The sequence below is a fragment of the Saccostrea cucullata genome, unplaced genomic scaffold, assembly GCF_032062105.1.
Source record: "Saccostrea cucullata isolate Sc308-1 unplaced genomic scaffold, CSIRO_AGI_Scuc_v1 ctg1823, whole genome shotgun sequence".
Lineage (NCBI taxonomy): Eukaryota > Metazoa > Mollusca > Bivalvia > Ostreida > Ostreidae > Saccostrea > Saccostrea cuccullata.
Window position 1 is genome coordinate 155,273 of NW_026926425.1, and position 72,089 is coordinate 227,361.

Consider the following 72,089-nt stretch of genomic DNA (forward strand, 5'->3'; position numbering starts at 1 on the left):
GTGTGTTTCTGTTATTGTCTTAGTCCAATGTCACGAAATAATGGGGTTTATCCAATATGGATAAACCTGGTTATTTCGTGCAGCTTAATGATTTACATGCAAAGATAGATAACTCTTAGTTTCTTAACATTGAACGTCATAAATCATCGGGCTCGGTGCTTAAAAAATTCTTGATAATTCTTGTATGCGCATGTCTTCTAGAATATTCCTTTTGAATCTGTAAATTGAATGAAGCAGACGCAAAGATTTTTTAAAACCCACCCTGCCTCCCCTTAATTTTATATTTTATCCCCCTTTAGCACCTCTGCCATTTTTTCTAATGCATTTTCATTATAACGGTTTTTTCCAGTTGTTTTTTCGTTTTCTTTTAATTTCTCGTTTCAGCGTCATGGCATGGATCGAATCCTGAATCGGATCCACCAGTTTGTTGATGTGCTTTGCGGACCTTCAATGTTGATGTGCTTTGCGGACCTTCAATGTTCCAGTTGCGTGTGGCTATTGACTTTGTTGGGCATAATTTTGCAAAGAATGCTGTCTCCGGGGGGTACTGTTTTTTCCTGACTCCTTGGATCAAGGTGGTATTTCTCTTGCTCATCATCTATATTCATTTACCTATGCTGCCATATAATCATAATGATCGGCGCATACATTGTGTTATATCTAATTTATTATTAAATGGCCATGACAAGCACGCCAAAACAAATAAAGTCTTCTTTTTATTGACTGAATTTTCAGACTTCTTAAACCTTTTACTGGGGTTAATCTGATCAAGTGTGTTTCCGTTATTGTCTTAGTCCAATGTCACGAAATAACCATTTAAATTTTAAAAATGATTTAGAGTTTTAGAATGTTAATATAATAGTCCAAATTTCTAAATTTCAAAAACTCAAACTGATTTCGTATATTGGAATTTAATATTTTAGTTCAAAAACCTAAATTTTCAAATTTCCAAACAGGTTTTAGAATTTTAGGTTTTTAGATTTTTACCTTAAACATTCAAAATTCAAATTTCCAAAAACAAATTTTGTATTTTAAACTTTTAAGTTTTTAACCTACCGTTTATTTAATAAGTTTACGCTTAACAATCTAAAGTTCAGTAAAGTTTGACGACTTTTGATATTTCCAATTTTACTTCAAACTTCTAAATTTCAACTTTCAAAATGTTTTAGATTTTTAGAAAGTTAGAACTTTGATTCAAACATTCAAATTTCAAATTACCAAAACACCCATTCATACGACATGATTTGCATACCTCAGTATATTTTACACAAAGTAAATTTACTCACATGTGCATTTTTTGCCGTGTGAACTGATTTACTCATATGCAAATTCTGCACAGTTTAGTAAATTTACACCTGGTCAGGACTAGGTGCAAATTAACTTTTGCATACACTTTGTAGCAAATTATTAGTTCATGTGTGTAAATTTTGTTGTCTTGTTTCGGTTGTGTATGCATTGGCGTGTAAAATATCAGTCGGTAAACCTAGTGGCTATGAGGCAAAACTCTAAACAAGGAGCCATTATCTCCTCTGAGATAAATTTTCGAATTTGCATTACCGAGGACATCTTGCAGCCTTTCTGGCAAACCTATATGTATGTCTATATCTCTAAATATAAAACTGTGGTTGCAAACAAGTGCTCTGTAGGATCAAAAAGTAGTTTGAAGTTGTCTTCTTGGGAATGCTCCGAAGCTTTGGTAGGAAAATGCATTCCATCAATCGCTCCGGCCCCACTACCGTTTAGCTCTTGATGACTTTCTTCTACCTTTCTCTGTTTTTAATTCAGGCAAGCTACTCACATAAAAGTTGTTACAGAAATTTCGATAAACTGTTGAAAGAAGAACATTCGAAAGTACCCTCCTTAGCACCTGATTCCACCATGAGTAGTTTTCTTTCCTATTCATATATTTTTATTGTTCAAAGATTTTTTTAGATCGATCACTGTTCGTTTTCTTTAGCCTTTTCATTCTCCTGGAAAATATATAATTAGGACAATTTTCAGGTACTAAGGCTAGGACTTTCAGTAAGGCGTGGCTTTCTCGAAGTTACATAATTAGCATCTGAAATTTACACAGCTTTCATTCACTTTTGAAATATACATGGGATAGATTCGGGCAAATGCCAAATAGTGTGTCAAATAACCAAGAATTTTCATATTGTCTCATCCGGCAAAGAGGTGCGGCTTAAGTCGTCTCATCGTTGTCAACAACAATTTAAAGTTCGTGATGTAATTAATTTCTTAACAAATGAGAATATATTCGTCATTGTATATATTGTATATAATGTTTATATGTTATTTATGCATATTACCTCATGTACCCATAGGTTGGTTTGGGTAAAATAAACTGAACTTGAACTTGCCATTTGTCAGACGCTAATTACGTAGCGCGGGGAATGCCACACCTTACTGAAAGTCCAAACAAACTTGAGAATTGTTCTATAATATTCAAGCGGATATTTTGTAATGGCTCGCATAGTTGATGTACTGTAGATTTGCCAACGCAAAAAATATTTCAATCGTCCTATTTCTGCTGAAGACATCAACTATTAGATGGCAACAGTAACCTTTTTCTTTCGACCCAACAGCTCTTCTACAGTCTTTAAGGACCAAGGCCAAAACATTTTCCAAAATTAAACGAACATTTAATAAATTTTCCTTCTTTGTGTGTAAAGTCTTATACCATTCTTTGTCCTTTAAGTCATTAAGTTCGATTTTTTTGTACCCCCTGGTTTCTTTGAGAAACATTCAAAAGTTATACCCAAACAGTAAGGAAATGTCCTTTTTTCTATACAAATTCACAAATTCTGAACCTGTCCATCTCCTTATTTTATATGAAAATATGAGGATATACTAACAGTACATAAATCTCGTCTGAACGCGTAGCAAATAAACTTTTACTTACGTGTGTAGATTTGCTTATTTGTAAATTTGCACACATAAGCAAATTTTCGTCGTATGAATAGGGTATTCGAGTTTTTAGATATTTACTTCAAATATCCAAAATATCAAACCTGGTTTGAATTTTGAAACTATTACAAAAACACTTTTGGTTAAGCAAAACATATTTTAGATAGTTAGAATATTGAACTGATATTCAAAATTCAAATCGGGTTTGGAAATTTGATATTTTGGATATTTAAAGTAAAATTCTAAAACTCAAAGTATTAAGGTTATTTGAAATTAGAACATTTGAATAAAATTCCTAACTTCTAAAAATCTAACACGTTTCAAATTTGGATTTTAGATGATTGAAGCCAATTTTAAATAATCAAAAGACGAAAAATATTACTGTACTATAGACTGTTAAGTGTAAACTTTCTGAACAAACGGTAGACTAAAAACTCAAAAGTTTAAAATCCAAAAATCGTTTTGGGAAATTTGAATTTTGAATATTTAAGGTAAAAATCTAAAAACTTAAATTTCTAAAACTTATTTTGAAATTTGAACATTTAGATTTTTGAACTAAAATATTAAATTTCAACATACCAAATCAGTTTGAGTTTTTGAAATTTAGAAATTTGAACTTATATATTAACATTCTAAAACTCTAAATCATTTTTAAAATTTAAATTGTTAAGTGTTACACGGAGGGCTAAGAAATGTTTCGTACGTAAAACATGATCTTCGGTTACGAAGCAAGTCGGAGTCAAAATCGAGATATGCATATGGTAATAGTAGTTGACAAGGGAAAAGTCAAAGTTATCACAATATCATAGAGTTTAATTCATTTTCGTTTACATTCAAAATGAAATGGTGATTCGAACTCTGAATGAGAGACCTTAAGAGTTTAAGATGATATTCGATATTAGTCTTGTATAGTCGATATAGTCTAAAAAATCAGAATCGCTGTAAGAGGGCTGTTCGGAAATTATTAAGATATGGTGTATATTATTCTTTCTAATGAACAACTTTCGATGATAATTTGCATATACGTTTGACAAACATTGAGAATTCATAAAAGCAAGATATGATTTACAAATATTAAATTTCTTCAGTGGTATACAAATGTATCAATGGTAGGGGTACCCGGCGCAGTCACGAAATCAGATATTGAAAATATGTAACACCAACGTTCAACACCCCCACCCCCACCCTCCGGTTGAACCATAATAAAAGCGAAAATAATTCAATTTATGTATATATTTTTTACATTTTATTTTGACTTCATGTTGTGCAAGTTTGTTAAAATTCTGATCAGGAATATGGAGATAATTTAAAAAATTAAGCACGGAAAAGTAATCTGATTACGACGACAAAATTGATTTTGACGTCAAGGCGGAGCAGCGAGAGACCTAAAATTTTGTGTAGCCTATGTAGAACTCTTTCCCAGACTCATCAACCTGCTAATACAATTACAACGGGAAAAACATGTCAAAGTGTTTCTTACTTCCTATTTATATACCATTTTCTAACCTATAATTCTACCAAAGTAAAATCAAACGCTCCGGACGACCATCAATTTTTATCCCTACGGAATCAGGAACGTTGACCCGCGTTGCATAAATCGGCACTGCATGATGCTAAATCAACCTGTATATATGACGCATTAATTCTACAAAAGTGTAGCAACAACACATTCTTTTCTAAAGAATCGTTTAAGAAAATAGACAAAGTAACCCAGAAGCTTTATTTCTGGAATTCAATCCGTATTCTGAGTCAAATATCCGTGATAAGTAGAGAATGCAGTCATGTTATAATAATAGACCTGCTCCAAAAACGTTAACCTATTCACGCATCTGGAAAATGTAGATCAGATCCACCATCCAAAGAAACCTGCATCATTCATGCAAGATTCGGATGCTGGATCTGACCTTCATTTTCAAGATTGATCGGTTAATTTTTTTGTGCAGGTTCTATCCCCAAGCTTTAAACTTGTTGCATTAATTTTAGGAATGGACACTATCAGACTTCCTTCCGATGCTGGACCTGACCAACATTTTCTGGATGAGTGATCAGTTTTTCAATTTTAATTTTTTGAGCAAGTTCAAATGTCGGTACATAAACCATATTTCCATGTTCATTCCAATTAGCCTATGATTAACATGATTGTACAAAAGCTTCTGAGTATTATGGGTATTCTGCTTGCCACAGATTTTAGGCTCAAACTATGGCTTGAACTCTTGAAATACATGGAAATGAACGAATTTTATTTTCTTTTTTTATATTACGTATTTTAAAATACTTGACAATGATTGGGATTCATTTCCAGAGCTCCAAGTTTTACACACTTGCTGACAAACTTGTATGGATGATGCTTCTAGGAATGGACACTACCACATATGATGCTGGATCAGACCTACATTTACCAAATGAGTGACCAGGTTATATTTTTTGGAGCAGCTCCGTTTCCAAGTATCTATAAGCCCTACTTCACCAAACATGCATGAATGATACCACTAAGGGATGGATACTACCACACTTGCTTTGAATGGTGATCTGATCTATATTTTCTAAATGACCCTGAAGCGTAATTTCCGGATCTCAGTTTTACTTTGATTTTCAAATCCATGACAAATACAAATATCTTTTGAAGAATTATGAAAAATCTGTGCATGTGTGTAAAAGAGAGAGGGTGTGTGTGTGTGAGGGTGTAGGTGTTTGTAAGGGAGTATGAGGTTGAGGATGTGTATGCATGTGTGTGCACTATACTCATTTTGGTATGGTTCTCCTTTAAATAAGATTTCTTAACATGTATGTCTATTATGAAAAATACTAGTCCCCAAGAGTAAAAATGACCTTTAGAAAATGTTCACTATTTATTTTTCCACCATTTATCAATCACAATTTGAGATATCACTGTTAAATATTGTTCTTCACTTCTTGCTCACAAGTTCAGTCATCTCAGGAACAGCCTGAAATACAGAATAACATACAATGTTTAGATCTATTACAGAATATTGTACGTCCAATAGCTTCTAATAATGCATTCTGAAAAAAATTCATACTTCTGTAAATCATGCTAACCTTAAATAGATCCTGAACAATGCCATAGTCTGACACCTGGAAGATGGGGGCCTCTGGGTCCTTATTTATAGCTACTATCACTTTACTGTCCTTCATCCCCGCCAAGTGCTGAATGGCCCCCGAGATACCCACAGCAATGTATAGATCCTGTCAAAAACAGGTGATATTATACTCCTTTACCCACAGCAATGTATAGATCTTGTTATATAAAGGTGACATTATACCCATATACCCACAGCAATGTATAGATCTTGTTATATAAAGGTGACAATATACCCATATACCCACAGCAATGTATAGATCTTGTTATATAAAGGTGACATTATACCCATATACCCACAGCAATGTATAGATCTTGTTATATAAAGGTGACATTATACCCATATACCCACAGCAATGTATAGACCTTGTTATATAAAGGTGACATTATACCCATATACCCACAGCAATGTATAGATCTTGTTATATAAAGGTGACATTATACCCATATACCCACAGCAATGTATAGATCTTGTTATATAAAGGTGACATTATACCCATATACCCACAGCAATGTATAGATCTTGTTATATAAAGGTGACATTATACCCATATACCCACAGCAATGTATAGACCTTGTTATATAAAGGTGACATTATACCCATATACCCACAGCAATGTATAGATCTTGTTATATAAAGGTGACATTATACCCATATACCCACAGCAATGTATAGATCCTGCCAAAAACACATCAATGTACATATAAAGTCCTACACAGGTGAAATTATACCCACGGCTCTGTACAAATCAGATCACATACATATGATATCATAGACATTTTTTAAAAGGGTAATTGAGAATATACTTCTCTGAAACACGAATTCCCCACTCAACTTACAGTTTTAAGGTTTGACAAATATGCAGATATTTTGATAATGAATCAGAAATGCAGGCAATGGTGAAAAATAACTTTTAATTGACAGCTTACTGACTGCTGAATAAGATTAAAGGAAATGGCTATGCAATGTAACTAGAAATGGCAATATGTAACAACTAACAAGTTAATGATTACTCAATCGGAATAATGGCATTTGGCTAGTAAATTTTATTTCTATATACAGATTGTGTGAAATCTGCTATGAAAATTTTTCATATTTCTTAAGCTTGTTTCATGGCTTTATATCTCAATTTTTTTTTTTTGGCTACTGAAATTGAAATAAACCAAAATGTACCTTTGGTTTTCTATTCTAAATCAAGAATACTTCAATGTCTTAATTTTGTTTTTTTTCATTTTTGGGCCTAATTGTGTATATGGAGTGAGCTTCATGAATTTAAAAAAAGTGCATTCTGATACAATTACACTGTAAATCAGTCAAAAAGTCATGGGGTTAACCAATTAGCAATTTTTTATTTGACTGCTTAATGCTAACCCTAGATGAAACATTCATTTTTGTCTATGTGTAACAGTGAACTGCACTAACAAGGGAAAACAAACATTTTCACCAGTCTACTTACAGGTGCTACAATTTTTCCCGTCTGGCCGATCTGCATGTCATTAGGAACAAACCCAGCATCCACCGCGGCACGCGAGGCACCCACGGCAGCTCCCATTTTATCAGCAAGGTCATACAGAAGCTTGAAGTTATCTCCATTCTTCATTCCACGCCCTGATATTAAAAAAGAACATGATTATAACAATCTACAAATTTTCTCCATTCTTCTGTCCATTCCATGGTAATGAATGTTCATTTGCCTCATTAAATATCCTTGTTGATTTGATATATTTAAAATTTGGAAAAAAATCTGTAGAAAAATCATATTTCTTGACGAAAAAAATATTTTTCCTGAATTTAACTAGTTCAGGTTTCAGCGCTGTGAGACTATCATTATCAATCTCACCTCCAGATATGACTGTACTGGCACTGGTTAATTCTGGTCGATCACTTTTACTCAGCTCCTGACCAACAAACTGACTGAGATCATTCTTAACATCACATGAAGGAGCTGAAACATCAAGTTTAATTACCGGGTAAATAAAGCAGGTTATGGTTGTGCATTTTCTTTTTTTACAACGTTAAATAAAAACAAGAGGCCCAAGGGCCTTGAATCGCTCTTCTAATAAATTATACAATCTATCCTAAGACCCAAGATGTATCAACTGACAAAGTTTGATGATTCTTAGCCAGTTAGGGCTGAAGATATTTAAATGTAACTATAAAATACTATAAATAGGTCATGGTGACCTACTTTTTGATTGAAATTTTCTGAGGACACAAGCATTAATTGACAAAGATTGATGATTCTAAGCCAATAAGTACTTGAGATATTCAAAAGTGGGTCACAGTGACCTACTTACTGGTCAAACATTCTCCAAAAACCCAAGGTGCATAAACTGACAAAGTTTGACAATTCTAAGACAATAAGTAACCTAGAATACTTAAATATAGCCATAAGATGTCACAAGTAGGTCACTGTGACCTATATTTTGATCATCATTCTCCGAGAACCCAAGATGCATGTAACAAAGTTTGATGATTTTAAACCAATAAGTACCCGAAATACCTAAATTTAGCCATAAAATGACAAAAGTAGGTCACTGTGACCTACTTTTTGGTTGACATTCTCCGAAAACCCAAGATGCATCTACTGACAAAGTTTGATGATTCTAAGCCAATCAGTACCTGAGATATTCAAAAGTGGGTCACCGTGACCTACTTTTTGGTCAACATGCTCCGAAAATCTAAGATGCATCAAATGACAAAATTTGATGATTCTAAACCAATTAGTACCTGAGATACATAAAACTAGCCATAAAATGTCAATCAAAAGCCTGAAAGGCTTCAATGGCGTCGAACAAGAAAAACAATTTCAAAAGATCTGCAAATAGGTCAAGTGAGTGACTCCTGTAGCATAATAATAAAATTAAAAACAAGAGGCCCATGGGCCACATCGCTCACCTGAGAAGCTTTGACCATTCTGTTCTTTACCAGATTTCACCCTTGTTATACGTAATGCATCCCCACCCTACCCCACTGATCATAATTTAGACATTTTGAAATCTACTTTACCCCATGATCCTTCCATGGGCACATATGTTTCAGCTTTTTTGGCCCAGTGGTTCCTGAGAAGAAGATTTTCAAAGTTTTTTCCTATATATTTCTATGTAAAACTTTGATTCCCTATAATGGCCCCGCCCTTCCCCCGGGGGTCATGATTCCTACAATTTAGAATTTACACTACCCCAGAATGCTTCCACATAAGCTTCACTTTTTCTGGCCCAGTGGTTCTTGAGAAGAAGATTTTCAAAGATTTTTCCTATATATTTCTATATAAAACTTTGATTCCCCATTATGGCCCCACCCATCCCCCGGGGGTCATTATTTGAACAATTTAGAATCTACATTATATCAGGATGCTTCCACATAAGTTTCAGCTTTTCTGGCCCAGTGGTTCTTGAGAAGAAGATTTTCAAAGATTTTTCCTATATATTTCTATGTAAAACTTTGATTCCCCATTGTGGCCCCGCCCTTCCCCCGGGGGTCATGATTTGAACAATTTAGAATCTACATTATACCAGGATGCTTCCACATAAGTTTCAGCTTTTCTGGCCCAGTGGTTCTTGAGAAGAAGATTTTGAAAGATTTTTCCTATATATTTCTATATAAAACTTTGATTCCCCATTATGGCCCCACCCATCCCCCGGGGGTCATTATTTGAACAATTAAGAATCTACACTATACCAGGATGCTTCCATATAAGTTTCAGCTTTTCTGGCCAAGTGGTTCTTGAGAAGAAGATTTTCAAAGATTTTTCCTATATATTTCTATATAAAACTTTGATTCCCCATTGTGGCCCCGCCCTTCCCCCCGGGGTCATGATTTGAACAATTTAGAATCTACACTATCCCAGGATGCTTCCACATAAGTTTCAGCTTTTCTGGCCCAGTGGTTCTTGAGAAGAAGATTTTTTAATGACCCCACCCTATTTTTGTCTTTTCTTGATTATCTCCCCTTGCGAGGGGATATGTCCCTTCATTTTAACAATTTAAATTCCCCTTTACCCAAGGATGCTTTGTACCAAGTTTGGTCAAAATTGGCCCAGTGGTTCTTGAGAAGAAGTCGAAAATGTGAAAAGTTTACAGACGGACATACAAGACGGACACGGACGGACGACGGACAAAATGTGATCAGAAAAGCTCACTTGAGCCTTCGGCTCAGGTGAGCTAAAAATAGTCTTAACACAAATACAGTATAGGGCCTGATAGCCTTGTGTCCTGGTCCGAATGAGTCAGGGTTCGAATTGACCAGACATCGTCAGAAATGTCCATCCTCTATATCAATCTAATTTCTTTTCAGTCAATCGAAAACATATGAAGGGTTTCATAAATTATTTTAATTAATTGCCATTGTCAGAGTGTTGTTCTGTTGAATAGTGATTGCATCTTAACTACAACCATGACTCTAATGTTACAAGTACGATCGACTTACGATAAGGCGCGGTAAACAAATGGAGGAAATGGATAAATACCGTAATACTGGCATTACTGGTCAATATCGTAGGTTGTTCGGCTAAAATTGGATTGAAGCTCGTAAAAGTAAAGCTAAGATTAAGAAATTCAATCTTTATAGTCTTGTTGTATTCGTGTTTATTTTGTAATTATTTTACCTATTTAAGATTGTTTGTATTACAGTAATCGGTCCCAAAATGTGATTCATGTCATTCGACGCACACTCTCAATAGAAATTCATCCGCAACAACCATAACGTTTTTCTTGCGTAAAAATTAAACATAATATCGTTGTTTTGTAGTAGTATTAATTGAAGATACAATTGATTTAATTTTATATTCAAGCTATTATTCATTGTGAACGTTTTAAAAGAAATTGGTTTACAGCTGTTGCTATTTTCTATTGCGGATGCATCCACTGACACGTGCGGTCGCGTCAACCTGACTGATCGCTAGATGACGATCGGGCAAGCCCAACGCCATAAAAATAGGTCACTGTGACCTACTTTTTGGTCGACATGCTCCGAAAAACCCAAGATGCATCAAATGACAAAGTTTGATGATTCTAAGCCAATAAGTACCTGAGATACTAAAATGTAGCCATAAAATGTCAAAAGTAGGTCACTGTGACCTACATTTTGGTCGTTAATCTCCGAAAACCCAAGATGAATCAACTGACAAATTTTAATGACTCTAAGCCAATTAGTACCCGAGATACTTAAATCTAGCCATAAAATGTCAAAAGTAGGTCACTGTGACCTACTTTTTGGTCGACATGCTCCGAAAAACCCAAGATGTATCAAATGACAAAGTTTGATGATCATAGGTCTAATAGTATTAAATATGCCTTTTAAACAATTTAAAAACAAATGCCTGCAAAGTTCAAAAAGTAGGTCACAGTGACCTACTTTTTGATAAATATGTTTTAAGGCCTCTAGATGCATCAACTTACAAGATTTGGTAAATCTAAACCTCTTGGTGTCGGAAATAATGGGATTAAATGTTTTCGAAAAGATTAGCCATAAAATTCAAAAAGTAGGTCACGATGACCTACTTTTAAGTTGATGTTGTTTGTGGATCCAAGATGCACCAACTGACAAAGTTTTATGATCATAGGCCTTAAAGTGTCCAAAATATGCCTCCAAATCAATTTGAAAACAAAAGCCCGTAAAATTTAAAAAGAAGGTCACCGTGACCAACTTTTGTATTAACATGATGTCAAGTCCTGAGATGCATCAACTTATAAGATTTGATGATCCTAGTCTTTATAGTAAGCAAAATATCAATGTTTTTAATAAGTGTAAATTTTGGTCAACTTTGAAGTGACCTTGAGACCACGCCCTTTGGCCCAGGGTCATGCCTTGAACAATTTGTAATCTTCAACATATCCTGACCCTTGTATGTAAGTTTGGTGAAAATCTGCCTGGTGGTTCTGGAGAAGAAGATTTTTTAGCAACCAGTACTTTTGGTTTTATTTTCGTGATTATCTCCCCTTATTTTAGGGTCCCATCCCTAATTTTAGTATAAATGGTAGCCCTTGGGCCAAGGATACCCTGTGACAAATTTGACAATAATTGGCCAAGGGGTTCTTGAGTTATGGCCCATATTCTAAAAAGTTAACGCACACCGCACACCGCACAAATGGCCATAGCATTAGCTCTTTGAGCCTTTGGCTCAGAAGAGCTAAAAATTCACGGTAAAAATTTCAAAACAAATATGAAGTACATTGTACTATACAGGTATGTATATGCATGTTTATAAATATTATGTCCATAAAAAATAATTAAAATTTGACAGAGCTTAATGCACATAAATTGCTCAGTAAGATGAATGAAAAATAGTGCATGAGGTTTATTAATGTCCTTTTCAGATATTTTTTTTAATAAAACCTACATCTAAATAAACAGAAATAACTAACCATCTTCCACGGCTCCCCCTCCCCCCTCGGTCCCCGCAGCCTCAAACGCCGTGCCCCGGACTGTTATCACCTTCACGCTGTCCTTAGATTTCAGGGTCTGAATGGCATTCCCTGTAGTAAATTGTCAAAGAATTAATAACACACTAAGACTAACATTATACATGTGCTGCAAAAAAACAATAATTGTATGATATCATTAAAATTTTGTCATATTAAGTTAATAATTAATTGATACCCTGTAAATAAATAGCATATTAATTTACAGGAAATATAAATAATGTAGTTGTGGTTGTAAAGGACCATTGAATAAAATATCGATCATTTAATTTTGTTCAACCTGAAACCAATTTTCTCCTACAGAATTGTGTCTCAGCATTCATTAAGATCAAATCCAAGAAATATTCTAATATTCAACTCTCAAACTGAACAGAAATTGGGATTCCACAGAATTATGACCCATCAAAAAAATTAGGTTGACACTAGCTCACCTGCATAGATTGTCCTGACAAAGGTCTCTTTATCTTTGATTCCAATGATGTCAGAAATGGGAGAAACGTCTAATTTGGCAGCTAGTCTCGGAGACAAACTCTAGAAAATAATGAAAACTACATAACAACCCCGGACACAGAAAATACAAAAGAGACAGTGCGTTATAGTGAAGTACTGGTTATAGGCTATAAGCCTCATGTTTCTGTGCAACCAGAATTCTCTATTTTTGACTTTGTATATTGTGGGTCTGTCTCATCTCCCTTCATACACTTCCTTTAAGTTTGAAGTTATGTCAATTGGGGCACTGGTTCCTTCCCTTCAACATCACAATTGTGTGTAAAGCCATAGGTCTTTTTTTAATATCTCATTCAGATCACATATTTCCATCAACTTTACAATGAGAAAACCCTAGAATTAAGAACCACTGGTACTACTCAGAGGAACAATCCCTTCTGAAATTCACAGGAGTTCTCAGTGTTACAGATTGTCATTTTCTTCTCTCTATCAAATTGAACTCGAAGGAAACTTTGTAACTTTTACATCAATGCAGGTAATAAATTTTAATCCTGTGCATCTACATGAACCTAGATTTACCTTCCCAAAAGCTGTAGCTGGTGCCAGAATATGAGAAAATTTAAACTGGTCTTGTGCCGCAAGTAACAATGGAGTCAGGGCCTCTAAAATAATAGAAAAATGATAGTAACTTCTACAGTCCCATAATGAGCAAATGTTATCCCATAAACACCTTTTTCATTTCTTTTCCAGAATTTTTCTGTACTTGTTTTGTTTGTTTAATCTTAAATATATAAAAATTTATGTTTTCAAATTAGAAGAACATGTGTAATTAAAGCTGACTTATCTATATTCAAAAATCGGAAAAGTCTGCCTATCTTTTTTTTTTTTTTTAATTATTTATAGTTCTCTTTTTCTACTTTACCTGGAAGGAATCCTTTGTATGCTTCATTGTCAGCCAGTATTACTTTTTTAACTCCTTTTACTTTGGCCACTTCAGCAGCAACCTGTAAATTACAATTTAAAGTTAAGTCATGACAATAACAGCCCCAGAGCCTTGGCATATGTTGGCATATCTGATGAACAGTCAAATATACCAAGCTCTGAGACTCATAGAAAAGTACATTTATTAAAAGTTGTAAAACTGAATGTTTCTGAAACTGCCTTTAACCCCCAAAACATCATCTGTTTGAAGATCTGTGGCTTGCTTGAATTCAGAACAAGAATGGATGACTATTGTCCATATCAATTTTTTCAGACCAGCAACTTAGTTATGAATCTTCAAACTTTGATCAGATTATGAACTTACCTGTGCACACTGTGTTCCTGCCACCATACATGTTACTTCTCCTAGACTGCTAGCAGCAGTGATTGTGTGGAGGGTGGAAGGAATCAATTTCTGGTTATTATGCTCTGCTATCACAAGGGTGCTGTTGTTCCTGCATAGTGTTGTTATCTGAAATGGGTATGAACATATGAGATGAAAAATGTTTATTAGGGCATAATTACTGTTCTTTACATTTACTAAATGGACTAATTTACCGTAGAACATTTCTAACCAAAATAAACTCAATGAAACTCAATGAAATTTACCAGATTTTTCCTGCTAATGCTTTTCCTTGCACAATATAATACATACAGTCTATGTTACTGTTTGACAGTTTACTCAGTGTGATGTAATTTATATAAGAAGTTATTACTCAGTCTTGCTGTTTAGTCACATAAGATAAAATTATCAATTTTAAAAATGATAGTCTCACTCACTCCAGCATGCTGGGGGTTTAAAGATACTTTTGTCTTGGTGTAGCATAGCTGCAGAACTGTAGCGTTATGGTTTTATAGTCTTTGACCATAACGCTACAGATCCTGTAATGCAAAAATTGTGCAATTTATGGCTGAAGAATTTTTACACACTGTTTGGGAGAATTTCTCCACTCTCCAACATTGGTAAATCATCTCCCTTTCCCTCCATAATTCTAGACACATTTTTTAATAAATCTGTATATTTTATACACCTTCCAACCATTTATAGTCTCTCTTCAAGCTATAAACTCGCTTGAATTAGAACTTTCTGTAATCCCTTATACAATTCAAATCAAGCCAGTTTATTGCCTGTAGAGGCAACTATAAAGGGTTGAGAGGTGAATTAAATACACAAATTGGTTTAAAAATGTGTCTGGAATTATGAAGGGAAAGGTAGATAATTCACAAAAGTTGTAAAGTTGAGAAATTCTCCCAAACAATGCACAAAAAGTCTTGCGCCCTAAATTGCACATTTTTGCATTACGGGATCTATAGTGTTATGGTCAAGGACTAATATATAAAACCATAACGCTACAGATCTGCTGCCAAGTGTAGCAGTACATGTTTTTTATGACAATGAGGAGTCAGAAGGGACATAAACCAACTCTTTCCTGTAGGTTAAAGTCCTAAAGTTCCCATTTTACAAATGTCATGAAAGCTTAAATTATAAAGTCAGTAGTATAATAATAATTATTTGATGTGTCCATACATGCCAACTTTCCCGAAATATAAGCGATATTTGGCCTTCCCGAGGGAAAGAAAATGTGCCTCATTTCCCGATTTGAAAAAAAGATCACCAAAATTCCCGATTTTAAAAGTTTCCCTACCGCTTATATTTTGACAATCGGGATAACAATGTCAGACTTGTTTATTCAATGCAGATAAGTCTCAATGTTTATCCAACCAGGTGTTAATTAGGCCTATAGCCACAGGAAATCACTTCACGCTTGAACGCACGTGCAGTTGTCCAGGTACAAGTAGCTTGTAGCTTGGGGCAATTAGGGGATTATCTTGTCAGTTTTAAGGGGTATGCAAGATGAAACGCATAGATTAACCTGATAATAGTCAGTCATTTTATTAAAAACATAAATTAAAGACAATAAAATAATCAAACCATAAAATCGGAATCCAGAGATCGTTTTTGAAAACGAAAGTAGAAAACTACAAAGCATTGCTGCTGATTTAATCTATACATACATGGCACCATCAAGCCTGACAAATTTCATGACAAACAACAAAGAACGTAACAAAAATTATTCTCTTTGGATAGGTGTTATAAATTTCTGTTTACAAATTTAATATCTTATTAGAATTTTTTCATTAATTAAAATATAAATTAAAAATCTCAAAAATGTTTCCAGAAACAGGATTGTACAGTATTAAAACCTCGTATATTTTTTTGCTTTTGAAAAAAATTATTTAAAAGTTTTTCAATTTTTTACTAAATTATGTGTCCTGGTAGAAAAAAAAATGTTGTTTACATATGTAACTAAATACCCCTTCTTTAATGAGAGAGGCACCTATTTTAGCAAAAATATTTAAATTTAAATTTTGGAAAGAAAAAACATTTTCTGTGTTAAATTAATCCTTAAAAGTTGTATTGATAAGTGATATCAATATTATAAATAAAAAAAAATCATTTCATAACCATTTAATTTCACGACAAAATGTCGCGAATTTAAAGCTTTGAAAATTGACGTCACGAGCTAAATCCCCCATGGGAATTTTCAAAAGTTGGCATGTATGTGTGTCTGTCTCAGACATCAGATGAACTTATATAAATTGTACAGATAAAGTGCAAAGTCCATAAATAGATTTATCGCTTGCAAAATGAAAATACAGATTGCTCTAGAAACCCACATTCTTACTCACTTGTGGCCTTTAAATTAGAAAGAAAAACAATAAAAGAATTTTGAATCCTTATGCAATGTATCCCTTGTTTAACTAAAAATATCATTTTATGTAACCCGTTCCAAGATGCCTCAGCAACATAAACGCAAAACCTGTCATCAATTTTAAATTGAATGGAGCTGCAACAAAAATCACATGAAATTATGAGAAATGAATTGTTACTTGTGTTGTTAAAAGAAAAACTTACACTTTGTCGTAGAAATCGAAGGTTCTTGACAGACGAAAACATCTCGACCCTTCTCTTGTTATCAAATGCTCCCAAGGAATGCGGGTGGTTTCGCTCCGATCCCGTGTTCGCGCCGAGTGGGTTCGCTCCGATTACTTGTTCGCGCCGGGTGGTTTCGCCCCCCGTGGATTCGCGCCGCTGAACTACTGAAGATACCGCTTATCGGGTAGTCGTTTGATTATCGTTTGATCATTAATGACGAGCAGATTAATTATAAATAATGATGAGAGACAAGTCGTGCGTTTTTCAAATGTATTTCCAAAAACTTCATTCTACCAACAAAAATCACCATGACCAGCTGTCTTCATTGCAGAAAAACGGTAAGTATTTCTTTTTTTAATCCCAAAATTTTCAATATTACTAGACATAAAAAGTTATTTTTTTATGTCTTACGTCTTAAATAATTTCTAGTAATGTATTATAATTGTATATTATCTAGGATGCATTATAGTTTTACATATATAAGCTTTGAAGTTTTAAAACTATATCTACAAGAGGAACTTACAATGAAGAATAATATTCCATTTTCTAATTAATGATGTCTGTATTTTAAGATAGTTTACCTTTGAAGTTTTCAGGATGTTCTATATCTTTGTATATATATTTATATATGTTTAAGTTTATTATATTTTATATATATATTTAATTGAAAAATAATTTTTGTTTTTCTTTTTATAATTTTGGCACACATGTATATGTATGTTTTAAAGAATTTATAGCTATAAGCGGTACTTACAATGAAGAATATTATTCCATTTTCTAATTAATGATGTCTGTATTTAAAGAGGTATATTTTAAATGTAATTGTGTATTCGAATTTAATAAAAACAAATTGAGTCTTAAGTTAGTTTTTGAATGAGATATACATATGTAGTTGTGTGCCAAAATTTAAGATTGTTATATTTCTAGTTGTTATACTTATATTTAAACTATTTCTTATATTTTAAATTAAATTATATTGATTTATTTAATAACTGCGGTGTCTGTTAATCATAAGTATGCATGTATAATATAGGCATTGAAACTTCAATAATTATATTTATTTTGAGTTTTAATGAGATATATTTAAGTAAGTAAGTAAGTAAGTAAATTTTATTTAAAGTCTGCATTGTATACAATACATAACAAGAAACATGAGCTCTGTAGAGCTCTTAAATCGACTATCACAGTTAAAATATCACAAGAAAACATTTACAGCATAAATTAACATGCAAAAAACACATGCACATATATACACATACAAATGACAGATAAAATGAATTTTTAGAATTTAACAAATTATAAGAATTTTAATTTCATTAGAATAAGTTAAAAAAAAAATAGACAAATTGAAAAGCAATACGATTGCATTAAGAGGAACAAAAGTAAATATAACGTGAGTGTTATAAATAAATAAATAAATAAATAAATAAATAAATAAATAAAAGTTTCATTGAAAAACAATGACAACCTTCATTGAAAAGATGATATTTGTGAAATAAATATTATATTTCAACAGAAATAATAATTATTTTTCAACAGAAATAAATATTATTTTCAACAGAAATAAATATTATATTTCAACAGAAATAAATAGTATATATTTCAACAGAAATAAATAGTATATATTTCAACAGAAATAAATAGTATATTTCAACAGAAATAAAAATTATATTTTGACATGTTTTTCCTATATATATATATATATTAAACGATCAAATTTGATCAAATAGTCATAATTTGGTAAAAAAAAAAAAAAAAGACTCAATAAAGGTGTTACTTGTACTAGAAAATGGGATAATTATTCAACACAACACGACATTAGCGCTTGGGGTTATTAATAACAGGCTACTGGTTTATAAAACTACAGGTAATGGGAAGCCATTTGTATACTACCAATAATGGGAAGCCATTTTATACTACCAATACCTTACCTTACCTGTATATACCTGTAGATAAACGGGGCGAAACCACCCGGCGCGATACCACTTTTAAATTTACGTAATCGGCGAAAAACCAGCTACACCCTCCCAAGCTTTTAGGAAACCTCTCTCCGCTCTCTTAAGAAATGTCTTCCACAGGTACTTGTGACGTACCCCCCCCCCCCCCATACACCCCTGGTCAAAATATTTTTAAATTTTTTTTTCTCATGAATTATGTTTCTAGTACTTATTTACAATGTATTCCATGTGAACCCCCCCCAAATAACCTAAATTTTCAGTCAAATTTAATCTAAAATAAACAATTTATATTATTCAAGCACATTTTATTGCATTTTATCATTTCAAGGATAATTTTGGACAATGTTTGTACTGTAGTTATATCTGTATATAGGAAGTAATTAAACACGAATGTGTATTTTCTTAAAATATTGAAAAATATTATTTAAATTTATTTACTTTTTTATTTATCTATTTAACAAATCTGATTTATTTTATTTATTTTTGTCGGAAGGAGAGGTTCAAAGCTGTGTACTCGTATTATATGATTTTTAGCAAAACACTTTTAAGTATATAATGTAGTGATTTATAAAATTTCAGATAGGCCTACAGCTTGAAAGTTTTAACTTCAGTTGTTCTTTTACATCATTTTAAAGTCACTTGATTTTGACTTTCCAATAACATTACCTATTGAATTTTAAATTTACTTCATCAGAAAAAGCGTAGCTAACTTCTTGTTACTTTGTAAATCCTCTCTCTCACTCTCTCTGAGAAATTCTGATCGGGATCGTATTGTGACGTAGCTTCGCCCGTTAGGCGGAGCTTCTGTTGGCTGCACTTCCTGATTTGATCTCGGAGACGTGTTTCACTTGGCTGGAAAGTGCAACACAGTCCGAAGTGAACCTTTTTTCTGGAACATGTCGTTTTTCTATATTGGCCGAAGAAATTAACTGAACTTTATATTTTATTTTCCACCATTCCGACATGGTTCTTTTCTTACAAATGGTTTTATCGGACGTTACACGGATTTTCTGTTTATTTTGTTTACTTGTCATTCAGTTGTGTCACCATTCGAAATGTAACTATTTGAATCAAATAGCCGTCCACATAGAAGGGGGTAGTCATACAGCAGATAGAATAGCTTCTAAACATGGATTTCATAATATGGGACAGGTAAGAATGATACAAAAATAATTGAAATGAATTGAAAGTTATCCTAATAATAATGATAAATTATTGCCAGTATTACAGTCAATGATGCATTTGTTGCTTTTTAAGCAAAGTTCTGGGCATTAGGGTAGTTCATGAAGAATAGTGTTCAAGGATTGCTAAAACTGCTGGTTTAATTCAAAGGAGGAGCAATGGTTTCACCTGTGGGAGAAGGGGTGCAAAATCAGAAAGCAAACCCATAAAAAAATGAAGAAAAAATAATTTTATATCTATATATAAGGTTATTAACTGATCATGCTAATAGAAACAATATTAAAAAACAAAACTTTTTTGTTGGATGTACTCTGACCCACATTTTTGAAAGTGGGTAGGTATGTAGTTAATATTTTAGTATGTATAATAATTTGATATAATATTGCCATCATGGTTATAAAGAATAAAAGGCTATGAAATTTATTATTTTCACTATAAATTGGACAGCTAGACATATTTAACATTGCTAAAATTACCAATCCAAAAACTCCAACAGAATTTATTTCTTAATTAAAGAAAAATAAAATAAACAACCTCTTTTTCATTGGAAACAAATAATAACAATGAAACTATAAATTTAACACATGATTAAGTACCGGGTACTGATAAATAGATTGAATAGGGATGATTCTTATGGGTTGGTCAGATACATCAAACGGATAGATTTTTATCGTTTGGCATGAGATGTGATGCTACAATTGAGTCGGATTCAATGGTTTGTTAGTTAAGCATGCATTGCTGATATTTTATATGATTGAGGACACTCACTGCACTCTAGTGTACTTTTCCTAAATTTAACAAGACAGAGTGTAGCAAGCTCACGAGTTAACTAAATTTTTAAGATTTTGCAAATGACAACATAGATGAATTTGAAAAAAAGATACTGCAAAATTTAGGTTTCTGTTCTACAGGACTTCTATATAGATATTGTATCTTGGAATTGTAACAATTATGGTGTGCTTTTGTATTCATTATACAGTCTACATATGAATCAAGTTTTGGGAAAATTTTACAGGAAACAACTGTCTTATTATTCTCAAAATTCATCTCAAAAATAGGAATGTAGGCAAATCCCTTGGAAAAAATATTGATGATGAAGATTATAAAGAAAACCACTGAGGTGGATAAATGGTCTCTTAGTATCTACATCAACTCTAAAACACACCTTCTGTATGTCTGTAAAGAAAACCTCTAAAACACACCTCTTAGTATCTACATCAACTCTAAAACACACCTTTTGTATGTCCCAAAGCAGTGAAAATTGTGACATAAAATACACTATATATTAACATAAAACTACACTGTCATGTAGTGTACAGGTGTAGTATTCATTTGCATGTACTACTACTAAATAAAAACATCATTGAAGAAGAAATAAACATGTCAAGTTTAGCTAAATTTCATAAGAGGAAGGATACCAGCTTGTACTTTTCCAGATGAATGTCTTACTCTCAAGTGGCTATTATTCTTGTACTAACATGAACATAGAGTAAACAAGGCATGATAAGTGTAAATAAGTAGGTATTGTACATTGAGGTCTAAATATCCAGGCACTGTGTACAAAGAGCTTTGAAGCCGAAACAGAGTAGTTGAAATGTTGTTTTCTTTAAGTTTGGAGAAATGAAGAAGAAAACTTAGTTGTATGACTAGTATGTTGATGACGTTCATCAATTGTAAGAGTAAAGATTAGATTTAGTCCAGCTAACAAGGCTGAGGAGTGTCATGGTTAGTTTTAGAATGGTTCTATTTTGAGATTATCCTAAATATGATCTGTTGATCTAAATGTGTAGGAAGCAGTTCTACACGTAATGTGTCCTCTTCTACATCAAGTCCAGCAGCTAAATAAACACATCTGGTGACAAATATTCTGTTTTATTGCCTTCAGTGTTTAGTGTAATGAAAAACAAGTATCAGGTGGATTAATCTCAATACTTAAAAAATAATGTTAATTTTAGAGATTTGTATTGTACATGTATGTATATCATTTTAATACACATTATACACATTGGGCTAGTTTTTAAATCATTTTTTGAAACTTCAAATTAAAGAAGTAAAACAGTATTTTTATTACTCTACATTCTGAAATTTTAGATTTAGCTCTGGTAGTTCTTGCTCAATAATTAAGGATATCTGGCATAATCTGCTATAACAAATTTCTATTGCAGAAATGTCCTAGTACCTTCACTTAATCCTAATGGTTAATTTATGGCATTTTAGACAGGCATGATTTTTTTTTTTTGATAACTGAATCACAGTTCATAAATCATTCCTGTCACCACATACGGACATTTTTTCTGAAATAAGATTTTTAATTCTTATTCTGCAGACATGTAAATTTTATCTATAATGTAGGACTATATACATCTCAGGTTATTAATATGTCTGGCTTATTACATGAGGAATTTCATTTCTTTTCTCTCTATAAACTGGAATACACTGACCCCAGTATAAACAGAACATGTAATTGGTTGATTTAGAACTTAATTTTCCTGTGGCTTTACATGCTGACTCTGAGATCCAGACAAAGTAAATTATCAAGAAAAACTAGGGCTTGCACAGGATGGTTTATTTGAAATTGAATACAGCAGGTCACAGCTCATTTGATGTGCTGTAATGCCTTGGTGCAGATCTGAGTGAATTATCTGTCTCAGATTGATACTATCAGTTGATTAATGTCTTCACTGAAAAACTTTTCTGAACACAGGCCCACTGGACTGGTAACTGGAGACTCCCAGAAACTCTAAATGTTCTACAAATAGATGCCTAAAAACCCCTGCAAATGATACCTGTTTTTTATCATCAGTGAATTTATACTGGATGCTGGTATTATCTGTAGTATTCTATGTCTGTGTGTTTACAGACATCAGTTGATAATTTTCTTTGTAAAGAATATGTTTTTTCATTTTTATACAATGTAAAGTAATGCAGTCATTTTCGATGAATTTATTGCTTGTGATGAGGGTGTCTGCATGTTCATAAGACTTACGGGTACCCATCTCTTATACACAAGTGTTCCTTTACCACTGAATAGATTTAATGAGATTTTCACATAATCTTAATTGGATTTTAAGTTCCTCATATTTCTTGTCAATACCTCCAAATCCACTTGGGGGTATACCCATCCAGCTGTTATAGGGCTGGGCAATAATATCGATATTTCAATATATTGCGATACAATGTCAAAAAATATCGTATCGCAATACAATTTTTGTTACATCGATATATTGGCAATATGCTTAGATTAAGGAATTTTGTCATTAAATATTAAAATGAATGTATAAAAGTTTGTTTTTAAGCCAAACAGTAAGACGGAAGTTGTTTTGTAGGAGCATTTCAGAGCATAACTTAAATGAAATCAACAGGATTTTTTTCGTGTTGGTTATTTATCATAGTTATGTACATTTTGCATGTAAATTAAAGTAAATATAGTAAGAAAATGCCATTTAAATTACATTGAAAATATTGCAATACATATCGCAATACAATTAGAAATATCGCAATATATCGCAATACGAAATCTCGGGCCAATACCCAGCCCTAAGCTGTTATATATATATGCAACTCCTAGTATACCACAGAATAAATTTACTGAGACTTTCACTGAATCTCTATTACATATTACTGTTGTGAACCTCCTATTTTATATTCTAAATCTCTGCTTATACTTATACTGTTGCAGAGACTTCACATTGTGAGCTCATATTGCCTACAGTACCTCTTAGTAATGTTTACCCGGTAGTTTTTTGCTGAGCGAGTTCTATCTGTCTACATGAAATGTCAGTAGTGATTCCCTTAATTATACTTCTCCCTAGTTAATGAATTCAACTCTCTCTTAATTAATGATGCAGTAATTTTTTTATTAGTAAAAATACAGTTATTCTCCATTTTTCTCAACTATACATGTTTTTCTCCAACTGATTCAGTATTTGTAATTTTTTCTGATGACTTTCCAGGAAGATAAATACTTGTAGACAGACTGTCAATTCGGGATCCCTATAAATACCTATTTAGTGGTGGGATTCCTCTCTTTATCTTTTTGATCTGATTGATTAATGGACATATGATTGACAGAAAAAATGATTTATGTCTCCTCTCAGTTCTCTTCCTCATACACTGTAATAGTGTCAAAGCACACAGTTGTCTCGTGAAATGTAGAGGCTGTCATGCATTCTTCATCTAACTTAAACTTACAGAGTACTTGTATAATCACATGCCAGTGTCGTCCTTGAAGTTTTGGATAAACTGTAGATAAAGGAGGTATTGACTGAGACCCCTTCTTGTTTATAGTTTGACATTTACTGTGTAAGCACTAAAAGAAAAGAAACCGTAATTACTTATAACAATCCAGTCCGTCCGGATATCCTTAAAAAACTCATTAATTTCCTATATTTACGACATGGTCATCCAATAAAAAGGATGAGACAGCTCTCATAATGAAGACATACACTCTCTCTGTAATCTCATAATTCCCCACAAGTCCCATAACTCTGTTTAAACCCTATTGTTGTCAGTTAAGTGTAAGACCTGTGATTTTGGTGTATTGAGACATTAACGATCACTTAACGACTCCCCAGTGGTATTGACCTTTTTATGGCGATTAGTAACGCTGGATCATGTAAGGTCACCCATTGTGTAATCATAACAGATTGACATGGTTATGGGCATATTGTCAATGTACTTGCTAATAAACATATTATTTCGATATGATATTGCAACAGTAATTCCATAAATACATTTATAAACGTACCTTCCAATATCTGCGGTAATTATTTTCTTACAATTTATTTTTCTGGGAACACCTGTAAATATAAGCAGTGCATTAGTATGATACACTCTATTTAATTTAAAGAATGATCCAATAATTTGTTTGTAGAACAGCAACATCTCAGTAATAATTTTGGAGACAAGAACTATTCTGTTTCTTAATAATTAAACTATTCCTCTCTAAAGTGATAATATTAGACCGTACTAACAAAGATATCATGGTATAAAAATTTCCTAAAGGTATATGTAAATGAGAGTGGCATCTTTTTCTTGAGGTTTTTAGTTTAGACAGCTAGTGCCTTCTGTTGACCTTAGTATAAATCTGTAAGGACAAAGGAGAAATAGGATACAGTTAGCTTGTTAATGGTAAAAAAGATTGGGTATGATGAAATATAAAGAGGCAAGCACAGGAAGTAGCCAATCGTGTTTAAGTGCTGAACTTAGATTGGGACCTTGATCAGCCTGTTGATGTAAATGTATACAGCTTATTTACGTATATTTGATTTCTAATTGGTTTGGAAAATACATAAACATCGTGTGCAATGTATGATACAGTATACTTTTTAGGACATTGTACTGTGTGTAGATAAATATTAATTGTACATTTAGGACAGTTTTATAGGTATCAGTATTTTCAGCTCTTCGTTTTGTATATTATAATGTATGAGAGACTGGAAAGGCAAAGTGGAGCACAGTCAAACCTCGATCATTATTTCAAAATGGATGGATTTAAGAAAAAAAAAAAAAAAAGATACATGTATATCTAAGGGCTGAAATATTAAGGTTAAAATAAACAAAGAAAAAATGATTGGGGACTTCTAATTTTCACAATGGACATATTCAATATGGCATTTGAGATTTTGTCTTTCATAATAACAGTTCAATTCATCTGTGTACAATTTGCATACTTTAGTTTACATAAAGAAGTATATGGTATTGTTTGTTTAGTTACACATCCTAAATGATCAATATAATATTGTTTAAAGTTTTTTAAATTTTATCAAATTATAGTTTTGTTCATTATATCTAACTATTGTGTCTTGTTTTGTTTTTCAGATAGGGGATTTAAAAGACCATTATTTATTTTACCATCCTCACATTAGTAAAAGATCTGCAAATCCAAGCCATGAGCACCATCAGCTTTTATCTAAAGAGCCCGAGGTAGTCAACTCTTATCAGTAGTCAAACATTCAAACCAGAGCTTTCATCATTAACAATTTAGGGTTGTTACACAACTCGCATTCATCCATTACATGTATTAAGGAGCTCAAATCTTTAGTTCTCGGCACATATAAATCATGATGGGATAGACAGAAAGGATTCGAACATGTTACTTTATGTTTACCTTCAATGCATCACATGATTATGACACATATTCTTTACAATCTATTAAAATCTTTTGCATGTTTCAAGTAGAAATCAGTCTCAGATGTTATTTTTACTCCTTTTGTCTTTGGAGGATAATATGTTTATGAACTACCGGTAGTTGAAAGACCTGATTACCATAGAATATAATACCTTAAATCTGGAAATTTTTACGTCGATTTTATTTTGCGAAATCGGGTCAAAATGCTGTTGATTAATTTTTACGTTTCAAAAGTTTGCGAATGACCACTGTTTTGTTTACATTTTCTTATTAGTAATTTATTTTTAAGAAAAATATTTTTGCGAATGCAATGAACTCACAAATTTGCTAAAAATTTATCTACAGCAAAAATTTCCAGATTTACGGTAGTAATACAATCAGAAACCTTTCATTAGGTGTATAAATATATCACAATACAGATGATAAGCAAGGAGTTGTAATTAATGTCATTTGTGATAGAGAAATAAAGATTATTGAAATGCCATTTCAAAGCAAGAATTCTGTGAAACTAAAAAATAGTCATGTTACCTTGCATATATCCCCACCATTTTCTGACACCACTATGACATTTACAAGCAACAAATTGTATTTAAAAGCATATGATTATGGCTGATGTTTAGTTCTTCTCTTGATAACTTTCAGATCAAATGGTTTGAACAACAAAGAGCCAGGAGTCGAGTGAAGAGAGATTTGAATGATTTTAATAGTTTTAACGACCGTTTGTGGAGGTCTCAGTGGTATCTGGTATGTATTTGTGAACATCAGTTCAGTTCAGTTTATATCACCCATACCAAGCTATTGGTACATGGGGTACATGAACATTAATAACATGTATACATTATATACAATCTGGTCAGAGGTACATATAAAATATAGAATACATGACTGGAGATTCAGAGGGAAAAATAAGAAGGGAGAAAATATATTTACATCAAGCATGTAGGTTGTGTAGTTTAATATGGAAAAAGTGGGAGGGGGTCATGAAGTGCTCAGGCTTGATGGACACAAGTCCTGGATTTTGTGACTGACAGGGTGATGGCTGGTTTTATTTCTCTGTAAAGAAATATTTTCATCCTGTAGGTGTAGACCAGTGTTTAGTGCAGGACGCAAGGTTTTTCCTAGCTCGTAACAGTAATGTACCAGTATTTTAGGTTATACAGTTCAGACGACACTCTGAATATGTAAAATGCACCACCATGCCTGCATTTTTACTAAGCAGTTCATTTGAAATATTTATATTTGTAAAATATCATGACAAAAAATTGATGCTCTATCAAAAGCATGCTAAGGGTGCAAAAATAATTAAAAACAGCATTACATATTATATTACATTTCATCAGTATATATATATATATATTTTGAACAAAATTGGAATAGTACATATCTAATAAATTCAATTGTTTGTAGGAGAATGTACTTTCTGTGATAAATATTTGTTATATACCGGTAAATGGTATTGATTTACCCCGATTTTGATGATAATGCAGAATAATCTCTACTGAGTGGTCAGCACTGTATGTAAATTAGATCAGACAGAATTGATTTAGACCATTGCCTGCCTGTCTAGGCCCATGTCTTGCCAATTAACAGCTGATAGAATAACCCTTATCTAGCCAAATCTTATTTCTCCAGGTCTGATAGGAATACATGAATCTTAATTAAGGACCTTAGATACAGGTTACAGTTAAAACTAAATAGAGATTGATTTATCTTGGTAAGTTACACCCATTTACGTGAGGTTTACAGATTAAGAAGGAAACATCTCATGGTTCTGGATAAATCACCAATATCTTCAAGCTTGTTTAGAACAGCATATATATGACAGTTCAGAATGTTACCTTAGCATTATACATTACATATTTAAGAAAAAAGTGAAAGAGTGCCTTAGATTTTTTTTACTGAATTTGGGAAACTTTAATTAAAATAAAATTGATTAGAATATTGAGTTGATAAAATTGAGCAAGAATGAACAGTTCTTGTGTTTTGGATCTTGATTGGGTATTAAATCATAGGTTATAATGAAATAATGAAATCAGGGTTCAAGATATGAGAAACATTAGATATTTTACATATTTTAATCATGCATGTATATACGTGTAGTTTGGGTGTTATTTTTTTTTTTTTAATTAGGTATAAATAAAAAGTTCATTTATCCTCAAGATCTATATATTGTTTAACTTTATACTCTGAAAAAGAAATGTGAAATACATGTACATATTATATAACATGATTGATTTGTTTTTGATGTAGAATGGGGGAGGACATCGTGGTAACAGTGGTAACTTTGACATGAGTGTGAAGGGGGCGTGGCAGATGGGGTACACAGGGAAGGGGGTGGTGGTCAGTATTCTGGACGACGGAATCGAACGCACTCATGATGACTTAAAGGAAAACTATGTAAGTTTAATGTGTATGATAAATGTACGTGATTGATCAGATATTGGCATTGCTTGTAGAAAATTCATGATTTAAGTTTAGCGAGTGAACAATTAAGAGACAAGGGATTGGTTTTGAGGACTTAATATATCTGAAGTAAAGTATGACTGAGGGTAAATTGAAGTGTTTCTGAAGTCTTAGGAGAAAATATGCTTTCCTCAGACAGAATTTGCAGAGGTATCAATGATTTAACAGTTTAATCATTATATAAGGGAAAAGCTGATATATCTTATCATTCTTATGTATAGGAAGTTTGTTGAAGTAGTTTTTTCAGTAACACCATGTGAGCGCTCACTGCTTCAAGATATTTTACAATGATTCCAGGGGATATATGATCTCTTCACTGTAGGAGATTTTACAATGATATCAGGGAATACTAGTATCTGGTGTGTCTTTGTCATAGGTTTTCTAGTCACAATGGATTATATGTTGTATATGAAGTTACTCTGTATTTGACCAGTCTTACAATATCAAGGATTATTGACAGTTATTGTGCAGGGAAGATTCCAGTAACTTTTGTAGGTCAAAGAAAAAAAAGAAGTCATTTCCGGCTAATAATTATATAGACTGTTGGTGTGCCTTTATCAATACTGAGTTTCTTTTCTTGCAGGACCCATATGCCAGTTATGATGTGAACAACCACGACCCTGATCCAATACCAAGATATGATCCTACCAATGAAAACAGGTGCAACTCTTTAATGGAATTTTTAAGAATTTAAATCCCTTGATGCCCTTATAAAGTTAGATAACATTCCCTGTACTGTTAAACAGATATAACTATAAGATTATAGAACTGTGTCAGAATATGTATTATATAATATCAATATCAACTGGTTCACTGATAAAATGTGTCATTTTATGTTTTATGTTATGCCCCTTTCCCCCTCCCTAAAATGTTTAGAAATACATTTAATTTTATACCTGCACTTGGAATAAATCTGCATAACCTGGCTATATACCGTATAATTGGAAATTTTAGAGAGACACAAATTTAGCGATTTATACCTAAAATTTGGTATTTTATTTTTAGCGAGAAGTAATTTTAGCAATTTCAAAATGCTAACTAAAGTAGCCATGACAATAAATAAGCCATTAATTTTTAGCTATGTTCAATTTTAATAATGTCAGCACCCTTGCTAATAATGCCAAAATTAAATCCTCGCTAAAAATTCTACTTATAAGGTATGAGAAATGTACCAGAACTTGAAAATACATGTACTTGAATCAATCATTTTGAATTATTGATTCAATCAGCTTAAGAAAAATAACAGCATTGATTTACCTTAATTTAATCTACACCTTTTAATCTACTTCTAAATCATTAGAATTTTCCAATACTTATTATTAGCAGGCCTCTAAAAGCATGTCTTTCTTTCAAACATTAATAGTGATTACATAGTCAGAAAAAAATAAAACAAAAATAATTGGAGCCCTGTAATGGGGTCCTTCAAGTGGACACCCAATAATGATGAAGATTGTTACCCTTCCCATTGCCTCATCTTCTTTATACTTCTCAGATTGGGCAGGACTTAATTGATCCTTTTTGGTACAGGTCCTGTACCCTTTCAATTGGGAATTTTTAAAAAGGCAAAATTTGGAAGTGTTTATGTTTTAAATGACCCTCAGATAAACTTGTATAATTTATGCCCAGTGACCACATAAATTAAAGGGCTGTATTTTAATTAGATTTGTTAATTTTGTAGACACGGGACTCGGTGTGCGGGGGAGGTGGCAGCAAAAGCCAATAACAACAAGTGTGTGGTAGGGGCGGCTTACAACTCCAGGATTGGAGGTGATTAGTACAAAAAAGATATTGTTAGTATGGAAAAGATATCGTCCATAAGTCTGATATGTTAATAAACACATGCAAAATGTTCCTTGGTTTAAAGTATTTAAGGGGAGGAAAGGCACTGCTGAGTAATGAGAAGAAGCAAGCAAAACCAATGATTATAACATTAAGAAAACAAAGGTGGAAGTTAAAAAACCTTAAATCAAGTTATCAATTACATTATATTATGTCTTATAATAAAGTTTTTGTGGCCATGTACAGGGTATTGGTTTTTCAAAATTTAAAATGCCTATTTCTTTTTATTAGTTACGTTTATTTAAATCATGTAATTTATGATAGCTCATGTGAAACCAACTTCAAAGTGAAATGTATGGAGAAACAAGATGTATTTATAAAACACTGATGCCCCCAACATCATTTGCAAGTCAAACTCCAAGATCAAGAGATAAAAAATATTATAACCCAAATGAAAGAACTTGTCACAATGAATATACCTCGAAATATAAAAGGCCAAGCATCAACTCCAGAAGTTATGGCCAAGGTTAAAGTTTTACAAAAAGGATCAATCTTCAAGGTTAAAAGTTATGGTCAAGCTTGTAAGTTTTTGAAAGGTTCAAAATCTGAGGTCAAGGTCAATAGCTCATAAATGTTATGCCATAGGAAAGGTTTTGTTACAATGAATACACATGCGAGGTATGAAAGTCTAGCAACTACTTTTCAAAAGTTATAGCCAGCTTAAGGTTAAATTTCATATTTTTGTTGTTGCAGAATTGGGTCAAATTCCAAGGTCAAGAGGTCAAATTTTTTAAAACCCAAGAATAGGTCTTGTCACAAGGAATACACTTACCATATGAAATACAAGTAAGCCATAGCTCCAACCAATCAAGAGTTATGGGCAAGGTTAAAGTTTTTGTGGTCAAACAGATAGACAGACTTTACAAAAAATGGATACTCCCAAATCTTTGATTAAGGCATAAAAAATCAAAAGTTAAGTATCTTGAAAACAACTGCATGCTACTCAGGGCACTAACAATAGCATGTTAAGTACACCAAGGATCTGTGTATTTCACAAATAAAGATATGCCACTGCTTACACAGTTATAGTAAAAGAAATATGAATAAGTAATGCACTGTATAACAGACAATGTGTGTCTTTACCCTTAGTATGATTCATAACCTATGGCTCTTGTCTGTAGAAATTGACTTCTGTGATGTACTTTTCTCGGGAGTGCTGTCTTTTACGTCCACACTGTTTTATGGGACTCAGGAGGTGAACTCTAATGTAACATAAATTCTCTCTTCATCAGCTACAGAATCAATACATCTTGGAGTGAAAGGGAAATGAGTTTTCTGTACTGATTTGATGGGAAGTTGTTTAGTAGACAACTGTGTGATATGGTGGGTTGAACTATAAAAAAATATGCTGGGATTTGATTTTTTGTGTTAGTAATTTCTGTATTTGACAGAATTATGGCAATATCTGTTAGTTTCTGCAAAAAATGGTGTGAGCTTCATAAATATTATTGCATATTATGTCTAACAATCATGAGTTCTATTGAGGAAAGATTAATCATGTTATTTCTCCGACTTTATAAGGTATGGAGAATATAAAGCAAAATACAAGAGGCCACATTGATTTTTTTAAAGAATAAACCGGTGTTAATTTGTTAACTTAGCCCACACTTCTGAACTTTTCAACAAGTTTCTAATTATGATTAATAAATAGTTTGTTTGTTTGTATGTTATTTAATGTCCCTTTCAAGAATTTTTCACTCATATGGAGACACTACCATTTACCGGTGGAGGGCTGCAAATTTTGTCCTATTCTCAGCACTCAGGGTCATTGAGCAGTGAGGGATCCTTTTGTGACATGGGACCTCAGTTTTTACAGTCTCATCCAAAGGACTGGCCTCCATGTCCCACAGTGGGATTCAAACACGCAAACTGCGAACCTAGAGACACTCTAACTAAGATCAGGTCAAGGTTTTTCACTCAGGACATATAGCAAACTGTTTGTAAGAATATAAGCCCTTTTACATGTACCAGACTTGGTTAATTTTTAGCTCTACTGGTCAGAGACCAGAAGAGCTTATGCGATAGTAAGGTGTCCGTCGTCCGTCCGTCTGTCTGTCTGTCCAGCTGTCTGTCTGTCTGTCTGTCTGTCCGTCTGTCTGTAAACAATTTTTCAAAAGGCTACTCCTCCTACAGTTTTGGTCTGATCTTAATATAACTTAGCACACAAGTAGACTACACTAAGATACATAGAATAGTGCATTGGATTTTGATTTCGATGAACGGTGTTGCCATGGTTACTAAAAATAGAATTTCCTATAAAGTTCCTTTAAAATGCTACTCCTGCTACAAATTTGATCTGATTTCAATATAACTTGGCACACAAGTAGACTACACTAAGATACATAGAATAGTGCATCAGATTATGATTTCGATGAACGGTATTGCTATGGTTACTTAAAATAGAATTTTCTATAAAATTCGTTTAAAATGCTACTCCTCCCACAAATTTGGTCTGATTTCAATATTACTTGGCACACAAGTAGACTACACTAAGATACATAAAATAGTGCATTGGATTTTCATTTCAATGAATGGTGTTGCCATGGTTACTAAAAATAGAATTTTATGTGAAATTCCTTTAAAATGCTACTCCTCCTACAATTTTGGTCTGATTTCAGTATTACTTGGCACACAAGTAGACTACACTAAGATACATAAAATAGTGCATCGGTTTTTGATTTTGATGAACAGTGTTGCCATGGTTACTAAAAATAGAATTTTTGTGAAATTCCTTTAAAATGCTACTCCTCCTACAATTTTGGTCTGATTTCAAAATAACTTGGCACACAAGTAGACTACACTAAGATACATAAAATAGTGCATAGGTTTTTTATTTCGATGAACAATGTTGCCATGGTTACTAAAAATAGAATTTTCTGTGAAATTCCTTTAAAATGTTACTAAAACAGTTTTGGTCTGATGGCAATGGCTTCTTCTCTCATCCTTTGTTATAAGTACAAACCAGTAGAGCTACAGTCTCGACAGAGACTTCTGGTTCCTTGCCTAATGACAAAAACTTGAGGATAGAATGAAGTTGTCCATATGTCATTACATCTTTGGTAAGTTCATTATGAGTCCATGCAAAGTCCAAGATCTAGGTGGTTCTAGCCTGAGAAGCTGGTAAAACTAGTTTATGCAGCTGATCTTCTAGTCCTATCTTCCCATTGTCTTGCTTAATAAGAATCAACTTTACGCTTCAGGGTTTTCAAACAAAAACCACATTACCTTCATTAAAAAAATGCTCTTATCGTTACGATTTTATCAACTTTTTTCAGACCTGTCTGTGTTGTTTGCAGATTTTTATGTAAATTGGTTGTTATGATACTGTATACAGAGTTATTTTTGCCCTTTTGCACTTGCGATCAATTTTGCCCCGTTTTAAATTCGCCCAGTCAAAGTTCTTTCAAGAAATTAAGCTTTGTAATTTGAATTTGTCCCATTTTAAATTCACCTAATCAAGAAGATGGCGAAAGGGGCGAAAATGAAAGAGGGGCAAAATTTTCCCTGTATACAGTAGTGTTAACCTTGACACAGATGTGCATATGTTGGATGGTGATATGTTGGTAAATGAGCTGTTATGATAGTGTTTACCTTGACACAGGTGTGCGTATGTTGAAGGCGATGTGTCAGTAAATGAGTTTTTATGATAATGTTTACCTTGACACAGGTGTGCGGATGTTGGATGGGGACGTGTCAGTAAAAGAGTTGGTATGATAGTGTTTACCTTTAGTGTTTACCTTGACACAGGTGTGCGGATGTTGGATGGCGACATGTCAGTAAATGAGTTATGATAATGTTTACCTTGACACAGGTGTGCGGATGTTGGATGGGGACGTGTCAGTAAAAGAGTTGGTATGATAGTGTTTACCTTTAGTGTTTACCTTGACACAGGTGTGCGGATGTTGGATGGCGACATGTCAGTATATGAGTTGTTATGATAATGTTTACCATGACACAGGTGTGCAGATGTTGGATGGCAACGTGTCAGTAAAAGAGTTGTTATGATAGTGTTTACCTTTAGTGTTTACCTTGACACAGGTGTGCGTATGTTGGATGGCGACGTGTCAGATGCTGTAGAGGCTGCTTCACTGAGTTTTAACAGGACACACATTGATATTTATTCTGCCTCTTGGGGGCCTGACGATGATGGAAGAGTTGTGGATGGTCCTGGTCCTCTGGCTAAAAAAGCCTTCATCACAGGAATAGAACAGGTGCTCTTGTTGTTCATATTTTGATAAAGTGAGCCAAGCTGATTCTCAAACAGAGATTTAAAAATTCACAAAAAAACTTCCCTTTTGAAAATTTATATGACAAGGAGAAAATATTTATAAATCAAATGTTGCTTCTATTTATGTAATCTTTTTAGTGGAATGTTGACTGTTGTGTTATATTTTGTTATTCCATCCTCTGTAGGGTCGAGGGGGTAAGGGGAACATTTTTGTGTGGGCATCGGGTAATGGAGGCAGTGCTTTTGACAGCTGTAATTGTGATGGTTACACCAATAGTATTTATACCTTGTCCATCAGCAGCACCTCAGAGCATGGCCGTAAACCCTGGTACCTCGAGGAGTGCTCTTCTACGCTGGCTACAACCTACAGTAGCGGGGCCTACAATGAAAAACAAATTGTAAGTTAATTTAGGGATGAAGGTTACTCAGGGTTTTCAGAATTTCATGACCCAGAACTATAAATTGTGTGTGCAAAATAAAAAAAAGATATGGATTTTTTTAATAAATGCTGAATCCGCTACATGCGTATTAAATTATTTTTTTCTTAATATTTCATCATAATTTTTTTTTCTGCTTATGTTATATGTACACGTACTACTATAACAGTCTTGTGCACTCTTGCTTTCCAATAACTTTTTTTTTTTTTTTTTACTATTTTTATATATATTTTCTTAGTGTTCTCATCAATACTATTAAATATTTAATGTGTATGGATTTGAAATAAAAGGATATACTTTATAAAAGTTTATTCTGTGCTATGGGCACAAGCCACAGGTTTTGTGCTTATTCTGTTTCTGTTGCTGATAGTTGGGCGTAATATAAAATCTTGTTTATGAAGAAGAATGAAATATATTCTTGAATGAAAACAATCTGCAACTGATATATATAAATTAAGGCCTGTGTCTGGGGATTCTGTGAATGATATTGTTTTATGTTCAGTGTTATTTGGAATTATTATCATTCTGAATAAATGAGAATTATATTAATATCTGCAACAAAATTTGAAACTAGGTATATTTATATGAATGATGTTTCTGGTGTTTTAATGTTACACTCTGTGACAGTTCCTCAGATTTCAGACTACAATGGATCATTTGTGGATTAGATCTATAGACTGTATGAATGACAGCGTCATTATAGGTATACTGTACCTGAAGGTGTAAATCTGTGAGCTCTTTGTCACGTAACTGGTCCAATCCCCTCACTGAGAATTATTGATTAATTATAAATGACTGGATTTCTCCTACTCCTGATCTAGAGTTACATGTAATAAATATTTGATGTCAGATTAAATGTTGTGTTTCATCAATTACTATAACCTGACCTCCATTAGTCTTCTATTTCCTGTCAATATTGTATGGACTTCTAAAGATTCTGATTTATTCAGATTTGTTCTGAATCCAGAGTCAGTGTTGGTACAGTACAAGTTATGTATTAAATATTTTGCCCATCTATACATAAAAACAAGAAAAGTGTTCAAAGATATATTGCCTTGGTGTGTCCCCATTTCTTAAAAATCAAGGGGGAAAGACCAAGACCTCTACAAGGGTATAGGGCTTAAAGGAGAGGTATGAAAATTGGTAGTTCTCATAAAATGAGTAATCTCTATTTTCACCCCTTATTACTTAATTTGTATAAATGGCATCTTTATTTTAAGTGCAAGCAATGGAGAGGTCTCTTCAGCTGTTTTCATGTGGCCTTTCATTGTTTACCCATTTACAGTGCTTTCACCTCCGTATACCTATGTTACAGATATCTACTGACCTACATAACCAGTGTACCAGCAGTCACACGGGGACCTCTGCCTCTGCCCCTCTGGCTGCCGGTCTGGTGGCCCTCTTACTGGAAGCAAAGTAAGTGACCTAGTTACAAAGTAAGTGACATTTACAGCCAGCAAAAGAGATGTTAGTCCTAAAAATTCAGAGCTGTTTTTTTTTTCTTGCTGCAATTTCTAATTTGCAATATCCAGAAATGAATAGTGAAATTAAAAAAATAGATATTATTTGGCAGTCCGACCTTGACCTGGCGAGATGTACAGTACATCACCCTGCTGACCTCTAACCCTGACCCTATGGAGGACGGTAACTGGATCACAAACGGAAAGAACAGGAAAGGTAAAGTCATCACAATTTCTATTTTTTTAAACTGAAGATATTTGTCAATAAGTAACAGTTGCTAGCCTTTAAAAAAATTTGTCAGAAATATTGAAATTACATGTATTCTTAACTGTTTTAGTTATGGCATACATTTAAAATCTATGTAAAATATCATTCAGAAAATGTCTTACCTGGCTTTTGAATGTTTGTATTCACTTTAGCTGTTTGAATAATGATTACATCATTACAGTGAGTTTGAGGTATGGTTACGGTCTGATGAATGCTACAGCCATGGTGGATTATGGACTGAGATGGATTAATCTACCTCCAAAACACATCTGTACAATTCTCAGTAGTGCCAACCATGTGTAAGTGTCTATAGGGGCATCAAAATTTAGATGAAATTAAAAAATTAATTAATAATATTGCAAAGTATTTTTTATCCAGTGTTGAAAAACATTATTGTTGGAAACTAATGCATAAACTTACATGAAATGATAATACAAGTGTGCATTATATCTAGGAATTTATTCTCAAATATACATGCTTGCACATTTTACATATATTTTACTGATACTGTTAGGAACTTGATGGGATCTCCATACACCAATCAAGTCAGTACAGATGGTTGTCGAGGCACTGCTAATGAGGTCAACTATCTGGAACACGTTCAGGCCAAGATAACCTTGACCTACTATCGCCGTGGTAACCTGGTCATCCATTTAACATCCCCCAGTGGTACAAGATCCACTCTTCTCCCTAAACGCCCCTCAGATATGAACAAGGGAGGGTTTACTCAGTGGGCATTCCTGTCCGTCCATTTCTGGGAGGAGAATCCCACGGGGACATGGAAGTTGGAGATTACTGATGACCATCCATCTACCAGCTGGCCCAGACCTCCTCCCGGGGTCAAAGGTTAGGGAATGTTGACATTGATTGGAGTTGTGCTAAATAGTATCTACTCATGAAATAATGCAGTATCTATTGGGTGATGTTTAAGTTATTGCAGTCTGCATTACATTAATTAAGATATCAAAGCAAGTTTGTCTATGCTGTAAAGCTGTAAAATTTTACATGTAAACTTGGCAATTTATCACTGAGGAGCTTGACATAATTTTCAAAAACTTGGTTACACTGCAGGTCAGCTTGTATCATGGTCTCTTATTCTTCATGGAACAAAGGATAATCCAATTCGACTGAAGAAGCCTGGACAAGGGGAGGTGGTTACCCCACCGGAAATGACAGGCACCACACCCCCACCAGTAAGTAAAGCAATGATTCAAATTTGAAAACTTAAGGAAATTTATGTCATTAATAGTTATACAATGCAAACTTATAATTAATATATTGAATTTTTGAGGATTAAAATGAATTTCTAATGTTTATCAGAAATGTGATGACGAGTGTCTCGATACCTGTACTGGAAGTCGCCCTGAGGACTGTAAAGCCTGTAAACATTTACGTATGGGAGAAGCAGGGTAAGTTATCTGGTAATCCTGTTAACATTTTTGTATGAGAAAAGCAAGGTAAGTTATCTGATAATCTTGTAAACATTTATGTATGGAAGAGGCAGGGTAAGTTATCTGAGAATCCTGCTACATTTACATATGGGAGAGTCAGGGTAAGTTAATTGTAAAGCCGGTAAACATTTACTTGTGGGAGAGTCAGAGTAAGTTAATTGTAAAGCCTGTAAACATTTACATATGGGAGAGTCAGGGTAAGTTAATTGTAAAGCCTGTAAACATTTACGTGTAGGAGAGTCAGGGTAAGTTAATTGTAAAGCCTGTAAACATTTACGTATGGGAGAGTCAGGGTAAGTTAATTGTAAAGCCTGTAAACATTTACATGTGGGAGAGTCAGGGTAAGTTAATTTTAAAGCCTGTAAACATTTACGTATGGGAGAGTCAGGGTAAGTTAATTGTAAAGCCTGTAAACATTTACGTATGGGAGAAGCAGGGTAAGTTATCTGAGGTGGGGTCCAAAAAATCAATCTTTTACGATAGTTGCTTGAAATTAAAATTATTATCAGTAATGAATATCATCAAAATTTCTATTGATCATTGTTTAGAATGTGATTTAAATTGATCACAAACTTTTGTAGTGCCTGTGTTAAGGAATGTCCTCGTGGCTTCACAGAAAACCAGAAGATGTGTCTGTCCTGCGACCCTAAGTGTCTAAACTGTACGTCTAAGTACGGCTACCGACCACATTGTCATGCCTGTCTGGACGGCTACTTCCTGTTACCTGAGGAGGGCAAGTGTTCAGTAGAGTGTCCCGAGGGATATTTCCAAGGTTAGCTCACTGGTTCTATCCCTCTCTCTCTCTCTCTCTCTCTATTTACAGGAGGCATTACTTCGAACCAATCTAAGGATCCTGAAAAATCCTTTAAATGTTATAAATTAAATTAACTGTATAGTATGAAAAAAAATGTAATTTTCCTTTTACATGTGTATTTTTTGAACACAGAGAGCCCTGATCACCGAGTTTGTCAGAAGTGTAACAATATGTGTGAGAGCTGCTCAGAGAAGAAGGACAAATGTACCAGCTGTCCACGAACTCTGACCTTGTTATCAGACAAGTGTTACCTGCCAGAAAATATCTGCTCAAAAGGTAAGTTTTTGTCATATTGGAAATTAAACAAAATAAACTTTCCCAACTCATTTTATGTGTAACAATTCTATTACTGATGTTCAGTGTAATTAATATCCTGTGTAAATTCTGCTGATCTATTTGATAGGTTACTACAAATTTAGAAACCAGTGTGTAAAGTGTGGAGCTGGTTGTCTACAATGTCAGGGAGAGGACCGCTGTGTTCTGTGTGACCCGGGGAGGTGGGTAGATTTATATGTATGATGTACTAAAATTAAGGTGAAGCCATACTTGTTTGATGTCACATTATAAACCTGAATAGCTACTTCATTTTGAGACCTACTCCCTCTACTTTACCCAAATAACTACTTGTCTATTTCTTCAAATTGCTTACAAGATGTAAATAAAGTAGTTTTCCCAAAACGTTTCAAAAAGACTGGTTTTAAAAATATGGATTAAAAAAAATTGGCTATTTAGGTGTTTTAGAAATGTCAATAGTTTCATGAATGTGTGTTAGATACACTTATGGTTTGTTACAGCTATTTTCACCAAGGTAAATGCCTACCTGACTGTCCCAATGGCTACCTCCCTTACGTGGTTAAAATGGACCAGTCTACAGCTCACATTGAATGCCACTCTTGTCAGCATGGTAAAGTTTGGTCCAGTAGAGAACTCTTGTTGTACTGTTTACAGTGAAAGGTTTAAAGTGTATTCAAGAGTTTTACATTCTTTGAAGATTAAGTTAGGCCAGCTTTTCTGTATTTTACATGCATGTTTGTAGGTAATTGTAACAACTGCATTGGAGATTTTGTAAAACGAGAGGGCACCTGCCACCAGCAAAAGTCATGCTTCAGAGAACAATACTATGACTTCATTAATATGGTAGGTCATGCTTGAGAGAGCAATACTATGACTTTATTAATATGGTAGGTCATGCTTCAGAGAGCAATACTATGACTTTATTAATATGGTAGGTCATGCTTCAGAGAGCAATACTATGACTTTGTTACTGTATACAGGGAAAATTTTTCCTCCGTTTTATTTTCACCCCTTTAGCCCTACCTCATTTGGGTAAATTTAAAATGGGGCAAATTCAGAAGATATGTCAGGTAAATTTCTTACACAAAACTATGTCTGGCGAATTTAAAAAGGTGCAAAATTGTTTACAAGTGTGAAAGGGCAAAATAAGCCTGTATACAGTAATATGGTACCTCATTCTAAATCGATCATAAAAAATTGAGAACAGTTGGTTAAATGTACCTGATGTTGTTATACCGACACAGAGTCTTTATTTTGTAGGAGTGTCGAAACTGTCACTACCGATGTAAGACGTGTTACGGTCCTGGGTCACACGAATGTTTGTCATGTGAGGCTCCCCTGGCCTATCATTCGTATTTACAAACCTGTGTCTCCTGCTGTAGAGACAACGAAAAGGAGGGCTCCTGTTGTAAATGTGATAATAACGGTACGTTACCTTCACTGTGTTCTCTGTACTTGTATTAGGGAATGATAATATCGTACCAGTATGTTCACTGAATCGTTGCAAGTTGTTCACTACATCTATGCTTACGGAAAAAATAGAGAGTTTTCAGTATTCTTTAACATGTTGGAATGGTTTGGGATTGTAGATGTTATTAATATAGACTAACACATCGCTTATAATATACTTATATTGAGCTATTTGTCCAGAATGATTTTTTTTTTCACCTAACTTTGGAATTGGTTCAAACAGTAGATTAAATTTGCCTGATTAGAGGGAAATGAAGAAGATAAGTAAATGTTTATGCTTTTAGGCATATGCATACTGCCGGTGAAATCCTTGCAGAGTCTGTACTCAACAGGAACGCTGGTGGTCGTCTTAGTAGGACTGATCGGGGTTCTCATTGTCCTCGTTGTGTCGGTCATTGTTTACATGGCCGCTAAAAAATCAAGCTGGTGGTCCAGGAAGAATGAAAACGAGAAAGGTGTATACTACAGCCCCCTACTTCAGGAGGATTTATAGGGAGTGGATCCAAGTGTAGCAGGCATGTCATTATCATATTATAACGTAAATTACATGTATTTGGTTTGGAAAAAAAAGCGATCAAAGTTTTTATAAAAATAGTTATGGTATGTATCTTTCATTGTTACAGATAAAACTGATGAATACAATATCTAAGCTTGTTTTATTTGTATATGGTACATCACTTTCTGAAATGACTGGTGTAAAAAAAAAACATCTTACTTTTTCTAGGGTTTCTTACATTGAAAATTGTGAGCATTTATCATCAGGAAAGAAGATATGGCAGCACATTCCAGTTTAACACAACCTACGTAATTGTGAGGGATCGGGGCACTTCATCCAGAAATTAGTTCTAGTCAAGGGAAACAACTCTTCACGATCAATCCTAAAATCAAGTGTTCAGTGGTTTTGTCACAAACTGTTCTAAATTATTATTTTGAATGTCTTTTGTATGCCCCTGAGAAATGAAATCAGGGCAATTTATGTCTTTAGGTCTGCTTGTCTTTTTATCCATAGCTTCAACCTTGGTGATAACAATACATAAAAAGATACAGGTCTTTTACAAATGATCAGTATTGTACAAGTCGAATAGAAAATTGTAATCAAGGGAACTTTTAGGAGTCACCAACTTGTTGAATGATTTACACATAAAATAAATTTAATTAAATTGCTTCCAAAGAGCAAATCATTTAGGAATTTTTTTTTTTTGATATTTCTTTGAGATAAAAAGTTAGAGTATGGTTATTGTTTTGTGTGCAAAGCTACAAGATACATGTAATTTTTCTCATGTTTGTACTATTTTTAATGATTTTAAATATGTATCTGCTCAACAAATGATAGAGGAATTATATTTTTGTAGCATTAAGAGGATTGGCTTAAAGTCATAAAACCACCAATAGCGAAGAATTGGAATGATTTATTAGTCTGCTGAATGGCTTTACTTGCAGACTGAAATTAGCCCAATAAGTTTATTATGAAATATCTGTGATACTTCTGTTGAAATATTAAAATAAACTGATTTTTTATGTACATTGTGATTGTGTATGGTTTATAAATGAGTTTAGAACAGTATGTCTTTCACATTATAGACCAATATCAGACTGGGTAGACCTTTGTGTGAGTGTTATATGTGTACAGTTTATGACTTAAATTTACGTATTTTAATGTTCATTACATGTATTTGCATTTATGTAGTTCATTCTTGTAATGGTTTATTCTTTTTTGTTTTCGGTTTAGAATTTGTGTACATGAGGGAGACCTATATGACATTTTTATTGCATTAAGAAGTACTAGGTTTGTTGAAGTTTCTGAGAATCTGAAGAACCTCCCAATATATCTGTGTACTGATGGAACAAGTCATTAAGTTTCATTGTGTTTATTACTAGTTTTCTGTTTCTATGCATTGTTTGAATTTGCTGCAGCAACAGAACAAAAAATCAAAGAATGCAGTATCTACCCTTGTACAGCTTCCCTCCAGCAATTTACTTTAATTGTGGGACTTTTGTGGCTGATCAACTTTGTTTTCCGAGGTAGATATTTAACTGTGCATGGAATTTTGTTTGTAGTATGCATGTGCACATGATAATTAATAGAGCATGCCAGTAGATTCACTCATAGGTGCAAGTCTTGTATAAGAAATGAACCTACAAAATTTTCAAAGAATGATGAAAGCAAAAATAAATGGAAAGGGAATGGTAGATATAAAAGGAAAAAAATCCTCATAGTTCACAAGTAAATTGTACTTTCTGAATTGTATGGAGAGTGTGAAGACTCATAATAAGGCATTGTGGTTCTTATTTTTCTTATGTTTTCTATCATGCATATCTCACACTATGATTTTCATTTATAGAAATAGCTTGTATACAGTTGTTTGAAAATTTTAAAATATAAATTTGCTCCAGCAAATTCTTCATATGATTTTTGTGTCATTTTACTAAACTAGAAGGATGTTTTTTAATTTTTAGCTTTTTAATTTTTGGTTTTGATTGACCATTAGTTCTGATTTTTCTTCCTTTTCAGCGAGGTGTTTGGTTAGAAGTCGGATATTTTTGGCCACACCCTGGCGTTACCTGTACCCTGGATATCCCGACTGATCTCAAACTGAGGCTTTATATAGTCCTTGTCCTCTTTCACACTTGACTAAATACATGTACTTATCTCTCAACAGAGGATTTAATAGAAACTTCTGACTAAATACATGTACTTATCTCTCAACATATGCTTTAATAGAAACTTCTGACTAAATACATGTACTTATCTCTCAACATATGCTTTAATAGAAACTTTGGATACTTTTGTTTTTAGTGTATGTTTTCTGGTGTAGAATTTTGTTTGTGTAATATTTTTTTTTCAGATTTGCAATTCATTAGCAACTTGAGCATGTGCATAGGGTTAATACCCTCAATGCAAAAGCTGTGATTTTTTCTTCAGCTCAAAATTAAAAAAAAAAGTTGATTAAACAGAAAGTAATGCTGGATACCTTTTAAAGAAGGAAAACATTTTATAGGTATGATAAGTATACATGTAGGTATACTTTCTCATTTTGGAGAGTCTGTTGACATTTGAATGTAAGGAATTATAGAGTGCTAGTGTTATATAGAGAAATCCATTTTGTTAAGTTTCATGTGCCAAGATATAATGATCCATGTATCGCTTGTGTAATTCATGGAGTAAAATCACATGCAAAATTATTAAAGGATCGAAATATTTACCGAAACATAAAATGTATACTTTTGTGGAAATGTTAACCATTATGCTATATATTAAAGGGAAATTTATTGTACAAATAATGGATTTGTTCATTTGCTTGTGGGATGATATTCACTTTGTTTTACTGAGTTATCCGATTAAAATTTTGATGTTGTACCTAAATCATGCCTTTTTCACATCACTGTCATTTATGTTTAATTGCATTAAACACTTCAATGATATACAAATCTTAATAAAACACTCAAGCAGTAGATTGGTTTTTGGTGTTTTTAAGAGAGTTGGTGTAATTATAAAGGGTATCACAGAAGCAAACAAGGAACTCGAAAGATGGTTTAATCATGACAGGGAGCACACATTGAGTGACACCCATTGACTGGGGGATGCTTACTCTTGCCTGGCACCTAATCCCACCTCTGATGTTTTAGGGGTCTGTGTTTGCTCTGCTCCTGATCTCTATTGATTGAATGGAGTTTTGAGTTCGATTGATTTTAGTTACCCCATATTGCATTTGTTGACTGAAAAACACATTTTGATGATGTGAAAGATGATGGTTTGAATTCTCCTAACTGATAGACAGATTCAACTTAATCTACGTTTAGTTCAATGCAAAGTCAGACTTTACGTATTTTCATAGAGTAAAATTTTCGTGGTTTTAGGAAAAGCATGGGTTCTTTGGTATTAAAGAAAGGGAGCGTTCAAGGCGTGGACAATCCCCCGCTCTGCGAAAATATGTTTCTCGATTTTAAAATTCACGGAAAAGTTATATTTTCTCAGTACTTATCTCATCTTCAAAACATGTTATTTTACTGAACGACTTATCATTTGCCAAACTTTTTTCAAAGTTGACAGTTTAGCATATTTAATGGAAAATGGAAGCCATTAAAAATTAATTTTGAACATGAATTGATTGGTTGTTTATAAGCTGTTTAACGTCCCTCCCGAGAATTTTTCACTCATATGGAGAGGCCACCATTTGCCAGTGGATAGCTACAAATTTTGTCCTATATTAGCACTGAGGGCCATTGAGCAGTGAGGGGTATTTTTGTGCCAGCACCTACTGCGACACGGGACCTCAGTTTATACGGTCTCATCCAAAGGACCGGTCTCCACGTCCAACAGTGGGATTCGAACCCGCGACGCAAGGGTCAACTCCCAACTTCGCGACTCTAGAGCAGACGCTCTAATCACTGCGCCACGCGGGCGACGATTTTTTTAATTTCATTTGTCCAAACCAGAAGTCTTTGTCAAGACTGTAGCTCTACTGATTTGTACTAATAACAAAGGATGAGAAAAGAAGCCATTGCCATCGGACCAAAACTGTAGAAGGAGTAGCGTTTTAAGTGAATTTTACAGACATTTCTATTTTTAGTAACAATGGCAACACTGTTCATCGAAATCAAAAACCAATGCACTAATTTATGTATCTTAGTTTAGTTTACTTGTGTGCCAAGTAATATTGAAATCAGACTAAAACTTTTAAAAGAATTTCACTGAAAATTCTATTTTTAGTAACCATGACAACACTGTTCATCTAAATCAAAAACCGATGCACTATTCTATGTATCTTAGTGTAGTCTACTTGTGTGCCAAGTGATATTGAAATCAGACCAAAGGTAGAAGGAGTAGCGTTTTAAAGGAATTTCACAGAAAATTCTATTTTTAGTCACCATGGCAACACCGTTCATCGATATCAAAAACCTGTGCACTATTTTATGTACCTTAGAGTATTCTACTTGTGTGCCAAGTTATATGAATCAGATCACTGTAGGAGGACTAGCATTTTAAAGGAATTTTACAGAAAATTATATTTTCAGTAACCATGGCAACACCGTTCATCGAAATCAAAAACCGATGCACTACATGTATTTTATGTATTTTAGTGTAGTCTACTTGTGTGCCAAGTTACATTAAAACAGACCAAAACTGTAGGAGGAGTAGCGTTTTGAAAAATTGTTTACAGACAGATGGACAGACAGACAGCTGGACAGACGGACGGACAACGGACACCTTACTATCGCATAAGCTCTTCTGGATTCTGACCAGTAGAGCTAACAAGAGGCCCATGGGCCACATCGCTCACCTGAGTAACCTGGGTGATGCAGTTCTTTACCAGATTCCTCCACTTGCTATATCTATCATGCCCCACTACCACCTTCTCTTATGATTTTTAAACTTTAGAATCTACACTACCCCAGGATTTTATACTTTTATATAAGTTTCAGCTTTCCTGGCCCAGTGGTTCTTGAGAAGAAGATATTTAAAGATTTGTTTTATATATTTCTATGTAAAACTTGGATTCCCTATTGTGGCCCCGCCCTACCCCCAGGGGTCATGATTTTAAGAATTTAATATCTACACTACCCAAGGATGCTTCCACATAAGTTTCAGCTTTCCTGGCCCAGTGATTCTTGAGGAGAAGATTTTTAAAGATTTGAACTACATATTTCTATGTAAAATTTGGATTCCCTACTGTGGCCTCGCCCTACCCCAGGGGGTCATGATTTTAACAATTTAATATTTACACTACACAATGATGCTCCCACATAAGTTTTAGCTTTCCTGGCCCAGTGGTTCTTGAGGAGAAGATTTTTAAAGATTTGTTCTATATATTTCTATGTAAAAACTTGGATTCCCTATTGTGGCCCCGCCCTACCCCCGGGGGTCATGATTTTAAGAATTTAATATCTACACTACCCAAGGATGCTTCCACATAAGTTTCAGCTTTCCTGGCCCAGTGATTCTTGAGGAGAAGATTTTTAAAGATTTGAACTATATATTTCTATATAAAATTTGGATTCCATATTGTGGACCCGCCGTACCTTCGGGGGTCATGATTTTAACAATTTAATATCTACACTACCCAAGGATGCTTCCACATAAGTTTCAGCTTTCCTGGCCCAGTGGTTCTTGAGAAGAAGATTTTTAAAGATTTGTTCTATATATTTCTATGTAAAACTTGGATTTCCTATTGTGGCCCCGCCCTACCCCTGGGGGTCATGATTTTAACAATTTAATATCTACACTTCCCAAGGATGCCTCTACGTAAGTTTCAGCTTTCCTGGCCCAGTGGTTCTTGAGAAGAAGATTTTTAAAGATTTGTTCTATATATTTCTATGTAAAACTTGGATTCCCTATTGCAGTCCCACCCTACCCCCAGGGGTCATGATTTTAACAATTTAATATCTACACTACCCAAGGATGCTTCCACATAAATTTCAGCTTTCCTGACCCAGTGGTTCTTGAGAAGAAGATTTTTAAAGATTTGTTCTATATATTTCTATGTAAAACTTGGATTCCCTATTGTGGCCCCGCCCTACCCCCGGGGGTCATGATTTTAAGAATTTAATATCTACACTACCCAAGGATGCTTCCACATAAGTTTCAGCTTTCCTGGCCCAGTGGTTCTTGAGGAGAAGATTTTTAAAGATTTGAACTATATATTTCTATGTAAAATTTGGATTCCCTATTGTGGCCCCGCCCTACCCCCGGTGGTCATGATTTTAACAATTTAATATTTACACTACCCATGGATGCTTCCACAAAAGTTTTAGCTTTCCTGGCCCAGTGGTTCTTGAGAAGAAGATTTCTAAGTATTTGTTCTATATATTTCTATGTAAAACTTGGATTCCCTATTGTGGCCCCGCCCTACCCCCGGGGGTCATGATTTTAAGAATTTAATATCTACACTACCCAAGGATGCTACCACATAAGTTTCAGCTTTCCTGGCCCAGTGATTCTTAAGGAGAAGATTTTTAAAGATTTGAACTATATATTTCTATGTAAAATTTGGATTCCCTATTGTGGCCCCGCCCTACCCCCGGGGGTCATGATTTTCACAATTAAATATTTACACTACACAATGATGCTCCCACATAAGTTTCAGCTTTCCTGGCCCAGTGGTTCTTGAGAAGAAGATTTTTAAAGATTTGTTCTATATATTTCTATGTAAAACTTGGATTCCCTATTGTGGCCCCGCCCTTCCCCCGGGGGTCATGATTTTAACAATTTAATATCTACACTTCCCAAGGATGCTTCCATATAAGTTTCAGCTTTTGAGGCCCAGTGGTTCTTGAGAAGAAGATTTTTAAATATTTGTTCTATATATTTCTATATAAAATTTGGATTCCATATTGTGGACCCGCCGTACCTTCGGGGGTCATGATTTTAACAATTTAATATCTACACTACCCAAGGATGCCTCTACATAAGTTTCAGCTTTCCTGGCCCAGTGGTTCTTGAGAAGAAGATTTTTAAAGATTTGTTCTATATATTTCTATGTAAAACTTGGATTCCCTATTGTAGCCCCACCCTACCCCCAGGGGTCATGATTTTAACAATTTAGTATCTACACTACCCAAGGATGCTTTCACATAAATTTCAGCTTTCCTGACCCAGTGGTTCTTGAGAAGATTTTTAAAGATTTGTTCTATATATTTCTATGTAAAACTTGGATTCCCTATTGTGGCCCCGCCCTACCCCCGGGGGTCATGATTTTAACAATTTAATATCTACACTACCCCAGGATGCTTCCACATAAGTTTCAGCTTTCCTGGCCCAGTGGTTCTTGAGAAGATTTTTTAGTGACCCCACCCTATTTTTGTATTTTCTTGATTATTTTTCCTTGAAAGGGGTCTCCGGCCTTGGTTTTAACAATTTAAATTCCTCTTCAACCAAGGATGCTTTGTACCAAGTTTGGTTAAAATTGGCCCATTGGTTCTTGAGAAGAAGTCGAAAATGTAAAAAGTTTACAGACGGACAGACAGACGGACGGACGACGGACAAAATGTGATCAGAAAAGCTCACTTCAGCCTTCGGCTCAGGTGAGCTAAAAATGGAACCTGAACCCATTCTATATGAAAATCGAACATTTCTGAAAAGAATGTACGCTTCAACAAACCCGTTTATTTAAATCATACTGAAAGACATTGATAACACATATACATCCTAGCGTAGTGGTTAACACCTTTGTTCTTGCGCAAAAACCTGTGCGATGGAGAGAGTTCAATTCATACTTGAAGCTTTTTTTTTTCTCTTTTTTCACATCTTAAAAACATGAGTGAAAAACAAATTAATAATGTAAAATATTAACACAATAAAATACAGAATTATATGTGTAAAAGATGAAATTGACCATATAATTTTGAAAAAAATATAACTTTTCATGAACTTTTAGAGATGAGAAATGTCTTTTCTCAGAGCGGGTGATTGTCTCGCCTTGTATGCCTCCATTCTTTGTTGACAAAGAGTAAAAAAATATGTATATGATATAGGGATGTCAAATCGGTCAATTTTTAATACTCGGTTACTCGGACGTTTTTCCGATCGAGTACCCGGGTACTCGGTAAAAGTCTAAATTATTATGAAAAAGTTAATTGATAACTTTAAAACATTTTAAACTTCTGTAGAAATAAAGTCACTTGGTCTGATGGGAGGTTTACCTGTAAATGTGTTGTAACAACAATTATGACCACTTTGTGCCCGACGAAATTCAATCTAACATTTTTAAGTTCAATATATATTATTATAACAGTAACTTGATCCGAAGGGTCGTATCACGTTGAGTTGACAGGCGCGGATCATCGGATCTAACGAGACGCGAAGCGTCGAGTTTGATCTGATGATCCGTGCTTGTCAACGAGACGTGATACGGCTCTTCGGATCAAGTTACTGTTATAATGATAAATTTATTATATACCCCTTCATAACAAGCAAAATATAGCAAAGGAAAACTTTAGAGATCAATTGCATAACATTTATCCATAAAACAAAGCAAAATAACAAGGGACTTTTTAACGCGCAAGAAAAATAACGTCATACTTCTGCCTACTACGTCATCAGTTTCAGAGAGTGGGATATGGATTCAGAAAACAAAATCGGATCACGACGTCACGTGATAGTGTAAATTCAACAGTAAAATTGGGTGATACACATTAGGTATATAATAAATTTATTTATCAGATAAACACAAAGAATAAAATCATAAATGGTTCACAGTGTTTTTTTTTAAAAAAATAATACATATTGTAATGTAACTCTTTGGTTGCGTTTGACGTCCAAGTGATCAGTCGTCAGAGCTACATGTACAGTATCAACTTGATCAAGTTCTATAACATAGCGGATTTACGATCTTCGTTCTCTTTTCGATCCTAGATTTCATAAAATTAAGAGACGATTTGTTGTAGTTTGGTGCAACGATGGACATGAGATTTTTAAAGCCTTTGCATTCAACCATTTGCATCAATTGGCACGTAATCAAACGCATCCATATCAACAATCGCACGTGCAATATCGTCTGTCTCTTTCCCCGAGAATTTACGACTTCTGTTCTTGAGAACTGACCAAATTATTTAATTTATTTATACATAATAGACCTTAAATGATGTTCAATGAAAACAAATAATTAGAACAAACTAAACATAAGGGTAGAAGACAGCCGAAGGTGAGAAAAGCCAGGTAGGTAGCAGGTGCTTGGTCACAGTAATTACTGTAAAAACACTGCCACAGGCGATAAGGGTCATTTAGAGACGCAGGAAACCCTAATTACCGTATGTACAAGTGCAATGAACATTTTACGTTTTAAAACCGATGTTTTAATGCATTAATAAATAAGCTTAGAAATATTTTAAAATATACATCATGTACATGTACATCCGAGTAACCGAGTACCGATTTTAGTATTCGATACTCGGACGTTCGATCGAGTACCCGGTTAACCGGGTACTCGTTGACATCCCTAATATGATATATTTTTCGTGGAGCACATAAATCCATCTCGAAAACAATAGGAATTAAATCCGCACCATTATAAGTGAATTCACAGTATAATGTGATATTCAAGAGGCAATATTCTGTCTGGACCTATCAGGGAACCACAGGGGCCTGTAACATACTGTATTTGATTTTACGTAATCACTATATGTATACAAAAAGAGAATTTTTTGTATATATATATAGTGATTACGTAAAATAAAAAACAGTATGTTACCGGCCCCTGTGCAGGGAACGTCTAAGCTTTAGAATATATAGATATCCATTTTTACTTCATAATGTAAAAATTGCATTGATTCGTACATAGGAGAACGATTGTGGAAATAATAACTAGTATTTGAAATGCTTAATTTTGCAGCTGCCTTGAATAATTAATTTGTTCAGATGCCAGTGTTGAGCAGTGGTCAGAGTGATGTTAGAATTCTGGAAAAGATTTATCACCACACAAATAGTCCGTCGTTGAGTACACCTTTCCGTAGACAACGTGAAGAATTTTGGATTAGGAAACTAGGGACAGCCTTTCCCTATGGATGTAATGACAATGTCGATAGTGTTGGAAATCTTACAAGCCCGCAGTGTAATAATGTAAATGTGATGGGACTTTTTAACAATACTCAGAGACGTAAGCGTAGTCATGGACATCGTTCGTACAATAAACCTGCAATACACGACGTCTCTTTTGATTCATTACTACCTTATGTAAATCAACAGTTAGGTCTACATCATATTCGAACCAAACTTTACTCTGTCCCTTTGAAACTTTTACATAGTCTTCTTGAAAAGACCAAGGAACATCCAAATTTAGATTCCTCGACACCTGAATATAGACTCGGTTCTGTGATTATGGATATTTCACATCATAGGCTTTTTAAACCCGCACGTTTCACGGAAGAAAATGCAGCTAAAACAATCCGTCTTTTCCTTAAACTTCAATATGCCAATAAAGGAATTGACGCGGTTAATATAAGTAATATTCTTAATCACAAAAGGGTCCAGTCTTGTATTCCACCATATTTCAAGTTAAAGACTACGCCTTGTATTTCCTACAAATATACATCGAACATTGCTTCCAAACTTTTCAATTACAAAAACACTTTACATGGCCTGGATATCGACTATCTGAAAAATAATCCCCTTTCGTGTTCTTGTTCTTCTTCGCCCTATAACTATAGTCCTGCTGGACACGTTATTACAGGTGACGTAAATATAGTTCGTAATAAGGACCTTAGATCACTTATTTTAAAAGGTCCTAAATATAGGGAACCCCGATCCTTCAACTGGCGTCGGAATTTCATAAATATTATGAATTCTGTTGAAAATTACGCCAGACGATGGGCTAAATATGAAAAAGAAGACATTGACACCTTGTCAGAATGGATTAAATGTATCAGGTCCATGTTAAAGTCACGTATTAAAAGATTGAGGGGCAAAATGAAAACCATCTATCCTTCTGTGTTCAATAAACCAGAAGTGAAAAAAGAATTAGATAGATTACACGATCAGTACGTACTGGTTCCTGCCGACAAAGCAGGTAACAACATTGTCTTCGTTTGTAAGGCTCATTATATAAATTGCATTCTAGAAGAACTTGGATTTAATTCTACAAGTGGTAATCCTACTTATACATATACTTCTCTTTCTACTGAAGAAATTCTTCAAAATCACCTGTCAGTTTTGAATACTTTTAACATTCCACAGAGCCAAAATGAATTTGAACTACCTTATATATATTGGATTCCGAAACTTCATAAGAATCCTTACAAACAAAGATACATTGCAGGTTCCAGTAAATGTTCAACCAAGCCTCTTTCTTTACTTCTCACTAAAATATTGACAGTAGTGAAGGAAAAACTTCAAGAGTACTGTACAACTATATATTCAAGAAGTGGTGTAAATCAGATGTGGATACTGAAAAATTCTAAAGAACTTTTGGACAATTTGAAATCACAAGACTTTACAAAAATCAACAGCATAAAAACTTACGACTTTTCAACTTTATACACAACATTTCCCCATGACAAATTAAAATCCAGGCTTTTTGATATCATTGACAGCTGCTTCTTCAACAAAAATGGAACTCATAAGTTTACTTACCTCGTCATTGGTCATTTGAAAAATTATTTTGTTAAAACAGATTCTGATTGCACACATAAGTACTCTGAAGTTGACATCAAGAAGATGCTTGAGTTTCTGATTGACAATATCTATGTGGTTTTTGGAGACCAGGTATTCCAACAATCTATTGGAATTCCCATGGGTACAAATTGCGCTCCGTTATTAGCAGACTTATTTTTATATTCATATGAAGCAGAATTTATGCAGAATCTTTTACGTGAAAAGAAGAAAACACTTGCTGTGGCCTTCAACTCGACATTTAGATATATCGACGGCGTATTGTCAATTAATAATGATAATTTCCATTCCTACGTCGACACGATATATCCTGCTGAGCTTGAGATAAAAGATACCACAGAGTCCGACACTTCTGCTTCATACTTGGATATTTTACTTGAAAAAGACACTTATGGTAATCTAACAACCAAGCTATATGATAAACGTGATGACTTTAACTTTTCTATCGTCAACTTCCCTTACTTATGCAGCAATATACCTTCATCACCTGCATACGGAGTATTTATATCTCAGTTGATTCGATACGCAAGAGCATGCTCTACGTATGAACAATTTCTTAAACGAGGTAAATTATTGACAAGCAAGTTGATGAAACAAGAATATCAACAGTCTCGTTTAAAGTCATCATTTCGTAAATTCTATGGTCGATACAATGACCTTGTCAGCAAATACAATTTATCATTGAATGAAATGCTGACTGACGTTTTTCATACCAATTGTTAGTCCATTATTTATACACTGAATTGACCACGGATTTTTTCCGTTTTTTCCTGATTATGACAACGAGCACACGGCGGGTGTGACCGGTCGGCAGGGGATGCTCACTCCTCCATGGCACCTGATCCCACCTCTGATGTTTCGGAGGTCCGTGTTTGCTCTGCTCTTATTTTGTATATTTGTTTAATGGACGTTGAGATTGAATACTGTTCGTTATTTCCATATCCTTCTTGTCGAGTTGTAGTAAGGACTTCATCCTTACATCAGCGGTTCGAATCCTACTGCAACACGTGGAGATCGGTCTTTCGGATGAAACTTCACATATAAATGAAGGTCCCGTGTTGCAGTAGGTGCTAGTACGAAAATAAAATCATTCGGTGCTCAATGGCCCTAAGTGCCAAGCATAGGTCTAAATTTGCAGCTCTCCACCAAATCGACATAAGAATGGAAATGAATGTTTTTAAATATTTGAAAATATTATTTTATTGATTAGAATATATTTGAACCCGAAGTCTCTGTCGAGACTGTAGCTCTACTGGTTTATACTTAAAGCAAAGGAAGAGAAAAGTAGCAGTTGGGACTTGAAACTTTAAAACAGCAATAAAAAGAAAATGATCCTTGCCACTCATCAAAATAAAAACCGATGCACAGAATTATGTATCTTAGTGTGCCAAGTTGTATTGAAATCAGACCAAAACTGTAGGAGGAGTAGCATTTTGAAAGAATTTCACAGAAATTTCTATTTTAGTAACCACGGCAACAATATTCATCGAAATCAAAAACCCATGCACAGAATTATGTATCTTAGTGTAGTCTACTTGTGTGCCAAGTTATATTGAAATCGAACCAAAACTGTAGGAGGAGTAGCACTTTGAAAAATTGTTTACAGACAGACGGACAGCCAGACAGACGGTCGGACGCCGGACGCATTACTATCGCATAAATTGAAAAGTCTATTTAAAAACTGTATGTCTGTTGGAAGTTAACAGCAAGGGTCTTTTTCCTCAAACAGAGGGTTAAGAATAGGTCCCTCTTTAAAGGAGTATAAAAACTAGTCAATAAAGAAGAAGGATTTGTTCCAATAGTGATTTTACCAAGTTATTGATGAAAGATCTGGATTCAAGACACCAACAGGCAAAAAATCTCAGCTCAAATCTCATGCCTCATGTATTAGAAATCTGCATTTAGCTGAGATTTTCCTGAAATGTCTGCCATCAACATTTCTGAGATTCATCTCATGTACATATAAACTCAGATTTGAGAAAAATCACAAATCTTAGTAAAAACTCAAAAGACAAGTCTGAGTTTGAGAAAATATTTGTTTGGTGACACCGTTTGGTGAGAAAAACTCAAATTTTCTGAGAAATCTGATTTGAGAAAATCTCAGCGTTGGTGGCCCCGAAACCTGGTTTCCCCTACCATCTTGACATAATAACAATTTAAGAATGTGCTTGTGTGTAGAATCAAAACACTTTATGAACAATGCATTGCACTTTTGCTTTCTAATGAGTTTTATAAAGTTTTGATAATTGAAATAACTTCCAATTACTAGAATGTTAATTTTATTGAAAACTGAAACGTAAAACAGTGTCATCTACTGGAAATTAGGGAGTACAATTAGGATAAAAAACATTAAAACAAACACAAAACACCATAAATCACTCGTAATTTCATATTATGCTGATCTGGTAAACATGGCCACTAAGGCTTGATGAATTCTTAACGTATATAATTTTGAGACTTTTACAGTGTACAAATATCAGCCTTTTATAACACCGTTTCCAAGAACTTCAAAGAACATCAAATCACACTGAGACACATAAAATGAAAATAGTTACATGGAAAATATTTAAATTATATTTCAAGCTTTGTTTTAAGATTTTTTAAATTTAATTATTTGAAATTAAAGAGTTATCATGGCTGAGGATCGGATATCCTTAAATACATGAAATATTTCATAAAATGAAGAAAATGCTTTGTTACAAGGGTTGATCCAAAAGTTCGTGGAAATTCGTTCCAAAATCTTATCATGATTTCCTGATCCTTTACAATATACATATTTATACAAAAGGCCCAAGAGCTTATAAGTTACCTGAGCATCATGTAACAGTTAACTTTTCAACAACTGAATTTTGTAAAATGCGAAACGAAATAGACGAAAAGGATGATCAGATGTGGGGGGGGGGAGGATTGTCAGCTCCATTTCTACAGACAAATCACGATGTTTTAGAGAAAAAAATAAAACAAGAGCCCTTGGATGTAAAACCGAGAAAAATGTTTCTAAAAAAAGATTGATGTAGTAGGAGGACCGCTGCATTCATCATCCGCAGCATCAAACCCTCGCAACCTTCAACAGATATACAATATTCTAAGCTATAAGACCCCCAAAAAAAGCTGATAAAATGTTGACGATTTTACGCACTTGCTAAGCCAAGAAAGCGCATTTTTTCATCATCTGACTATTGATGGCACTTCCGTACAATACGTCCTCGACACCTCAGCTCAGAAAAACAATTCAAAGATATGGGACACTATTGTACCAATCCCTTACGTTTTTCAGTTTTTTCAATTGGCTCTTCATACAACGTTGGCAATTTTTACGTCACAAATACTTGCTTCAGAAATTTCAAAATTGTCCAAGCTGATGGTCGTTATAGAGGGAAGCATCCACACGAAATTGGGCCAACATTTGTACGTATATACGGTAAAAGCGACAAAGAATTTCGTAGTGTTTTTCTGCTCACTCTTACGAATGAATCCAAATCTAAAGACTTTTCAAGCAATCGGTACACGATGCAATGATGAATGCTATTCATATCTGTTTTCACACGCTCGAAAATTGTTATGTTCTAGTCACAAGAAAGACAATATTGAAAGGAAATTAAGATCTCATTTAGGAGCGATAGATGCGGCCATAAATAATTTGTTATCGGATATATTTGTTAAAAATACAGGTAAAGAGGCTCATAGACAGTCAATCGAAGCAGAAATTGGACAGAAAACTGATGGACCTAAAGGGAACATGGGAATGCCTACAGCAAGGTTTTCATTCTTGGTTTGTTAAGTATGAAACTGAATTGTTTAAAGCGAATTACGAGACTGGCGCGGGTAACCTGCCGTTTTTCCACAAACCAAGTAGAAAGTACGAGCAACAATGTAAAAGTGGTTTGGCAGTTCAAATAAACTGAGTTGCCCAGTAGCTAACTGTCATATAGAAGAATATGTTTCGTCACAGCAACAAATGTTTGAAAAAGCAATTTACGGAAATGGCCCGTACAAAATAGCTGAGAGTTATGCTCATTTGCGAAAAATCGTCATAAGTGGATCCCTAACAGACGAGCGCCGAAATGCTCTCAAGGGAATTTGGATGTCACCATTGTGTGATATATCCAATACTGAATCAAATTCACAATAAACATCAGCTAATACCACAGAGACTGGTATTTCTGAAAGTAGATTGCATCACAGACAGGGTCGGAGAATAGTTTCTCAGTTATAGCGTTGATGATATGGACTTCGCCTTTCTTCCAAAGGAGATGCTTAAAGAAATATGGACAAAGACCCAGAAACTGTTGTTATTGCCAAACTCGGTCGTGAAAGCTCCTGGATTTGACGGCATTTTTGTCCAGCATTCCTCGAGTGAAAATTCATACAAGAACCCTTGTATGATAACTTTCAAGAAATCAAAAAAATGTGAGTGCAATTATTTGTTACCTGTATAAATCGTCGTTTTTCGCACAAATTAATGTCACAATTATCTTGCAAGCAATAAAACTGAACATTATCGAACTTCAGTACAAGACATAAGCCTAGTATGTATTAAATATCCTATGTCAAAGGTTCATATTCTTTAAAAGTCAATGTTTTAAAGGTGACCTTATTAATACATGGAAGGACGTTACATCTGTTGTATGATTCTACCTTAGGTATTTACAAACTAAATTAATCGAGCTTTTCTTTGATACTACTTAGTTGAAACATTCAAATTGCTTTCTTAACCAGAAGTCTCTGTCGAGACTAGCTCTACTGGTTTGTACTTATAACAAAGGATGAGAATAGAAGCCATTGCCATCAGACCAAAACTGTAGAAGGAGTAGCGTTTTAAAGAAATTTCAGACATTTCTATTTTTAGTAACAACAACACTGTTCATCGACATATAAAACCGATGCACAATGTTATGTATCTTAGTGTAGTCTACTTGTGTGCCAAGTAATATTGAAATCAGACCAAAATTGTAGGAGGAGTAGCGTTTTAAAGGAATTTCACAGAAAATTCTATTTTTAGTAACCATGGCAACACCGTTCATCGAAATCAAAATCCGATGCACTATTCTATGTATCTTATTGTAGTCTACTTGTGTGCCAAGTAATATTGAAATCAGACCAAAACTGTAGAAGGAGTAGCGTTTTAAAGGAATTTCACAGAAAATTCTATTTTTAGTAACCATGGCAACACCGTTAACCGAAATCAAAAACCGATGCTCTATTTTATGTATCTCAGTGCAGTCTACTTCTGTGCCAAGTAATATTGAAATCAGACCAAAACTGTAGGAGGAGTAGCGTTTTAAAGGAGTTTCACAGAAAATTCTATTTTAGTAACCATGGCAACACCGTTCATAGAAATCAAAAACCGATGCACAGAATTATGTATCTTAGTGTAGTTTAGTTGTGTGCCAAGTTATATTAAAATCAAACGAAAACTGTAGCAGGAGTAGCGTTTTGAAAAATTGTTTACAGACAGACAGGCAGACACTTTACTATTGCATTCGCTCTTCTGGTCTCTGACCAGTAGAGCTAAAAATGGAATCTGAACCCATTCTATATGAAAATCGAACATTTCTGAAAAGAATGTACGCTTCAACAAACCCGTTTATTTAAATCACTTTGAAAGACATTGATAACACATATACTTCCTAGCGTTGTGGTTAACGCCTTTGTTCTTGCGCAAAAACCTGTGCGATGGAGAGAGTTCAAATCATGTGAATCTTTTTTATGCGCCCGGATCGATAGATCCGAGGCGTATATTGTTTTTGTCCTGTCTGTTTGTCTGTTTATCTGTTTGTCTGTCTGTCTGTCTGTTGTCAACTTTAACCTTCGCCATAACTTTTAAACCATGAGAGATAGAGACTTCATATTTAGTATGCATACTCGACCAATAAAGCTCTTTCAAATGGCACCAAGGTCAATGACCTTGTGACCTTGACTGTGACCTATATGCTAAAAATAGCTTTTTAGACTTTTCGCCATAACTTTTGAACCATGAGAGATAGATACTTCATATTTGGTATGCATACTTCACTAATAAATTCTTTCAAATGACATGAAGGTCGATGACTGTGACTTACCTGCAAAAAATAGTTTTTTTGAACTTTGTTCCCGCCGGGCACATAGTTGTTCACAAACACATCTTGTTTCTCTTTTTTTCACAACTTAAAAACATGAGTGAAAAACAAATTAATAATGTAAAATATTAAAACAATAAAATACAGAATTTTATTTGTAAAAGATGAAATTGACCATATAATTTTGAAAAATATAACTTTTCATGAAATTTTAGAGATGAGAAATGTCTTTTCTCAGAGCGGGTGATTGTCTCGCCTTGTATGCCTCCCTTCTTTGTTGACAAAGAATTGAGAGGTAAAAAAATATGTATATGATATATTTTTCGTGGAGCACATAAATCCATCTCGAAAACAATAGGAATTAAATCCGCACCATTATAAGTGAATTCACAGTATACGCACCATTATAAGTGAATTCACAGTATAATGTGATATTCAAGAGGCAATATTCTGTCTGGACCTATCGGGGAACGTCTAAGCTTTAGAATATATAGACGTCCATTTTTACTTCATAATGTAAAAATTGCATAGATTCGTACATAGAAGAACGATTGTGGAAATAATAACTAGTATTTGAAATGCTTAATTTTGCAGCTGCCTTGCATAATTAATTTGTTCAGATGCCAGTGTTGAGCAGTGGTCAGAGCGATTGTTGTCAAGTTGTAGTAAGGACTTCATCCTTACGTCAGCGGTTCGAATCCTACTGCAACACGTGGAGACCGGTCTTTCGAATAAAACTTCTGACACATATAAATCAAGGTCCCGTATTGCAGTAGGTGCTAGTACGAAAATAAAATCATTCGCTGCTCAATGGCCCTATGTGCCAAGCATAGGTCTAAATTTGCAGCTCTCCACCAAATCGACACAAGAATGGAAATGAATGTTTTTAAATATTTGAAAATATTATTTTATTGATTAGAATATATTTGAACCAGAAGTCTCTGTCGAGACTGTAGCTCTACTGGTTTATACTTAAAGCAAAGAAGAGAAAAGTAGCAGTTGGGACTTGAAACTTTAAAACAGCAATAAATAGAAAATGATCCTTGCCACTCATCAAAATAAAAACCGATGCACAGAATTATGTATCTTAGTATAGTGTACTTGTGTACTAAGTGATATTGAAATCACACCAAAACTGTAGGAGGAGTAGCATTTTAAAAGAATTTCACAGAAATTTCTATTTTTAGTAACCATGGCAACACTGTTCATCGAAATCAAAAAACGATGCACAGAATTATGTATCTCAGTATAGTCTACTTGTGTATCAAGTTATATTGAAATCAGACCAAAACTGTAGGAGGAGTAGCATTTTGAAAGAATTTCACAGAAATTTCTATTTTAGTAACCATGGCGAAAACATTCATCAAAATCAAAAACCCATGCACAAAATTATGTATCTTAGTGTAGTCTACTAGTGTGCCAAGTTATATTGAAATCGAACCAAAACTATAGGAGGAGTAGCATTTTAAAAAAATTTCACAGAAATTTCTATTTTTAGTAACCATGGCAACACCGTTCATCGAAATAAAAAAAAACGATGCACAGAATTATGTATCTTAGTGTAGTCTACTTGTGTGCCAAGTTATATTGAAATCGGACCAAAACTGTAGGAGGAGTACCATTTTGAAAAATTGTTTACAGACAGACGGACAGACAGACAGCTAGACAGACGGACGGACGACGAACACCTTACTATCGCATAAGCTCTACTGGTCAGAGACCAGTAGAGCTAAAAATGGGTATTTTTCTTAAGTATCTTCAAAGTTTCCCAATACGCCTTGGTTTTGTCGAAATATAGCGCCGAAAAATTACAATGCTGGATAAGGAAATCATGCCAAAGGATAGAATAATAAAATAATTTTTATCTTTTATAATAAAATATTATTGCTATTGAGAAGAATTATATTTCTTTACATTTAAGGTCTGAATTTGGAAAAGACATCCTTGCTTATCATTACAATAAATGTAGTTAGTTAGTTTAATACCCAGGAGCAGAGGAGAAGACTTTCAAAGAATTAATGCATTTTCACAATATAATTTATATACACCATGATCTACAGCCCCTGACCCTGAGACCATGAAATTCACAATTTTGGAAAAGGCACCCTTGCTCATCATGTAGTTAGTTTGTTTTAATACCCAGGAGCAGAGAAGATTTTCAAAAACTTAATGCATTTTCACTACATTATTTATATAGCAACGCCTTAAAACCAGACGCCTGACCCTGGGGCCAAGGAAATCAATCCAGTTATTATATTACTGTCTCGGCGTTCTGTATGTGTAGATGTGCTGCAAGGCAGTTGTAATCGTCTTGACCTTTAATATTAACTTTTTGAAAAGCCAAATGGACTCTAAATTGTTTAGTCGAAGGGAATTTTATGAAAATCAGTCACTGTGACTGAAATAAAATTATATTGTAAATGGCCTTGATTTAATGGGTGGTGTCTTCCTAACAAACGGACCTGAACAATTGCGACCCCAAGAGAAGTCAAACCATTGTATTTTATCCAAATATTTATTTTGAAATGGTACATATATAGGTGATAGAATATGTCTCAATAGTTCACTTACATGAATGGTAATTAAATCGAGCGACATACCAAACATTAAATTGACAATTTCAAAGAGTTGTGGACTTCCCTTAAAAAGTTGGGACATTTAAATTTCAATACAGCTTTATATGGTCTTTTCCGGTAGTTTTAATCTACATCCGATTATAGGTCTGTGGAGTGTAGACCGTTTCGCCGTTCTAAACAAGGCAGGTAGATGACCATAACAATTCTGAGTTGGTTTACGGATTGTTTTACTTGTTTCGTTTTATTCCATGGAAATTTACCCGTCTAAAAGGTGTGAGCAATGTTTATAATATTAGTACCATCTCAACACTAGGAATAAGGAATTAACACCAAGATACACTATGATCCCTTCAAAATTGTTGAGATTGTGTCGGTACACTACATATATAGTTTTTGTGTTGCTTGTGGTTGCGATTGTTGTTACTTTTCTCGATGAGAGAAAAGTGAGCAAAATTAGACAAACTCTTAACATAAGTGGAAGTGCAAACTTGCTCATGTTAGGTCGAGTGAGAGGCATGTTGGACGAATCCAAGAAGTCACGTGTGTTACAGTGGCGCGGAGAGTGGGTAGAGAACGAAGACGTTTGTGACCTGACACGGCCTCCACTTAACGTGGTGTCCTATAGACTGCATTCTGGGAAAACGCCGTTCGTTATTTATGGCGTTGGAAAAGAGGAAAATGATAGTCTTTCTCAAAAAATGGTAGACCTGAGTTACAAATTTTCAATGAAAGTAGATGATTATATTTCAGTGTACTTGGAAAATTTCCCTTCAACTGTTTTTATTGACATTGGGGCAAGTATTGGAGTGACGTCATTACGTATGGCGCGAAATGGTCATGATGTGATTGCTGTGGAGTCGGATTATGATAATGTCCGAGGACTGTGTATGTCTATCGCCGAAAATGGAGCGACAGATTCTGTAAGGATTGTATACCATTCTGTAGGAGAGGAGGTTATGTCTTTTAACGAAGACAAACATAGCGAAAATATAATCACTGTAGACAGAATACTAACACTTTCTAATAGAAACTTGCTGGTTAAAATAGACACAGACGGAAGTGAACACAGTGTGCTCCTTGGAAGCAAATACCTCTTGATGAATAAAAGGACGCGTGCAATAGTGCTAGCATGGGAAACACATAAAGGGCAACGAAGTGGAGAGATACTTTTATCATTATTTAGCACGTGGGGGTTTATGCCGCATGCTTTCCGGGGTTCGGGAGCAGTCAGACTGGATATGAAGGGACACGCCCCTTCAACCTGGCCCAGTGATGTTATATGGCTACCCACTGAATAAAACTCATGCTAAAATCAATAATCCCTAATTTACAAATATTTTAATAAATGAAAATCTGTATATATGAACTGACTGTTAGGAATAATTATAATAAGTCTTAAAAAGGGAGTAAATCAGATATGGATATATATCACTTTTAGAAAATCTCACCAAAGCTATAGCATCAAAACTTACGAATTAAAGTCCAGGGTTCAGACAAAGATAGCTGCTTTTTCAATAAAAATGGAACTCGTAATTTTACCTTTCTTGTCATTGGTTTGAAAAATTATTGTTATAAGCATTCTAATGTTCCACAATTAATCTGTTCAAAGTTGTTGTAAAATAGGTTGATTTTCTGATTGACAGTTCTCGTATCTATGTATTTGTTTTAGAGACAGGTCTTCAAATCTAATGGAATTCTCACGAGTACCAACTGCGCTTTGTTATTAGCAAACCTATTTTTATATTTATGTGAAAAAGAGTTTTTAAAAAATACGTGTTCATGATAGGAAGAAATTATTTTGGCCTTCATTCCAACATTTATATACATCGACGACGTATCATCAGTTAATGAAAGTTACTTTCATACATATGTCGACTCACTATACCCCAGTGAACTTGAAATAAAAGATACCACAGTGTCTGGTGTATCTGTTTTATATTTGGATTTTCCACTAGAAAAAGATGTTAATGGTTACCTGACAATAAATCTTTATAATAAACACAATGTGAAACTTTTCTTTTATGAACTTCCATTTTCTTTCGAAGCAATTAATATACCCTTATCATCTGCACGAGGTTTATATTTCTTAGTCGATTCGATACGTTCTCTAGTTGATACATTGAGCTTGTCAGCAAACGTATTAATATCCCAAACATTAAAAATCTTTCATAGACCTAAATCTACTTTATGTCTATGCATATTTATTACATTTTTATTTTAGCCTATTTATCTCGTTGAAGCAAGATATGAAAAATTAGGCTAGATTTGATGATCTGCATCTGTCATCCCGACGTGATCTTGCAATTTGGAGAGAGAGAGAGAGAATATACCATTATTTGTGATTAGATGTGACTTACTACCATGAATAAGGTGTTTTCTGTCTAACCACACAATAACTTTGGGGGAAAATCAAATCACAAACCATTGAAGAACTCCAAAAAAGCATGTTTTACCTAATGTTAGTCTCCATATGAGTGAAAAATTCTCAAGAGGGGCGTAAATAAACTTAATGTTCACTTTTCTTTCCGTTTTCTCTTATGATATTGTCAACAAAGCAGCACCGTAAAAAGAACAGTACGTGATGAAATAAAGAAAACAATACCGGTATTTGTTTCTGAAACACTCGGTAGGTTATGACCGAGATAATTTTGTTCAAAAGTAGGTTAGATGCAATGTCAAGACCATGAAGTAAAAAAGTAAATTTGGAATCCAAAGAGGGGTATTTTCACTTGAAGAATACAAGTGAATTATGAAAATCTAGCACGACACCAACAGTGTATAAGTTATGGAAAAGGTTCAAGTTTTTCAAAAGTAAGTCAAACTAAGCCCGACAACAACGGTTCATTTTATGGGCAAGATTCAAGTTTGTTTGGAAAGTGTTAAAATCTAAGATCAAGGTCTTCGGTTAAAAAATGTTGGAAGCATATCAACGTATTATCACAAGATATATTTATATGAAAAAGGAAGGTCCTGGCACCAACCATGTATGTGTGTGTGGTGGAGGGGGGGTATCTGTGTCCGAGTTCCGACCCTCGATCGACTCGATATACTTCAAAATAAATAAATAAAATGAATGTAGAATGCAGTTAAATTCATTGATTTTCAACGGAGCAATGAAAAATCTCTCGTACCATTCATCAAATAATTGATTGAATTATCTTCATTACAAACAACTTGTGCAAAACTTGAAAAGAGGAAACTTCATTGATTTGTTACATGAAATTAATCCAGCATTCTTTTGATTATCAGGTTCCTGTGCAACAAGAAATTAAGAGAACAGTCTTCCAAAAATCATTTTGATTTGTTTAAAAAATGAAAATAGAAAAGTCATTTGTTAAAAAATGTTATATTTGAAAATTTACTTCAAGCAATTGTAGTAGCCTTGATTAATGGATTCCCGAGACTATGATTCTATGACCCATCACTTGAACAACACATGGCTGCTTGCAGACTCAGTTTTAATCAAGTGCCATAACTCTAAACAACATACAATACAAAGTTATGGTTCTTACTTACAATTATTACATTCCTCCTTTTCTTAAATTTCCACTATAAGCCAAATTAATTTGAATAAAATGTCAATACTGCACATTCAAATTCAAATAAAAATCACTGAAATGAGTAATATTCAAAATTTAACAGTTTTTTTTCTTTTTAACACAGTTCATAATATTTACACATTATGTCAAAACAAAGTCGTAGCCTACGTTCCCGAAACACGGAAAGTTTCCACGGTCGGTCGCGATATTAGAGTCTTCTATATCATTGATCTTAGGGTTGTTCACCTCCTCATTTGGTACGTCACTTTGTTGAACGTCTACATCAGTCGCTTCATCTGTGTCGTCAAGTTGGATATTACCATCTAACTCCAGGTTTTTCACTTGCTTTACGTTTCTGCGGTATGTACCCCCATGTAGTGCTCTCAGCAGAACTTCGTTTCCTGTTCGTTCGATAACTTCGCATGGTCTGGTTTCAAAAAGTGAAAGTTTTTCTTTTGGCTGTTGAACCAACACTTGGTCTCCGACTTGTACTTGACTGTATTTTGCGTTTCTACTCTTGTCTGCATATTCTTTCTCTTTCTTCTTTTTCACCCAGTCTTTAACTCGGATGTCTTCCTCCTCTCTCTCTCTCTGGAAGGCTGGGAATCTTTGTCTTCACTGGATTTCGGAAAATAAGTTTGTTCGGTGCAACTCCAGTTACTGTGTGCGGTGTACTTCTGTAGGCTGATAGGAATTTTGGTAACTCCTTTCTCCAATCCTTCCCTTCAACATGAGCGGTCCTAATAGCTTTTAACAAGGTCTTATTCTGTCTCTCCACCTCTCCGTTAGCTTGCGGCCAATTAGGTGTTGATGTTTCATGGGTGATGCCATACTCCTCCAGAAACTTCTCAAATTCTTTAGATCGAAACTGTGCTCCGTTGTCACTCCTTAGACTGTCAGGAATACCATAGCGAGCAAATGTTTCCTCCAGACATTCGATGATTTTGGCTGATCCTGTGTTCTTCAAAATAAAAGTTTCAAAGAAACGGCTATAATAGTCCACATACACCAATACTGATTCTCCTGTTGGAAAAGGTCCCATCTGATCGATTGCTGTAGCTTGCCAGGGATAATCTTGAAGCACTTTACAGTGTAAAGGTTCAGGTGACGACGGACCTCCAACTACCTGACATGCGTAACATTTCTTGCAAATGCGTTCGGCATCACTGTCAATCTTTGGCCACCAGACTTTCTCTCGGAGTCGTTGTTTTGTTTTAGTGATTCCCTGGTGTCCCTTATAAGCAGCGGCTTAAACTTTCTCTCTTAAGTTGGTTGGAATCACGATACGTGTGCCTCTGAGGATAACTTTTCCTATACTGCACTGTTCATTTTTGACAGCTATGTAGCTTTCCTCACAATCTGTCCAATTTCCAGTCTCTATAGCTTCTTTAACTCTGTATAACTGAAGATCTCCAGCAGACTCTTTCTTCAAATCCTGTATCGTCAAGTTTCTGGTTACCGCTTGCAGAGCTACGAATCTTAAAAAATCCTCAGATAGTTGACTTGGTGACGGTGTATCGGGTTTATAGATACATATTCGAGATAGTACGTCAGCAACATTCTTGTGTCCAGGAATGTACTTTACCGTGAACTGGAAAGGTTGAAGTCTCAATACCCATCGCTGGATGAGCGCACACGGATTTGACTTCGTGCTGTAGATGAATTGCAGAGGCTTATGGTCTGTCAGCAGATCAAATTTGCATCCATACAAATACATACCCATACAGTGCTAATGCCTCTTTTTAGGTCTGGGAGTATCTTCTCTCGAAATCTGTCAAATTTTTACTTACAAAGTAAATAACACGTGGCTCTCCCTTATGTATCTGTACAAGCACTGCACCTAGCCCCATCTAAGGGGTGTTAAGAAAGTTCGTTCCGTGATGTAATATTTTCAAAAATTTCGAAGCTATGCTTAACTAAAGAGATGAATTTTCAAGTCTGACAAAATCACAAGAGTATGCTTTAGATTTATAGCAAATAATTTCTAGCAGGAAATTATAGGATTTTTCTTCCATATGAAAAAAAAATATATAACATCTTTAAAGCACCCGAATGATAGAAATGCTGGTCATTTTGAGTGAAAATAAATGATAGTTTACTTTTGTTTCTTCATAGCCTATCTTGCTTCAGACAAGCTGATGTCTGATGATGATAGGTATAAGAACGATATATCACTTTTCAAAAGAATGTGTTTGTCAATTTGAAATATTTCACAGATTTGATAATTTTCGCATAGTATTTGAAAGGATGTTTTGTCCTGCGTGCTTAACATATGTCACAAATATGTATCATCCGTAATTTTTTTCGACAGACATCATCTGTTTTAATACCTGCCCTCCCCTTCTTGATTTAACAAAAGACAGTTAAAACCTTATCAGTAGCAATAACGAAGTCTGCAAACATGAAATATCACAAATTGTAAATATCTTCTCATCGTATTTCTTTTTGAAAATAAAAGAAAAATGTGGAACGAACTTTCTTAACACCCTTTATGTATTGTTTGTGTTTCCCTGTGCTTACTTTATTCACAAAAGTCTCTGAATTCCTTCCTCCTTCAATTCCGCTCGCTTGTTGTTGACTTTGTTCAAAAGCCCTCCCTATAGTTAACGTTTGCTCAAGTGTCAGGTCACCCCCTCTTTCCAGTAATTTCCTACGCAAGTGTGACGATTTACATTTCTCGATGACTTGATCCCGAATATGTTCGTTCGCATTATCAAAATTACAATGTTCAGCTTTCTGTTTCAATCGAGTCACAAACTGATCAACACTTTCATTTGGTTCCTGTGTCATCAATCGAAATCCATGCCTTTCGAATGGTGATTTTACTCTTAGGCGGAAATAGTTGTCAAGTTGTTCCAAAGCTATGTCGTACACCGTCTCATCTCCTTCGGGTTCGTGAGCCGCGGGAAATGTGAAATAAATATCCTGCATCTTCATACCTCCACAATATAATAACAAAGCTCTCTTCTGTGCCGCATTTTCGATACCTTTGCCGGTACAAATAACTCAAAAGCTCTGCGCCATTTTATTGTCGTTTTAAATAGTTTTATTAATGCAAACAGTTAAATTTTTGAATAGAAATTTTAGGTTCCATTGCACCGACAGCTAATACAATTTTTCTCGGCAGTCAAGGGTCTTTCGGATATGACCATCGAAACATAGGTCCTGTGTCACGATAGGCGCTGGCACGATATAAAGAAGAAAGTGCCGAGTGTAGAACTTAATTTGAAGCCCTTCACCGGCACACGGTGACGTCTCTATAAGAGTGAAAAATTTTCGAAAGGGACGTTAAACAATATACATCCTCTACAACTCTTTACCCTATTATTTTTTTTACATGTAGGTTTTTTTTAGGTCACCTGAGTTACTCAGGTGACCTATTGCTATCCGTTTTCGTCCGGCGTCGTGTGTTGTGTGTCGTGTGTTAACATTTGAACATTTTCAGCTTCTTCTCTGAAACCGCTGCACCAATTTCAACCAATTTTGGCACAAAGCATCTATGGATAAAGGGGAACACAAATTGTGAATTTTGTGGTCCCCGCCCCCCTGGGGCCTGTGGGGTGGGGCCAAAACCACGAAAATTAGTGCAATGTTTAAAAATCTTCTTCTATACTCCTGGACATCAAGCAGGCAAACTGTTGGCATGAATATAATGAGCATTGAGTCCTCTACCAAAATTGTAAAATTCATGGCCCCAGGGTCAGGGGTTCTGTTGTTAGGGCTGGGCTGTATTGATCATATAGTGAAAATGCATTAATTCTTTTAAAATCTTCTCTGCTCCTGAGTATTAAATAAACTTAGTACATAGTTATGATAAGCAAGAGTGCCTCTTCCAAAATTGTGAATTTTATGGCCCCAGGGTGAGGGGTTCTGATGTTAGGGTGGGGCTCTATTGATTATGTAGTGAAAATACATTAATTCTTTGAAAATCTTTCCTTTGGTACTGGGTTTTATGCCAGTGATCCAAGTATATATATTTATGATGAAGAAAGGTGCATCTAGCAAAATGCATATTTTTTATTCCCTCCCCCCCCCACATCCTCCCTGGGAAGGGGGTGAGGGGGAGGGGGTACAAAGTCTGAAAATAAATATATGCTTTGAAATCTGCTCTTTGGTATTAATAAACTATTTTATGATAAAATTTACAAAATTTTGAAATATGTGGCCCCAGGATCAGTGGTTCCTTTGGGATGAGGTGCACAACTGGTTATAAAGTGGAAGTGCATTTTCTCTTAATGTTACTCTGATCTACCTCTGGGTATTAAGTAAATAGAGTAAGCATGCTAAGTCTACAATTATGATAAGCAATGGTGCCTCTTTCAAAATTGTGAATTGCGAATTTCATGGCCTCTGGTTTAAAACACGAACCAAATTTAAATGTTTGAAAGTTGTTGCACAATACTCAGGTGACCTATAAGGCCCGTGGGCCTCTTGTTATGTTAATTCTTACTTTTGTTTCGTAAATGATTGATGGTATGCTGTTTAAAGTCCCTCGTAAGAATTTTTCACTAATATGGAGACGCCAACACTTGTCGGTGGAGAGCTACAAATTTTGTCCTATGCTCAGCACTCGGATCCATTGAGCAGTGAGGGATTTCTTTTCGTGCCAGCACCTTCTACGACAAGGGGCCTCGGTTTATACGGTCTCATCTGAAGAATCGATCTCCATGTCCCAAAGTGGGATTCGAACCCGCGACGTAAGGAAACTCCTTACTTCGCGACTTTAGAGCAGACGCTCTAAAGACTGCGCCACGCGGGCGACGATTTCGTAAATATTTAACTTGCCGTTCTTTAAATTGTTTAGCAAAATGTCTAAACTTATTTCATGAGAACCTTTTTTTAACTTTCATTTGCGATTCACAGAGTTAATTACATTTAATTAATTTAAACCTTATAATTTTACCCTTTCATTTCCTTGTGTTTCTTCTTTGTGTTAAATTTATTTTACTTGCACTTTTTTTTCTTAATCGCATCGTTAAGATCAAATTGTAGCCGGAAAGAAATATGTAATAAATCTAGAAATATCCCAAGTTGAATACCTCTTTATTCTTGTCACAGGTACAGGTAATTAGAAGAGGCCCAGGGGCCACATCACTCATCTGAGCATTTAGCTAGGAAAAAGCAGAAATCTGTTCGGTATTGAAAAGTTAAAATATTAAATTGGTTTTGGGATGGTGGTTATAATTTGAAAAAAAAAACTTCCTTAGGATGCTTTTGAATTAATATGATATATAATATTAATGGCGTTGCTGTTCTTAAGATGATTTTTATTAATTGCATATCCCCCATAACTTTTGTCCTGCTAGGCACGCTATTACAGGTGACGTAAATATAGTTTATAATGGGGACCTTAGATCACTCATTTTAAAAGATCCTAAATATAGGGAACCCCGATCCTTCAACTGACGTCGAATATCATAAATATGGATTCTGTTCAAGATTACATCAAGCGATTAACCAGATATGAAAAAGAAGACGTTGACACTTGTCAGGATGGATTAAATGTATCATATCCATGGTAAAATTGCGTTTTAAAAGATGAGAGGCAATATGAAAACCATCTATCCATCTGAATACTGCAGAGGCCCTAAGAACAAGAGGCCCATGGTCCTTTTAGGTCACCTGAGCATCATGCAACAACTTTCTAACGATTGAATTTGGTTCATGTTTTAAACTAGACATCATGGCATTCACAATTTTGAAAGAGCCACCACTGGTAATCATAACTATACTCTTAACATGTTTACTTTGGTAACTTAATACCCATAGACAGAGTAGGGGGGCAAAAAATGCATTTCAACTAATCAGTAATATTCAACAATCATTGACTTGCAAGCAAGTGCACATGTATTGAATATGACACAGCGTAATGGCCTTAATGGCTGCCTATACTGTAAAGAACCTGGTGTTGTTGTGGCAAGTGGGAAAGTCATATCCATATAATGAAAGCCCAATTTTGAGATCTGAAGAAGAGGCTAGAAACAGAGCAACTTTGGCAAGGAATGAAGTAAAGAGGATTGATGGCTTCTTTGGGGAAAATGTTTTGATGTACCTCCCATACTTTTCTATGACAAAAAATGATAATAAAGTAACCGTATAGGGGTGTGCTTTACAAGTATTTTTAACATTCAACATCTATACAAATACAAACACGGTGGATTCTGGCCCGGGTCAACTCCCCGCTCTGCTACTGTCCCAGACACGCCCGGTCTGCTTGGCATCCACGTGAAGAGAGAGAGTGCGACTATCCCACCGTCTGACGTAATACAGACTCGTACCACGGGGAAAGAGGGTCCGGAACCATCTCCATCGCTGGGGCGCTGCAAACGCACTCCCGGGCTAACTGCCCAAGAATAACCAGTACCGGAGCAAAACAAGCTCCAGACAAAACCACCTTGAATCCTAATTACAATTTTTATCAGATGTTATGTCCGGTATAATTCCCAGACAACTTCCTACAACTCTTGTTTAACATTCACCGAGTGGGCCAAGGTCATCAAGCTATCGGGCTCTGAATGGCAAACTTGCCCTCCGGCGTCGCCCACGCCTCCGCCTGGATCTGTACAAGTGACAAGTACTTTTCTCCTCTGGTGTCGAATCATCAGACGACCAGGGACTGCTTGAATCATGCGGGGATGTCCCAATTTCTGCAACATGGAAGTCCAGGCTTGGTCTACCCAGTGTACTTCCAGGATGGGCAAGAGGCGCCACACTGCCAAAATCCCTCACTAAATGGGGAACAGACATACACAGGTGTGCCTCAACTAGTGCGCCTCCTGTCAAGGTCACGCCTTCCTTTGGAATACCCCCAGCCCTCCTTAACTCCACCTTTATGGCCTCATCCCCCAAAGTAATGGTCCCTTGCCCAAAGTCCAGCTGGGCTTTCCCGGGCACGAAGAAACTCCATGCCCAGCAACATTGAATCTTGCAATGGGGCAATATGGAGTTCTATCTGATGCTCCTGCTGGCCAATACACACAGTGCCCCGCTATGAACCCTTCCAACTCTGTATTTTTCTCCGGCCT

The 72,089-nt window shown here is 34.7% G+C and overlaps 2 protein-coding genes across 4 annotated transcripts; one reads left to right on the forward strand and one right to left on the reverse strand.

The window, feature by feature from the left end:
- Positions 1-5,743: 5,743 nt before the first annotated feature.
- LOC134271667 (electron transfer flavoprotein subunit alpha, mitochondrial-like) lies at positions 5,744-16,853 on the reverse strand. The gene is made up of 10 exons (XM_062753879.1): positions 16,773-16,853; positions 14,181-14,327; positions 13,797-13,878; positions 13,454-13,536; positions 12,859-12,958; positions 12,371-12,481; positions 7,846-7,950; positions 7,462-7,613; positions 5,965-6,111; positions 5,744-5,852 (listed from the first exon to the last, which is right to left on the reverse strand). Exons 1-10 carry the CDS (start codon positions 16,812-16,814, stop codon positions 5,814-5,816), a joined length of 1,008 nt encoding a protein of 335 aa, XP_062609863.1. The 5' UTR covers positions 16,815-16,853; the 3' UTR covers positions 5,744-5,813.
- Positions 16,854-19,548: 2,695 nt separating this feature from the next.
- Positions 19,549-44,240, forward strand: LOC134271669 (furin-like protease kpc-1). 3 transcript variants are annotated; one of them, XR_009993067.1, is made up of 24 exons: positions 19,550-19,903; positions 25,754-25,858; positions 26,706-26,807; positions 28,314-28,460; positions 29,110-29,186; positions 30,205-30,293; positions 34,404-34,576; positions 34,779-34,991; positions 36,346-36,446; positions 36,604-36,707; positions 36,940-37,057; positions 37,273-37,604; positions 37,830-37,951; positions 38,079-38,167; positions 38,791-38,981; positions 39,156-39,299; positions 39,427-39,520; positions 39,818-39,927; positions 40,060-40,120; positions 40,209-40,248; positions 40,578-40,743; positions 41,072-41,302; positions 41,512-42,809; positions 43,300-44,240. XR_009993067.1 is itself a non-coding variant. In XM_062753880.1 (23 exons), the coding sequence occupies exons 1-22, from the start codon at positions 19,715-19,717 to the stop codon at positions 41,278-41,280; spliced, it is 2,976 nt and encodes a 991-aa protein (XP_062609864.1). In that variant the 5' UTR covers positions 19,550-19,714; the 3' UTR covers positions 41,281-41,302; positions 41,512-44,240. The 3 variants fall into 3 exon arrangements, 2 of the variants coding, with proteins under 2 accessions (XP_062609865.1, XP_062609864.1); XM_062753880.1 differs by having other exon boundaries at positions 41,512-44,240; XM_062753881.1 differs by lacking the exons at positions 41,072-41,302; positions 41,512-42,809 and having other exon boundaries at positions 19,549-19,903.
- Positions 44,241-72,089: the final 27,849 nt, after the last annotated feature.

What these genes read in the sequence shown, in the direction of transcription:
- LOC134271667 (XM_062753879.1), bottom strand. Translation starts at nt 16,814, where the DNA reads ATGTTTTCGTCTGTCAAGAACCTTCGATTTCTACGACAAAGT. An exon ending in TTCGATTTCTACGACAAAGT is followed by an intron (nt 14,328 to 16,772) that starts GTAAGTTTTTCT and finishes TACCCATTTCAG; the next exon opens with ATAACAACACTATGCAGGAA. An exon ending in ATACAAAGGATTCCTTCCAG is followed by an intron (nt 13,537 to 13,796) that starts GTAAAGTAGAAA and finishes CTATTATTTTAG; the next exon opens with AGGCCCTGACTCCATTGTTA.
- LOC134271669 (XM_062753880.1), top strand. Translation starts at nt 19,715, where the DNA reads ATGGTTCTTTTCTTACAAATGGTTTTATCGGACGTTACACGGATTTTC. An exon ending in ATGACTTAAAGGAAAACTAT is followed by an intron (nt 28,461 to 29,109) that starts GTAAGTTTAATG and finishes CTTTTCTTGCAG; the next exon opens with GACCCATATGCCAGTTATGA. An exon ending in GGCACCTGCCACCAGCAAAA is followed by an intron (nt 40,121 to 40,208) that starts GTCATGCTTCAG and finishes TTAATATGGTAG; the next exon opens with GTCATGCTTCAGAGAGCAAT.